At 44.5% G+C, this 70,799-nt stretch overlaps 5 protein-coding genes, 2 long non-coding RNA genes and 2 pseudogenes across 7 annotated transcripts; 5 read left to right on the top strand and 4 right to left on the bottom strand.

Moving 5' to 3' along the window:
• The first annotated feature begins 4,919 nt into the window (after positions 1-4,919).
• On the top strand, positions 4,920-8,686 carry LOC120684318 (leucine-rich repeat receptor-like protein kinase PEPR2). Its single transcript, XM_039966192.1, has 2 exons — positions 4,920-8,158; positions 8,231-8,686. Exons 1-2 carry the CDS (start codon positions 5,080-5,082, stop codon positions 8,569-8,571), a joined length of 3,420 nt encoding a protein of 1,139 aa, XP_039822126.1. The 5' UTR covers positions 4,920-5,079; the 3' UTR covers positions 8,572-8,686.
• Positions 8,687-18,854: 10,168 nt separating this feature from the next.
• Positions 18,855-21,446, top strand: LOC120686447. The gene is made up of 4 exons (XR_005680187.1): positions 18,855-19,302; positions 19,644-19,705; positions 20,288-20,741; positions 20,906-21,446. It is a non-coding gene; the product is annotated as an uncharacterized LOC120686447 (long non-coding RNA).
• A 2,129-nt stretch (positions 21,447-23,575) lies between these two features.
• On the bottom strand, positions 23,576-26,009 carry LOC120686863 (receptor-like protein EIX2). The gene has a single exon (XM_039969057.1). The coding sequence runs from the start codon at positions 25,439-25,441 to the stop codon at positions 23,774-23,776; it is 1,668 nt and encodes a 555-aa protein (XP_039824991.1). The 5' UTR covers positions 25,442-26,009; the 3' UTR covers positions 23,576-23,773.
• On the bottom strand, positions 25,545-26,153 carry LOC120686864 (annotated as a pseudogene).
• Positions 26,154-26,522: 369 nt separating this feature from the next.
• Positions 26,523-27,182, bottom strand: LOC120685006 (receptor-like protein EIX2). The gene has a single exon (XM_039966857.1). It carries the CDS (start codon positions 27,180-27,182, stop codon positions 26,523-26,525), a length of 660 nt encoding a protein of 219 aa, XP_039822791.1.
• A 10,162-nt stretch (positions 27,183-37,344) lies between these two features.
• LOC120686545 lies at positions 37,345-41,222 on the top strand (annotated as a pseudogene).
• Positions 41,223-43,878: 2,656 nt separating this feature from the next.
• Positions 43,879-46,314, top strand: LOC120686546 (protein COFACTOR ASSEMBLY OF COMPLEX C SUBUNIT B CCB1, chloroplastic-like). Its single transcript, XM_039968761.1, has 4 exons — positions 43,879-44,247; positions 44,941-45,065; positions 45,573-45,725; positions 45,812-46,314. Exons 1-4 carry the CDS (start codon positions 43,948-43,950, stop codon positions 45,996-45,998), a joined length of 765 nt encoding a protein of 254 aa, XP_039824695.1. The 5' UTR covers positions 43,879-43,947; the 3' UTR covers positions 45,999-46,314.
• A 788-nt stretch (positions 46,315-47,102) lies between these two features.
• LOC120686548 lies at positions 47,103-48,486 on the bottom strand. The gene is made up of 4 exons (XR_005680232.1): positions 48,076-48,486; positions 47,851-47,982; positions 47,467-47,602; positions 47,103-47,373 (listed from the first exon to the last, which is right to left on the bottom strand). It is a non-coding gene; the product is annotated as an uncharacterized LOC120686548 (long non-coding RNA).
• A 3,192-nt stretch (positions 48,487-51,678) lies between these two features.
• Positions 51,679-55,758, top strand: LOC120686547 (succinate dehydrogenase assembly factor 2, mitochondrial-like). Its single transcript, XM_039968762.1, has 4 exons — positions 51,679-51,977; positions 52,073-52,199; positions 55,105-55,173; positions 55,259-55,758. The coding sequence occupies exons 1-4, from the start codon at positions 51,790-51,792 to the stop codon at positions 55,403-55,405; spliced, it is 531 nt and encodes a 176-aa protein (XP_039824696.1). The 5' UTR covers positions 51,679-51,789; the 3' UTR covers positions 55,406-55,758.
• The last annotated feature ends 15,041 nt before the right edge of the window (positions 55,759-70,799 follow it).

The following is a 70,799-nucleotide window of genomic DNA, read 5'->3' on the forward strand; positions in this document are numbered from 1 at the left end:
AAATGATGCAACGAGCATACATCAGCTATATAGCTGCAGTATGGCACAAAGGCAAACAAAATTCTGAAAATAGATAGTATCATATCGTAAAGAAATTGTTTGAGTAGTTTACCCGTTGGGTAAATATGCACTGTACCTATATTCACATTTCAATTCACTGATTTGTAGACTCTAATCTGCGAGTCCAGAGAATGGAAATAAATAATGCTAATTACAACAAACCAAGAAGCACCATAAGAACAAGTACTCCTACGCTGATGCCAATTTCCTTTTATCTGCCGGTGAATATGGAACTATGGCCCCGTTTGGGATGGCGGCTGCGGCGCGTATCAGCGAAAGAAGCAAAAAAAAATCCCGCCGAACGGTCTGCGTCCAACGCGCGTTTGCCGGCCGCCCACCACGCGATAAGCGAGCGTTTGAACTGGAAGTTGGAAAAACGCGAGAAGCGAGGTCCGTGCCGCTTATCGCTTATGCGTGCCGCGCTTTTTTGGACCGCAGTCCCAAACAGGCCCTATGAAGTACCTTTCTAACTGCTCGGACAGGGTCACCAGTTGGCAAATAGCATTCGCGCCTCCCATCCGCACGTGAGAACTTGGAAAGCCATTTATGTACGCATTTCCTCCAACTTGATCAGCACCAATTTTCTCCAACTCGATCAACAATGAACTCTGTAGTTTTAAATTAGCTAAAATTTCCGCACTGTGCTTTCTGAACATATGTAACCATTATTTGACAAACTACTTTGATAATGTGCTACACAAAACATCAATAATCCGCGCGCATGGGTGCGCACCAACCACTAGTTAGAAATTAACACTACAAGAAAAACGATCATTCGTCACTGCACCTTAGTACTGGTCATAATTTGGTCCGGTACTAAAGTTGGTACGAAGTTATTTTAGTACCGGGTCCAAATTTGAAAGCTATCAGAGCCATTTTAGTACCGGGCCAGTTGGTGTTTTAGCCCGGTACTAAAACGGCGCGGCCATTTAGTACCGGCCAATTACACCGATCGGTACTAAAGAGTGACATTTAGTATCGGCCGGTGTCTTCGCCCGGTACTAAATGGTACTTCACGAGTTACTTCAAAAGGAATGCATCTCCCCACTAGTCAAATATGATGTGTATGTGAGATGTTAGGGATGCACACGTGAAGTCAGAGGTCATGGGTTCGAATCTTCGCGACCGCACACAGGTATTTACGCATGAAAAAATCGCGTGACTTGGGACGATGCGCGTGTGTGGGCCTCCCGAGTGTTCGTCGATTTTTTTCCTTTATTTTTTGGGTGCAAAATAATTTAGTACCAGGCGTATTGACCAGTACTAAATGACGCCTCATTTAGTACCGGACGACCGGTACCAGTCGGGTGACCGGTGCTAAACACGGGTTCCGATCGATACTAATGCCGAGTTTTCTAGCAGTGTAAAAAACACACGGTAGTCTCCAATCCAAGTCCATCTGTGATGTCTAATCCAACTTTTCTGCTATGATGCACTGATGCGCGCAAACTTTCTAGTATTAAACGCCTAGCTAGTCTGCCATTATTCCGCCTGAACCTTGCCATATTGAACAAACTGAACATGCCGTTATTCACGCAAATAGTAATAAAGTTTTGCGAGAAAGGGTTCTCATGTTGGACTCATATACAACAAATTGAACATACACGTATATAGTATATCATGCGAAAATTCCAATAGGTGCCCGGGGCTGGAGTGTTTGTCGAAAATGGCCCCAATAAAGTTAGGACTGAGTATTGCTATACCAAAGCAAAATCTGATGCATGAGATCATGCACTGATTAGCACATTCTGCAGCAAAATCTACACAGATATGCACCTATCTCTGCACAATTTCCCCTGAAAAACAACACACAAACAAAACATCACATACATAGATTGGTGAGTGAGATATAACTTGGTAGTAATAGATCTATGGACCACTTGAGCATTGGCCCTCTGCTCACAACCACCCCACTGCGACACCAACGCACGCACTACTGCAAAAAACATTTCTAGAGGTAGATAGAAATGAACTTTTCCAGGGGCGGGTAAAGGGCCCACCCCTAGAAATCGATTTCGAGGGGCGGGTAACCCTATCAACCGCCCCTAGTAATTGATTAAAAAAACGACTAGCCAGGCGCTGCAGCTCAGGCTGCCGTGCGCACCGCCGTGCCGCCGCACGCCGAGCCGTGCCGCTCCGCGTCGCGCCCCCGCCGGGTCGCGCCGGGTCGCATCGCCCAGGCCGCCTGGCAAGAAGGCCGCGCCCCCGCCGAGCCACGGCCGAACCACGCCGGAGCCGAGGGCCGCGGCCGCTCCTCCGCGTCGCGCCGGGTTGCGGCCGCGGCCCCTCTATCGCCGCCGCGTCTCGCCGGGGAAGAAGGCCGAGCCGCCGCGCCTGGCCGCCGCCGGGGAAGAAGGCCGCGCCCCCGCTGAGCCGCGTCGGAGCCGAGGGCGGCGACCGCCGCTCTGCGTCGCGCCGGGTCGCGGCCGCGGCCCCTTCGTTGCCTTCGCCGCCGGGCTCGCCGCGCTGGGCGCCGGCCGTTGCGCTCGCCCCGGCCGCCGGCCGCCGTACCCCCCACGTCCGGCGCACTTGCCGTGCCCCCTGGCCGCGCGCTGGCCGAGGGCACCGATCTCGGCCGCCCGCAAGGCTGCCGTCCCAGAGGACCGCGCCGTGCCCCGTGCTCTAAAGGATGAGATAGAGGTGAGAGATGAGATAGAGGAGAGAGATGAGTAGATAGACAGAGGAGAGAGATGAGATTGCTACCGCTAATGCCCAGATATTAATAGCCGCCTCGCGCTGCCAGCCGCACAAAATTTTTGTATCTGCCACTCCCTTATTTCAAACTTTGTAGGGGCAGACGGTAGGGTGAGCCGCCCCTGGAAATGCCATTTCTTGGAGCGGGTCACAACATCGCCCGTCTCTACAAATAATTTATTTTTAGAGGCGGGTAATGCGCTGATCCGCTCCTAGAAATATATTTTTAGGGACGAGTCGGTTGCTACAGTACTTTTGTTTCATTTGTAGCAATGAGTCAAAATTTGATCAGCTTCTAGAAAAAAATCGAGGTGTTTCTAAAAATCGTTTGTAATAGTGACGCGAGCAAGTGTCCAGATGACGACCATAACCAACCCGACCATTGCCTCTATCTGCCACCACTCTCCGCGAGCAGAGTGCGATTGTCCTGAGTGTGCAGCTAGTGCGGAATGACGGCTCTGATGATTGATCAACCAATCAGCATATTCCTTTGTTTAGTAGTTAGTGCAGACTGTGCCGATAGCAGATATGTTTGTCTAGTACAACTGAGATCGATGGTGGGACGGTTTTGGACATCTACCCCAGATCTATGGTGAGGCAGCGAGGTTGACAGAAAGGATATGTAATGCCCATATGCGCGAGCTCACCAACTTTTTGGAGGCTTCGCGTAAGAAAAGGCAGGATGCATGCTATTATTGCTGCACTAAGCAAAATGTCTATTAAACACTCTGATCCGTTCCACAATGTTTGTTCAATCCATGTATCTAGGCAGCATAACATTTGATAAAATTTCAATTAAATTTAGTTAGTAATCTATGGATAGATCATATATCTATAACGAGACCAAGAACAATCTGATGCGAACCGAGCAAACATTATGAAAAAAGAGAGGTATAGTACCTCTTTTTGACTTTACATGAAGCTACAATGCTCATGATGCAAACCAAATAGAGTAATAAATTACACAACAGCTCTGGATAAATTCCATATATATGCTGGTGCGAGCCCTGTGGAAACTGTAATCACTTCCCTCAAGAAAATGCTTCAGATGGTTGAGACTATCATTTCCGATAGAAGAGAGTTTCACTGCTACAGTAATTTCTTCTCACACCACTCCAGCCACCAGCTTCAACTCCAACCAGCCCAACAGTATTTTTCTCTCACACCATTCCAGCTCCAGCCTGCCGAACGCGGTGTTTGTCTTCAATACTGTAAAACAAGCAGTCAAACAGTGCTGACAGCCGGACCTAATAGGCAGGCAAGGGATTTTTTTTTAACTCCAGGATGAAATTTACTCCCACCAGGAGTCAACTTAGAACACGAGAAATGCTACTGAGGCCACCTAACCAGTTCGGCTAAGCACCCGCATGACACAATGACTTAGGCAGATAACAGAATAATCACAACTTACGAACAAGAGGACGCTGCACCTAAACCCACTCATAATTAAATCTAGTCGCCTCCACAGATCAGCTTGTGACACAACTTTACGACTAAGATTCTTAGCCCAAGAAAATCCACTCGCAACATTCCTCCTGTCTATATTAAAATACGCCCAAATCCTCACCTGCCTTTGTTCCCTTGCATTTGTGCTTGGAATATTAGCTTCGTCATCTCCTGTGGCTCTACTCTGTAGCTCTTTTTCTGGTGGTTACCATAGAGCTCTAGCGAAAAGAGTTAAGATACATGATGATATCGTAAATGCCTTTGGCGGCTTAGTTCAAGCTTGCCTCGAATAGTAGGATCAGGAGTAAAGCTTGCACCAAGCAGGCACGCTAATCATAAGGGAATTAATGAGAAATAAGCTTGATCAATATATATAATCTGCTCCACCTTGCATTGCTCAACTGTTTCGGTATCTTGTGGTGGATATGGTCTACCGGGTTCAAGTCCTAGACTTGGCATATCAATGCTCGCATTTTTCTGGACTTATTTCAAAAAATTTAACAATGCTTTGATAGTAAGTGTTGGGGACTAACGATTTTTGGATAATTCCTTGGTTTTTGGGATCACGTCAGAGTACTGAAGGGGAAAGCTTCGGGAGGAGAGCACCAAAATTTTGCCAAACGAAAGTACCAACAACAAGCTTCGCCAAGTCAGAATGTTCTACCAGGAAACCTCAACTCCAAGTGATTGGTGGGATTTTACAGTTTTTGCCGAAAAGGTGCGACAACGTTTGGGCCATTACGGTGGCGCGCGATGGCCTTCGTCTTCTTCCTCCCTCCTCCCTCGATATGAGCAGCCATCCACCTGCATCCAACTCGCACGCCGACCAAAGCAGCAGTCAAACGAAAAGGCTGACGAGCCCCCGCTCTTTCCTGACACATGCCGCGCGCGTCCTCCCTCACCCTCCTGTTCCTGCTGCTCCTCATTGCAATCCCGCCCGCCACCTCGGCCACCCCGCCGGCGTCGAACACCACCGCCGCCGCCGTCCTCCTCTCCTTCCTCGCTGCCCTGCCGCCGGCCTCCCAGCGCCTCCTCCTCCCGTCATGGAACACCAACAGCGGCGGCGCCAGCTCGGCCGCGGCCGGCCCGCATTGCGCGTTCCGTGGCGTCACCTGCTCCGCGGCCGGCGCCGTGACCGCGCTCAACCTCACCGACGCCAGCCTCGCCGGGGACCTCGCGGCCTCGGCGCCGCTGCTCTGCGCGCTCCCGGAGCTCGCGGCGCTCGACCTGAGCCGGAACAACTTCACGGGCGCCGTACCCGCCGCGCTCGCCGCGTGCTCCGGCGTCGCCACGCTTCTCATCCCCGGCAACGCGCTCTCTGGCGCCCTTCCGCCGGAGCTGCTCTCCTCGCGCCTGCTCCAGAAGGTGGACCTCAGCTCCAACGCGCTCGCCGGAGAGATCCCGGCGCCCTCCGCCGGTGGCTCGTCGCCTCTGCAGTACCTCGACCTCAGCCACAACACCCTCTCCGGCGCCATCCCTCCCGAGCTCACTGCGCTCCCGGAGCTCCACCACCTGGACCTGGGCTTGAACCACCTCTCCGGGCAATTGCCAGAGTTCCCGGTACATTGTGGGCTCCAGTATCTCAGCGCCTACGGCAACCAGATCGCCGGCGAGCTCCCCCGGAGCCTTGGCAACTGCGGCAACCTCACCGTCCTGTTTCTCTCCACCAACAAGATTGGGGGAACGGTGCCAGATATCTTCGGCTCCCTACCGGGGCTGCTGAAGCTGTACCTTGCCGACAATGCTTTCACCGGGGAGCTGCCGGCGAGCATCGGCAAGCTTATCAAATTGGAGAAGCTGATGGTGTCCACAAACGGGTTCACTGGGCCTGTCCCTGACTCCATTGGGAATTGTCAGTCACTAACAACATTGTGGATGCATTCCAATCAGTTCAACGGCTCGATTCCGGCGCAGATTGGCAATCTCAGCAGGTTAGAATGGTTCGCTCTCAAGGACAATCTTATCACAGGCACTATTCCACCAGAACTAGGCAAGTGCCAGGAATTGGCCCAGCTTGAGCTCCACAACAACAGCCTTTCCGGGGTCATACCACCGGAGATCGCCCAGCTAAGGAAGCTGAAACTGCTGTCCCTCTTCAAGAACAGGCTTCAGGGACCTGTCCCTGCAACATTGTGGCGAATGGGTGGCTTGGAAGAATTGCATCTCTACAACAATAGCCTAAGTGGAGAGGTTCCTGCTGAGATTACTCTTATGAGTAGCCTAAGAAACCTCACCCTTGCATATAACAACTTCAGCGGTGAGCTCCCACAAGCCCTTGGCTTCAACACAACGCCAGGACTTCAGTCGCTTGATTTCACCGGCAACCGCTTCGGTGGTACAATTCCTCCTGGCCTCTGCACTGGAGGTCAGCTGATGATTCTGGATCTTGGGCACAACCAATTTACTGGGGGCATTCCCAGTGACATTTTGAAGTGCCAGTCTCTCTGGAGGGTCCGGCTGGGGGACAATCTATTCACTGGGAGCTTGCCTTCTGATCTGGGGATAAACACTGGGTGGTCTTTTGTGGAGTTGAAAGGCAATCAGTTCGAGGGAAGGATACCAAGTGTGTTTGGTTCATGGCGCAACCTCACAGTACTTGATTTATCTGGCAACAAATTCTCTGGTACAATACCACGTGAGCTCGGTGTTCTAAGCATTCTTGGGGTTCTGCGCTTGTCGTCAAACAGACTGACCGGATCAATACCACAAGAGTTGGGAAATTGCAAGAGACTTTTCCATTTGGATCTCCAGAACAACTTTCTTAATGGAAGTATACCTGCAGAGATCACAGCACTGGATAGTCTGCAGCATCTTTTACTTGGTGGAAACAAGCTCAGTGGAGGGATTCCAGACACCTTTGCTGCAACTCAGGGCCTTCTTGAGTTGCAGCTTGGCAGCAATTCTTTGGAAGGAGCTATCCCTTGGAGCTTAGGCAATCTTCAGTTCATCTCCCAAATAGTAAACATCAGCAACAACAGATTGAGCGGCCAAATCCCAAGTAGCCTCAGCAACCTAAAGATGCTGGAAATGCTTGACTTGTCCATGAATTCTTTGTCTGGCCCAATTCCATCACAACTGAACAACATGATCTCTCTAACTTTTGTGAATGTGTCGTTCAATGATCTCTCCGGTCAGCTCCCTTCTGGCTGGGTTAAGATTGCTGAACGGTCACCAGATGGCTTCTCGGGAAATCCTCATTTGTGCATACAATCTGAAAATGCACCTTGCTCCAAGAATTCTTCTGGGAGACAGATAAGAAAGAACATTCGAATAATTGTAGCATTGCTAGTGTCAGCTCTCGCTGTCATGGCTTCTGGGCTATGTTTTATTCACTACATAGTGAAGAGGTCGCAGCGTCGATTGGCAAACCGTGTCTCAGTGCGGGGCTTGGACACAACAGAGGAATTACCAGAAGACTTGACCTATGATGACATCCTCCGTGCCACTGATAACTGGAGCGAGAAGTATGTGATCGGAAGGGGACGGCATGGCACAGTGTATCGGACAGAGTTTGCTCCTGGAAGGCTGTGCGCAGTCAAGACAGTTGATCTTTCCCAGTTCAAGTTCCCAATTGAGATGAAGATTCTTAACATGGTAAAGCATCGGAACATCGTCAAGATGGAGGGTTACTGCATCCGTGGCAACTTTGGCATAATTCTTTCTGAGTACATGCCTGAGGGGACACTCTATGAGCTATTGCATCAAAGGAAACCTCAAGTGCCCCTTGAATGGAAGGTCCGACATCAGATCGCCCTAGGTGTAGCACAGGGCTTGTCCTATCTGCACCATGACTGTGTGCCTATGATTGTTCATAGGGATGTCAAATCAAGCAACATACTGATGGACACTGATTTGGTGCCTAAGTTAGCAGACTTTGGCATGGGGAAGATTGTAGGTGAAGATGATGCAGATGCGACAGTTTCTGTTGTTGTTGGCACCCTTGGCTACATTGCTCCAGGTGACTTTCCTTCTTTCAGATACATATTCCAACTCACATTGTCTTAATCTTTTGTTGACCTTTTTTTCCCAGAGCATGGATACAACACAAGATTGACTGGGAAGAGTGATGTCTACAGTTATGGTGTGGTGCTACTTGAACTCTTGTGCAGGAAGATGTCTGTTGATCCTGCATTTGGAGATGGTGTGGACATTGTGGCATGGATAGCATCAAACTTGGTGCACGAAGATCACTGCAGCGTGATGAACTGTCTGGATGAGGAGATCATGTACTGGCCCGAAGATGAGCAGGCAAAAGCATTGGACTTGCTGGAGCTGGCAATATCCTGCACTCAAGTTGCATTCCAATCCAGGCCATCCATGAGGGAGGTGGTAGGCAGCTTGATGAGTATAGAAGATCAGTATAGCAAATGAAGAGAAGTTGGCAATTTAGTTATATATATGAGATGTAATGTCTTTGAATAATGATGCATACGATTGAAACCACAATTGTACAGTTTTTCTAAGGGTGCTGTGGTTATTTCTCAAAGATTTAGCTTGATATTGTACAAACTAGACTCAGGAACTACAGTAAACAGCATCGCAGAAAAAAATGTTGATTATCGCTAACAATATTGGTTACAGCAAGTGAACGAGGTATTAGGTACTATATTTGTTGGGGTTTTGCCCCCGAACAGACAAGAGATGAGATAGAGCGAGGAGAGAACAAGCCAAGTGAGCAAATAAGTAAGAGGCCAAAAGTCCCCCACCTCCTCCCCATGGGGGCTATTTATAGGGTGGAGGTGGTGTTGTTTATACTTATTACCTTGGTGGGGTCGCATATTACAAGAAAGTCCTTGATATTTACAAGCAAGTCCCTAGAAGCTGCAAATAAGTCCCTAGAACACATAAACTAGCACTTAGACCCTCTAATTTAGACTCTTTTACACAAAGGGGGGGCCCTAGCCTTACGTGGCAGTCTAGGCGCACCCCCAACAGTAGCCCCTCAGCTATTCGGTCTTGGCCGGCACAACGAGACCGAGTAGCTGACAATGTCAAAAGAGGCATATTTGCAGGCCGGACTCGGGTTGCAAGGAAAGTCCTTTACAACCCACACATGTGCGCCTCACCAAAAACTCCATCCCAAAAACCCAGTGGGAAAAAAGGGCATGGAGAAAAGAGCACGCACATGCTTAGATTTACACAAGTGCCAGCCTTAGATCTTTAGGGATTTGATTTCGCATGTAGCTTCACTTCTGAGCTTCTATTGGCGAGTGGCTTCTTCTCTGAGCTTCGGGTGGAGCTCCATCTTCTAAGATGAACTGGCCTTCCAGTACACCCTCATGGTAGCCTCGGCTTCCGGCCGATGCAGTTAGAGTCGTCGTGGCCGAAGGTTGTCGTAGCATCTTCAAGTCTTCTCTCACGAGCGCCGGACAAGACCTCATCATCTAAGATGAACTGGTCCTCCAGTACACCCCCAGCCCCTCTTGGCTGGTGCTCGTGAGATAAGCTTCGCATGTAGTGGAAGTAGTCGATGTAGATGACGTAGAGGTTGAAGTAGCGGCCGAAGGTGGTGGTGAGCCCCTCAAGCCGGGGCAACGGCGATGGTGAAGTCGGAGACAAAGCCGAAGGTCCCCTCGAGCCCCTCGAGCCGAAATGGCGAGTTCTTCAAGCTGAAGTAGATGGTCACCAGCAGCTTCGTTGCTATGACCTACATGGTCACCAGCAGCTTCGGCCGTTTGCCAACCGAAGCTTCCAACATTGCTTTTGTGCAGTTGACCTGCGCTTTTTATTTTTGCAAAGCAAAAAGGGAGAATGACAGAAATAGCATGATTAAAGTATTTTGTATGAAAACTAGGGACATAACCTTCGATCTTGGCTTTGTATCTCTCTTCTTTTTTTTTTACACGTAACCTTCGCGTGTTCGCTTTGGATTTGGACCTTCGGAGGTGGCGTCATGATAGTGGTGATGCATGCAACTTGAGTGGCACCTTCGATAGCTTGTTGCTTGATCTTTGCTTATTAGCTTCTTGCCAATAAACTTGCATGTGACCTTCGCTTCTTGAAAGCTGAGGCCACAATGGGCCCTCACCATTTGCTTCAGCTTCGAGTGATAGACAGGTGGTGTCGTGATTCTAGGCAGCTTCGCATGCATGGGTAGCTGCTAATTTAGTGAGTTGATAATGGTTGCTGGCAACAACCGAAGATGAAGCTATCAGCTTTTTCTTTGCTTCGAGATGATAAGTGAGCTTCGATGAGACCTTCGATATTATCTTCTCTTTTTGGAATAGAGAATATAACCTTCGCTCATACTTTTCTTTTTGAAAGTGTCCTTGGACATGAGTTGCAAAAGTAATTTTGCAAAAAAGTAAGTTTGCGGGTCGTCACCCGACTTTTTTTTTCTTGGCCGAAGGTGTTTTGGCTTCATATCCCTTAGGATAGATAGCCCCTTGGCTTTTCTTTTGCGAGGTATTCGTCCTTACGTGCAGGAAGCGATACTCGGCTTCATTCTTGAGGTCCTAAGCCTCTTAGCTCCTCGGAGCTTTTTTTTTCTTTTTGCCATGCATGATGATGTATTCATGCAATGAGATGATTTGGTGTATGCTTTTGATGCACATGGATGAAGTGAAATGCATTTGCATGAAGCCGAAGATTTTTTGGCCACCGGTTAATTTCAAACCATGAGAACCCTTTGACGCAAAAAATACTTGCGTTTGATAGCCGAAGATGAAGGCTCGTAGCTTTGAAACCAAGGTGTTCTATTTTTTCATCACGAGGGTGAAAGCCACTTGTTGATGAAATCCATTATATTGAAGGACCAATTATTGCTGAATAGTTATAGAGATAACTCCAATAGATGGTGATTACCGAAGGTTCATAAGATATATTATCCGATGAATGTCAATCTATAATTCATAGATTCTTTTGGCTTGGTTAAGGGGTGAAAACCAATGTACCTGCACGCTTAAAGAGCAAAGGTCTAGTTTACAAGGGTTAGCTCAAATAGGAGAAGTGATACTCACATTGGTGATAACCTGCATGTTAGGAAAAATAAGAATGATATTCAAGATGTAACTTCTCATGAATGGTCCCTTGGACCAAGTGTTTTGAGTGAAAATTGGATTGGAGGTCACAAGACATTTTAGCTTGGGACCTTAGGGCCGAAAGCCCCTCAGCATTCAAGTGCTTATTGCAATTTTAGATAAGTATGCAAAGTTCGCGAAGAATGTGAGCTTTGCTGACTTACACAATTGAGCATGCAAGATGCGATGGTCGATGTTTGCAACATTTTGTTGCTTCGACCCATAATAAGATTGCAAATAACCTTCTTTGAGGTCATTAAGAGTGATAACCTTCTCTGACCTTCTCTAAGGTCAATATGAGAGATAACCTTCTCTGAGGTCAATATGAGAGTGATAACCTTCTCTGAGGTCAATGAAGCTAGAAAACCAATAAGATCGTAGTCTTCGTTATTTGCCAAGTATGATAACTCTGCATTTTGGAAGAGAGATTATCCTCAAGGGAGGGGTTAGTGGGTTAATTTCACTATGTAGAATAAACTGGTTGGAGAACCATAAGCTCAGACTGCTTAGAGCATGCAAATGCATTAACATATAAGTAATAAGCAAAGCTCTTTAAAGGATACACCCTGCAAATGCAGAGGTTAGTAAGAGAAATCTCAATCAATATTGCTGATATTTAAACTAGAGGACGACTTGGAGGTTTGAAGGTGTCGCATATGATTAGTAGAATATATTGTTTGGCCACATGCATGCTTGCATGGCTTGCTTGATGATAAAAAATACTATCGCCAAGAGATGGAAAAGGTGTTCCATGGGAGCTGGCTAGCTTCGATCGCTAGCTTTCATCATAAAGAAGACACTCTGGTCTTTTGGTCGTGGGCCAAACCTTCGCTCGCCGAAGGTTGCTGCTTTGCTTTTGTTTTTGTGGCCGTGGCCGTGGCCTCTTTTAAAGTTTCCGCGTGAGGGATCGGAGGTGTCAGTGAAAACCTCATAGCCTGCAGCCTTGGCTAAAAGCTTCGCATGCATGAGAAACCAGGTTAGCAAATAAAAATATTTTGCATGTGCATGCGGAGGTGTAGTGCCTGCTTGTCGCGGAGCTCATCAGCGCGAGCCGCGAAGTTTGAGAGTCGCCGATGGCCGCGAGGGTTCAGCTCGCCGCTGATGATCGCGAAGCTTCAGCTCGCAGTAGAAGTTCCGAGGTTACCGCGGAGGTTCTGAGCGAGGGTTCCATAGCTTGACGTTGTGACCGCAGCTGCATTCTTGTTTTGGAGTTTCGTGTTGCAACCTGAAGCAAAGCTAGCTGCTGCCTTGATGCACGCGATAGAATACAGATACGTGACAAAAAGAGATGCATGCATAGGTAGTGCAGGCATGCACGTGCACATGCGCATGCACGTGTAAAATGATGCGCTTTGGCCTGATGGCAGCTTCGTGCTTTGTTCAGCTAGTTGTACGAGCTTGTGTACAGAATCGAAGGACCGAGATGATTAAAATCGATGCTTTTCATTTCTTGCAACAAACCATAAAAGGTTAGTGGATTAATGTATATAAAAAGAATGGGACGTGGCCTTCGATTGGTGTTGGCATCATGGTAAGCTTGACTAGTGGTAGCCTCGACGGCTGGCCGGTAACGGCCGCGAAGCTTCTTGCTGCGATAGGCTCAGACTTGCTATAAGGATCGATGCTTGCCGAGCGGAGGTTCAGCTTGCAGAGGAGCTTCCAGGGGCTCGCCACGGAGGTTCAGCTTGGGTTCCGCAGTTTTGTGTGCGGAGGTCGTGGCTTGGAGGTTTCCGCTTGTCCCGGATGTTGTCGCTCTTCCCGAAGGTTGAGCTGCCGGCGGAGGTCGCGGCTTGCCGCGGAGGTCGCGACTCGCGACTTGCCGTGGAGGTTTGCCACTCTTCCCGAAGGGTGGGCTGCCGGCGGAGGTCGCGGCTTGCCGCGGAGGTCCAGCTCGCCGCGGAGCTTCAGCTTGCCGAGGAGGTTCATGTTCGTCGTGGAGGTCCACGAAGCTTCGGCTCGCCGGGGAGGTTCATGTTCGCCGTGGAGGTCCACGAAGCTTCGGCTCGCCGGGGAGGTTCCGGGCTTGCCGCGGATAGTTGCGGACGGCCGCGAAGCTTCAGCTCGCCGCGGACGTTGTGACGGTCGCGAAGGTTCAGCTCGCCGCGGAGGTTGCGACGAATTTGCCGCGGAGGTTCCTCTCTACGCGGAGCTTCATGATCTCTCCTCGAGGCACAGAGATTTTGTGCCTTAGATCCTTGTGTGTATTAGCTTAGCATGGCAAGTCAAACGAGAAAGATGATTAGAAATTGCACTTTGCATTTATGCGAGAACATCAAGCGAAGGTTGTAATATTAAAATATTTTCATGAACAAGGACACGTTTGGGTGTTGCTTAGCCTTTGTAGTCTCGCACGGGGTAAAACGAGTAGGCTGCAGACTGCTTCGTCTGGACCTAGCTGTTCCGCCGCCTTTTATTGGGAAGGCTCTCGTTTTGTTTCAACAGAACCAAAACAGGTTGCACCACAGGGTAGGACAAAAAGGTAACCAGCGAAGGTATCCCGCGGCGCAGGCAACCAGCATGGCTTGCGCGCCGTCATCGTCCACGCCGCACGCGAAGCTCCGGCTGCCGACTGGACGATCGCCGCCGGCGAAGCCCCAGGCTGCGCCAACGGCGCCACGAAGGATGCCGCCGCGCGGCTCGCTTACGCGTGCCGCCGGCGTCGAAGGTCGCGGTAGCGCCTCCAGTCTCCGGACTAGGGCGCCCGGCTTACCACCGGCAGGAGGTAGCCATGCTCCACACTGCCGTTCCGTGCTCCATGTGGCCTTGAACTTCGATCGTCGAGGCTTTGCTACTTGCAAAAAGTGGAAAACGACGAGGGTGGCAGGATAAAGAAAAAATATATATATTCTGGAAGAAAGGAACGTGACCTTCAATTGGGTTTTATTGGGCTGTGTTCTGTTTCTCTGTCTTGGGCAACAGCTTATTTTGTGCCAATGCGGCTTGCATGCATGCGGAGGTGACATGAGAAGCTGCCTCGTTGCTTGGTTGAACAGCGGGATTGGAGGTTGAGATGTCAGCGGGTCGCGGTTTGTCGCGAAGGTTGCCGCTCCCCGGAGGTCGAGCAGCCGGCGGAGGTCGCGGTTAGTCGTGGAGGTTGCCGCTCGTCCCGGAGGTCGAGGCTGCCGCGGAGGTCGTCGAGGTTGCCGGCTGCTTGCCTTAAATAATTTTGGCCTTCGCAGGTAGGAAGCTTCGCCATGGAGCTTCGAGTGGTTCACCGCTTTCGGCTTCTAGTTGACCGATTGCATGGCCCATGCAAGAACCATCGAAGGTTCCCGGGTCCTTGCCTTTCATCTTGTGGATGATCGAAGGTGCATGACCTGCACAGGACCATTTCTCCGGAATCTTTGGATTAGCAAATAATAGCTTAATCGAAATAGCTAATCAAGGTGGGTGGACGTGTGTCCTGCTGGCGGCAAAGCTTGAGTGACGCAAGTGCAGTTGAGAGGCCCGAAGCTCCACCACTCATGAGTCATGATCATTGCTCAGTTTACAAAAAGCTTCGTGTGGTGAACCACCACCGCTTGGTTGTCAGCTGGAACTTTGCTTGTTCCACACGTGCCAATGCGCAAGCATGGCACAACCGCAAGAAGGTTCTTGACTGCTAGCTTAGGGACCAGATTTGGAGGTTCGAAGGTTGACCTCAAGCGAAGGTTCGGCTGGCTGCTGATGGCCGCGAAGCTTCTTGCTGCGAGGGTTGAACTTGCCGCAAGGATTGATGCTTGCCGCGGAGGTTCAGCTTGTATATGAACTTCCGAACTCTCCGCGGAGGTTCATGAACTTCTCCAAAAGCCACGTATGATGATGACTGCATTTTAGGGAGACAGAATAACCTCGAATGGGGGTTAGCTAATTTGCTCTACTAGAAAACAACCCAAGTTAAAATGAGGTTATGGCATGCGAAGGTGGTAAAGATAAATAGTTAATAAAGCTCTTTCAAGGATACATGCATCCTGTAGAATGGTGGTGCAGAATAAAAACTGGCGAAGGTGCCGGACATTATTTCCACGATCGAAGGTGATCGAAGGTCAGGTGACATCTGCAGCTTCGCTGGACCTAGCCTGCTCCGTTGCCGGGAACACTTTGCTTCTTGCCTTCTTCTTTTTTTTTTCTCTTTTAACACGAAGGTGATAAGTATGTATTGATCCTTTTCAGCAGCCTTCGACTTGGACCTTCGATGTGGGTGATGTTGCACGAAGGTGTTTTTCTTTGGCAAATATTGAATTGTTTAGGCGCACTAAGCTTCGCTCCATCTCAATATCATCATCTCTCTAAAAAAAATAAGACGTGCCAAGCACGGTGGGCGCCAGCTGTTGGGGTTTTGCCCCCGAACAGACAAGAGATGAGATAGAGCGAGGAGAGAACAAGCCAAGTGAGCAAATAAGTAAGAGGCCAAAAGTCCCCCACCTCCTCCCCATGGGGGCTATTTATAGGGTGGAGGTGGTGGTTGTTTATACTTATTACCTTGGTGGGGTCGCATATTACAAGAAAGTCCTTGATATTTACAAGCAAGTCCCTAGAAGCTGCAAATAAGTCCCTAGAACTCATAAACTAGCACTTAGACCCTCTAATTTAGACTCTTTTACACAAAGGGGGGTCCCTAGCCTTACGTGGCAGTCTAGGCGCACCCCCAACAATATTACAGCATCAACCAACTCCTGGTTATCTGGATCATGCTTCTGACCAGCCTGAGGCATTTGCAGTACTTTGTCAAAGGCATGTTATTATCAATAACAGAGTAATCTTACTGTTTCAAAAACATCAGGTTTATATTCCCCGGAGGTAAGAGCAACAGAAAAAGAATTCGACACATTTGAAGTTTATGCTTCATTTAGAACCCTATCTGGATCCAAGCAACTGTGTAAATTACAATATCAATTCAGATTGCGTTACCTTAACATCCATCGAGCAGTTTGGGGCATGGAGAAAAGTGTATTAAGAGGCTGCATTCGTAGTGTGAGGACCTGCAATTGGTTTGGCTCTTCATCTCCATGGACTGTTTGTGAAAATTTTGAGTAAAAACGATTGCAATTTAGGCTCAGAAAGGCGAACGGACGCCTAATCAGTGTCTGAACAGCTTCTGTGCCCACTCATCCTGCACGGCATCCCAATCCCTGGCCTCTCTCCGAGATACAAGAGCACCTGTCAGGGAGGGAGGCAGGCAGAAGAGGGATACGGGGCGAAAAAAAAACTACATTCTGTAGATTCATATTGACAGCATTTGCTTGGCCGAGATTTGAAGATAACAACGATTGCACCTTTGATGGAAAAATTGGATGTTTCCCCTTCGTAATTTATTCTTGGACCAATGTGTAATTTATGGATATGGGTACATTTTTGTGTAATCTATGAATACAGGAGTGCTTTGCGAACAAGTGATGAATGAGATCATTTTCTTGCTTCAATGTTTGAATGTTCAGGAGCTTCATTTGTGAATACTGTGCAATCGAATGTGAACAAGTGATGAATCCTGGAATTGCATTTTAGACACCAGCACTGGACATAAAGTTTTCTACATATGAGTTCATTGTTCTGTATAAATCATTTATTGTTCAGATATTTTTTCAAGCCGTGAAGTATCCTGGAATTGCATTTGTCACAGTGTCTTGATCACTTTTTCAGGAGTATCCTGGAAGTGTTGGACAAGGCCTGTCAGCTTCAAGCAGATAACAGAAATTTCTTTGCTTTCTGCTAAAACTTCTGTGTTGAATGTTTTCTAGAACAGACACCTATTCAGATGGAATTCCAGGTAATGTTTTACCTCCCATTCTGAAGAATTCCAAGTAGAAGAGATATCAGATGTATTCATAGTTTGTGAATTCAACTTAGGCCTACACAAGAAATTGAATTTGTACCTTTTGGCAATGCTACCCAACTGATAGATTGGTTACGAGATAAGGTTTTAGTGGGAGATAAATTCCATTTGTCTCCTTGGAACAGTTATGTCTTCCCTCCTTTTTTTTTAGAACTTAGTACTCAGGAGTTGGCTGTCGTAGGAAGGGTACATCAAATTTTCATCCATCCAAGCATTAAGGACGATATGGATCAGCTCTTGGTGAAGGAGGATGAAATCAGACTTAGATGGCAAGAGTATTTTGACAGACTGTATAACGGGGATTATGATAATACAACTTTTCAGCTGGACGACTCTTTTGATGACACCAACAGGCGCTTTGTGAGGAGGATTCGAGAATCTGAGGTCAAAGAGGCGTTGAGAAGGATGAAAGGAGGTAAGGCGACAGGCCCTGACGGTATTCCAGTCGAGGTGTGGAGGTGCATAGGTGATATAGCTATAGTTTGGCTAACAAAACTTTTCAACCATATTTTTCGGTCGAACAAGATGCCTGAAGAGTGGAGAAGGAGTATATTGGTGCCGATCTACAAGAACAAAGGAGATATTCAAAGCTGCACCAACTACTGGGGAATTAAGTTGATGAGCCATACTATGAAGCTATGGGAGATAGTTATTGAGCATCGTTTGAGAGGGATGACGCGGGTCACTATGAACCAGTTTGGTTTCATGCCTGGAACGTCAACCATAGAAGCAATTTTCCTAATAAGACATGTCATGGAGCGGTATAGAGAGCAGAAGAAGGACCTACACATGGTTTTCATTGACTTGGAGAAGGCTTATGATAAGATACCACGAAATGTGATGTGGTGGGCTTTGGATAGGCATAAAGTCCCAACAAAGTATGTGGCCCTCATTAAGGATATGTACAATAATGTAATGACTGGATCTGAACAAGTGATGGTGACACAGATAACTTTCCAATTAAGATAGGATTACATCAAGGATCAGCTTTGAGCCCGTATCTTTTTGCCCTAGTGATGGATGAGGTCACAAGAGACATACAAGGTGATATTCCTTGGTGTATGCTTTTCGCTGATGATGTCGTGTTAGTTGATGAAAGCCGTGCGGGAGTGAATAGGAAGCTGGAGTTGTGGCGGCAAACGCTAGAGTCCAAAGGTGTGCGGGAGTGAATAGGAAGCTGGAGTTGTGGAGGCAAACGCTAGAGTCCAAAGGTTTTAGACTTAGCAGGACTAAAACTAAGTATATGAGGTGTGACTTCGGCGCCACTCATGAGGAGGGAGATGTTAGTTTGGAAGTCCAAGTAGTGCCCAAAAGGATGCTACAGAGAGATGGAGATATTGATGAGGATGTTAGTCATAGAATCAAAGCGGGATGGATGAAGTGGCGCCAAACATCTGGCGTCCTTTGTGACAAGAAGGTACCTCAGAAGTTAAAAGGCAAGTTTTATAGAACGGCGATTAGACCGGCAATGTTGTATGGTGTGGAATGTTGGCCTACAAAAAGACGGCACGTCCAACAATTAAGTGTTGCAGAAATGCGCATGTTGCGTTGGATTTGTGGGCATACAAGGATGGATCGAGTTCGAAATGATGATATACGGGATAGGCTAGGGATAGCACCAATTGATGAAAAGCTTATCCAACACCGGCTGAGATGGTTTGGACATGTCCAACGGAGACCGCCAGAGGCACCGGCGCATAGTGGTATCCTAAAGCACGACGGTAATATGAGGAGAGGCAGGGGCCGGCCGAAGTTGACATGGGAAGAAACAATTAGAAGTGACTTGAAAGACTAGATTATACTTAGAGATTTATCCTTGGATAGGAGTGTTTGGAAAGCCGCGATTCACGTGCCAGAACCATGAATAATGGTCTTTGTTAGGTTTCAACTCTAGCCTACCCCAACTTGCTTGGGATTAAAAGGCTTTGTTGTTGATGTTGAAGCAATATGAAAACAGTTACATCAACTAGTGCTTTGCGGCACCGATCAACTTTGCTATGCCTCCATCCTCAAGGGCTGTCAACCTCTTGCAGTCACCGATTGCTGTTTGCTGTCCACACACGGCTTGTGAGCCGCGGTGTCTACGCCCGGCACCTTGCAAGATCCCGCAACAAAGAAGGCAAGTGGCACCAGTGCTTTGCGGCTCCCCGCCACCCATGTGGAACCTCCTGAGCCTCCGAAGCACGCTGGGTAGAGCTCATAAAGATGTAGGGCGATAGGGGGCGTCGGCCCGCACTATGCACAACAACTGCTCGAGGAAATGCCTCTAAGGTAAGTGCTCATTAAGTAGCTTGTGTTTTCAGGAGTTTTAGCCGAGTAGAACTTGCAGAGATTATTTAGCATGAAACATGGAAATGTGACTCTGATCCAAGGGAGCATGATTCAAGTTTTCTCACAATATTAAGATTTACTTTGCCACAACATTTCTTCATGAAAGTACAGATATAATTTTCATTTTGTCCTAATGCTTATGCTTCAATGCATAGTTTCTCCAGATATGGTTGTTTGCCAGCCCACCTGGTGCGAAATTCTTTTGGATATACAATGCCATTGATTATTGCTATGATAATGAGATTCATTTTTTTATCTGCTAAATCATCATCAATTTACAGAAATCAATGGGATCAGATATGACCTGATTGCAACATCCAAGACATTCCTGACGCCATGAAAGGTATGTTCTTATGTTCAGTACTTCAGTTACCTACTGCACTCTTTACTTTAATAGGTATGGATTTGAAATTTATAAACATCATAGCTGCCAGCTTTGCCTTGCTCCCTTGGGTAGCTACTGTCAATATGAATTTGATTTAATATGTACATATTCGGTGAAAGCTGATTGGAGCTTCATAACGTTTTACTCCAGTTCTAGGCAGTACTTATATACTCCTATTCCTGTAGGAAATCTCCCAGCTATAGCAATCAACTAATGAAACGTCTTGCTTATTATTTCCTACCAAACACGTGATTTCCAAATGTTAACATTGTGTATCCAAGTATCAGACCACTTGCTAGTTGCTACAATGCAGAGTTATTGGGATTCTTATCAAACATTTGTATCCATACTATGTCTTGGCTAAGCTAATTTACTCAAAGCACAAGCAAAACAAAACAGGGAGAACTAAGGCACTAATCAAAATCTCTTGTCCTATTACAAATAAAGCATGTTAAAATCTCATATGATGCATATGTTAAACTATTTTGATGCTCCCAGACGCTAACACCGCAAAGCAATCGTGACATAATTAACTTACAGGAAAACACTGGCCAAATGATTAGCTTACAAGAAGAAAACACTTGCCAGACTACTACGGCGCGGCAACGTCTCGCCCAGAGTTCTAGTGAGGAAACTAATACTTATGCTAGTGTCAAACTTCCATTCATCGCGCCAAATCTCCAAACTCTTGTGCTATCACGAGTGATGAGGTTAGTTTTATCTTTCCCTATAAATTCATCATTCTGGAAGCAAAATGGATTGTAGCATAATAGTTTATATTGAGTTATTTACAATACTCGAATACTCAATTCACATTAATCTTTCGGGGCATTTCTTTGTTCAGACAGTCAATACACCAAAGGTTTTTGCCAAATTCATCCAGCTCAAGTATTTGGCGATAGAGGTTTCCACATCAAAGTTTTCCCAAGACTATGATCTCTGCTCTCTTATTTCTTTTCTTGATGCTTCTCCATTGGAGTCTCTCATTGTACGGGTATGTCATCATTTATCCCTGACAAGCTATCGTTTAGAAAATTCTTATTTCGGGTGAAAATTAGTCTGAAACTTCTTATTTAGGGTGAAAATTAGTGTATTCAGACTAATTGAAACCTTGTTGTTATTATTGAATAGACTGACATATCATGTATTCCTATGCAGATAAGGCAGCCAACCATGAGGCATGATTCAGTTATTGAAGACTCAAGTGGTTACTCACGTCCACGGTGCCTTCAAGGACAGTGCCATGACAACCTCAAGAATGTGATGATAACCGGATTTTGCTCTGCGAAGAGCATGATTGAGCTCACAATCTGTATTATCGAGAAAACAAAGACATTGGAGTGCCTTACATTGGACACTACCCGTGGTCATGATAGGAGGTATGCCAAGATTGATAAGTGCCTGCGGCTGAATAAGGAGGCACTTGTGAAGGCTAAAAAAGACCGTATTGCCATTCAGAGATATGTCGAGGGAAGAGTGCCCCCTTCTGTGAACCTGAAGGTTATTGAGCCATGTAGCAAGTGTGTCGAGAAATATAAAGCGCTTCTCCAAGCTATGATATGCATAATTTAGCTTCCCAATTCACCCTGTGTAACTAGGGGCAGTTCTATGTACTTCTGCTAGAAAGGATGTAGGAGAACATTCTTATTGCTTGATAACAGAAGTCGAGCTAGTAATGTAGACACTAGCAGATTGCACGATTCAATTTCCTGCAATCTACTGTTCATTGAATGAGTTGACTTTACACATAGACCCGAACCTCGAGAAAAAAATAGGATGATATTTCCCAAATTTCGTGCTTATTGGTGGGGTCTGATAAATGTTCGAAAAAATCGTGTAATTAATATATCTAATGTCTTAAACTTGTATAATATCATCTGAACTATGGACTATGGATAGTTTCTATCAAAATCATAAGAAAATCTGAATTTGATCTGACATTTTTGATATTTTGTGTGCATTGGTCGAGTCCAGAAAATCTGATTTACTGAATTGTTTCCCTACCTCCGAAAATCCATATCTCGTACTACTAGTGTCTGTCTATCTTCGGTTGAGGTGAAAATGCGGCCTGTTTGAGAATCATCCATTAAATTAATTTTGGTTTTCCAAGGGCCAAGACAGCAGGACGTGTGAAGAGGAAAGAAAAGAAGCTGCAGCGTCTCACTTGTAGGTGAAAATGCTCAGGAAAGTGCTTGGTGTGTGTAACTGTGTATCCATGACAGAAACGTTTTGCAATAAAGTTCTGATTGGTCCATCACAAAACAGAGGGCCATAATATTTTTGGCATCACTATGACATTGACACGTGGGACCCCTCATATGTCACTTGCAAAACGTCTCATTGAGCACCAGGAAAAAAAAAAGGAAAAACAGTACCATCACGTAGTTTCACCCGACTCCCTCCGCTGAAATCTGGACTCCACCATCCTCTTCTCCTCGATCTCCTCAATGGTTGAATCGGTGGGAACACATTGTTTTCTTTTCTTAATTACTCAATTTACGCAGTGAAGGAAGTTGAATTTCCTTGGTCTTGATGTTTGACGGTTTTGCTTGGTGATTGGCTGCCATGGACTATTTTCCTAACGGTTTTGGTACTTTTATTTATGATTTCTGAGGCCAGTCTCAATGGAGAGTGTCATCGCACAGTTACCAAGACTGTGAACTAGGTAACCGAGTCAGAGAAGTGTCATGGTGATGACACTCCTCTCACATCTCATGACACTTCTCCTTCTCTCTCGTTTGTCATGTCAGCAAAGTTAATACTCATGACACTCTCATGACATCTCCACTGAGACTGGCCTGATAGTCAAGGTCATGGGCGGATCTACCCTAAGATTTGGCCCAAAGATCTTCATCCTCTAATTTTATTCATATTTGTCTATATTTTTACCAATATAAAAATAGCTAGTAATTATTTTCTTATGTGCAAAATTTGATAGTTGAATTGAGAAGTGAAATATGAGAAATTACTATTTTTATAAGTTAAAAATGATTTATTCACTAAAATATTTTTTAAAAGGTGTTATATTTAACCTCCCTAACAATAAATTCTAGATTCGCCACTGGTCAAGGTTATTCTGATTTGTGGTAGTGTATATGCCGAGATATATTTTGATCAAGCTGTGGTTAGTTATAAAAAAACCCTCAAAAGTCAAAACCCATGTCTTTGTGATCACAAGGTGAATCAATGGGCTTCTGACTATACCTTAAAATTTTGATGTTTATGCATAGTAGCTTTGCGGAAATTCGAGTTTAGACGAGAGGTATATATGGGACCAATCTTATTCTTCTCTTTCACATCCAGTACGGAGGAAATGGAGGTTGAACAGGCATAAGTGGAATTGTAACCATGGTTTTAAATAGCGGGCTATAGTCTCGCTATAGCCTTTATAGAGGGTTCCCGCTACGCTATTTGTATTTGTACCGCTATGACAACTATGGACGCTAAATTGGGCTATAGATGCGCTAAATAGCATAGCTTTAGCTCCGCTATAGCCTTTATCCTTAGCCTAGTGCTACTGTTTTGGTCTTTTGGACAAATAAATATTTGATTGTATGATTTTTATTGCATTACCAACTTAAGTAATGTTCTCATAGCTCTAGAAACACATTTATGTTTATGAAATTTGCTAATTACTATGTTTTTCACATCTATTACTTGTATTTTTTATGGTTTAGTAGTAAACCGCTATTTGTCATAGCCCGCTATAGCCTCCGCTATAGTCTCTTAGCCTCAGGAAAAAATACGCCGTTATTTATCATAGCTCGCTATTTAAAACCATGATTGTAACACCATAATGATAGAAGAAAACCAAATCACTCGGTTCATTTCATTGTGTTTTATTAATAACATTGTGTATGTATGCATTATCGACTTTACATGAACATTCATTTCAAACTTCGCCGAAAATAAGATGCACAATCTATAGGTGTTAAAAACTTCACAGTCGATTTACCCTCAAGTATTCATGGCACACGATTCCAGTAGCCAGTGGAAGCCACGCTAGCCTTAGTTGATTATAAGCACTCAGCTTATGTCTGCCTTTCTTATATACCTTTTCCAAGTTACAACCACAAAAACATAAATTTCATCATAGAACTTGTCAAGTACGAGAAAATAAGCAATCCTCGAGGCTTTGTGGAACAGCAGGGCACAAAAAAACGCCCAGAGACCAACAACATATCCGATGCCAAGTCCAAAGAACAAGGACATTGGCATAGAATGGTTTTTATCTCTCTTTTCATCTCCATGTGCAGATGTGTTATTGTTCGTTGGACAGTCCCTTTGAAGAGGAGGCCCACATAGACCAATATTTCCATCATACATTGAGGGACTATTAATGTAGAGTGTGTCAAGTTGACGTCCTGATGGTATTCTTCCTGTCATATTATTGTTAGACAAGTCCAGAATGCTTAAAAATGTCAAATTTGATATGCTTGATGGGATTTCTCCTGAAAGATTGTTATTGGAAAAATCGAGTGACTCCAATGACTGCATGGCCCCAATCTTGTCTGGAACTTCTCCATTCAATTGGTTCCGAGATAAATTCAGATTTACCAGCCCAGCAAGAGATGTTATTACCTCTGGAATTTTACCAGTTAAATAGTTGGATGAGAAGTCAATGCTTAGTATCTCCAAAGCACCATAACCTCGGTAATTTAATTGTTGCCTCTTGGTTTCTATTGATAACTCACCAACTATTACTTGGAACCCATGGATGATTTCATCAGGATCTAGTATATATCTTCTTGTCATAAACGTCAAATTTGAGAGTTGCGGAGGTATGACACCTGATATCCAGTTGGCTGCAAGATTCAAATGATAAAGATTTGTGAGAGCTGTAATATTTCTCGGAATATTCCCATAGAACATGTTGTGATTCAGTCGCAAAAACTGTAATGACCTCAAACTCCCGATCCACATGGGCAATCTTCCGGAGAATCTATTATGTGATAGATCAAGAAAAGATAGACTTGTGCAGGTTTCTAGAATTGTTGGGAATCTCCCAGAGAAGCCATTGTTACTTAATATTAGATAGGTCATATCTGTCATGTTTAAACATTGGGGGAGTCCTCCTTCAAAAAGATTATTGGCCAAATCCAATGCATACAAGCCTAATTCACATATAGATGTTGGGATCTGACCTCTAATGTAATTAGAATATAGTATAATCCCTCTTAGCTTTGGTGCTCCAGAATTTGATGGCAATGGCCACAGTCCTGAGAAAGCGTTTCTTGAGATATCCAGCAAGCTAAGGTTTCTTGGCAACAGAGGTATTTGACCGGTTAAATCGTTTGAACTTAAATATAGATATTCCAATGACATGATATCCATATTTATTGGCAAGCCACCGCTGATTTGATTATTGGAGAAGTCCAAGTTTATGACCTTTGAAAATGTATTGCAAAACCAATTTGGGAGCCTAGCACTTATACCTGTGCTTGAGATATCGAGCAAAAGAAGATCCACTTGGGATTTAAGCCATGTGGGAAATGAAGGACTCATCTGGCAAGATGCAAAAACTGCTTCCTGTAGCCTGAAGGTAGGTAGCCATTCTGAACCCACAACAATTTTCAACTGATTATCAGATAAATACATGTATTTTAAGCTTTGTAAACCGTCCATGTGTTCTTCTGTGATGAGGCCACCCAAGTCATTGTGTCCTAGATCCAGTCTAGTTAAATTGCCCAGCATGCCTATTTCAGATGGCACATGCCCAGTAAGGTGGTTAGCAGAGAGGTCCAGCCTCTTCAAATTCGTAAAATTCCCTATGGACGCTGGGACAGACCCTGTGATGTCGTTCCCATGGAGTTGAAGAATGGCTAAACTGGTCAAATGCCCATGGAGTTTGGTAGGGACCCTCCCAGGTTGTTTGACTGCAGATGCAACTCCTGCAACTTGTTCGATGAACACTGCGGCAACCTCTCAAACAGTTCTGCTACATTTCCATACGAGAGAGATGCATCAAGGTATAGAACCGTCAAGTTGCAAAGTTTCTCCAAGTTCGTCGGCTCGTTGCCGCGATGCTCAAGTTATTACGATTGCAGCACATTCCTAGCACTTGAAGGGATACCATGTCTCCCAGTGTTCTTGGAAGCTGTCCGTGCAGGGAAGTTGCACCCACGTAGAGGTGCTTCAGACTCGTCACGTTCCAAAACCAGCAGGATGCAACTGGGTGGTCGAAGACATTGCAGGAAAGATCAATCTCCTCAAGGTTTGTAAGGTTGAGGCGCGGGAGCGATTGGTTTGCGCTGGTTAGGAAGCAACCAGAAAGACTTAGGACCTTCAAAGAGGGAAGCATGTTCACTAGGTACGGCCAGTCATCTGCCCGGCCGAGATTCACCCAGTCCATGCCGAGATGCTGCAACAAAGGCATGTGCCTTAGCCACGAGAGATCACGGCAGTGCAGCTGCTGCCAGGGTTTTTCTTACCGGTAAGGAAAAAAACCGGAGGTCAGCGGGAAACACATTTATCGGATTTCTCGAAAAATTATCGGATTTGCCATTTTGATTTCGGATGAAATTTTAAAAAAATTCTCAATTTATGCAGGAAGTAACCTAGATTATTTCCAAACAATCTAATAGTATAAACAAGATACAACAATGCATATAAATATGACTTTCTTGTCACAACAAACAGTCTGTTTAATATGGCCACCGCTATCGTCATGACTTCCTATGAAGTCGTGGAGGGACAGAGAGAGATGGGGAATGGAATATGAATAAGATTTAGTGTTAGAAGGCAGCGGGGTGGTCTGATATTTGGCTGCACCAATTTAGTTTGGGCGGATATTCAAAAGGGACGAAAATTTCGGGCGATAAGTAAAAAAATCGGACCCCACCGAGAAACAGGATTTTCGGTTTTCTCGGAAAATTCTCGCCGAGAAATTTTTCCTTGGCTGCTGCTGCGAGACCCAACTCGTCGAGAGATCAAGGTAGTAGAGCTTCGAGAGGTTCCCAAGCTGCGGCGGCACTGCACCGGAGAACGGTATGCCGGAGAGGTCGAGATACCTTAGGTTCTTGAAGGAGCCTAGGAACTCCGGGATCTTGCCGGTTGGTCCCTGAAGGCTGTTGAGTCTGAGGTCGAGATGTTCCAGGTGCTGCAAGGCGAGCAGGGAATGACTTATTTCGCCGGCCAGAGCTTCGTCGACGAGGTGGAGCTCGAGGACATGGCCGGTCAGGTTGCTGCACTGGACTCCTCCCCACCGGCAGCAGTCAGGTTCATCCGACTTCCATGTTGCCAAGAGGTCCCCCGGGTCGCCGGTGATGCCCTGCTTGAACGCCAGGAGGGCTTCCCTCTCCTTGTGCGCGCAGGCGACGCCGGCATGGACTCCGGTGAAGGATGAGGAAGCAGCGGTTGCGGAGACAACGACGAGGTGGAGGAGCAGGAAATTGGGGGTGGACATGCTTAAGCTCAGCCCAAGCATCATCTTCATCTCAGTTTTGGGGTGAGAGATTTTGCAGCCGTAGGAGCACTACTAGAAAACATAGCTTTCGTAACATCGATTTGTGTTACTATAGCTTAATAAATGTGCTACTAGATATCCTAGTAACACATGTTCGTTAGTGTTTCTATTGTTGATGTTACTACTGTATGATTTATTGTAACACAAGATATATGTTCCTTTACATCCAAAAAAAATGTTATTATTTGATATACTAGCCTATCAACTCGTGCTCCCGCACGGGCTAATTAGAGTTATTTTAAAAATAAATTATACAACTAATAATTATAATTATCTATCTCACGCACTCCTATTTATTGAATATTTTAATAGATACTATAAAATATACATTTATCATAATATAGTTGCAATAGATTTTATTTTGCACCACACCTCCATGTGTCTTTGATATATATATATATATGTATATAAAATTAAATTATTTATTTATAAATTAGTGTTCTTATCTATTTCATCATACATGAATACACAGTGAAACTTATCATGGGCAGTATTATATATATAATAATAATATAGTAATGATAGAAATAGTAATTTAGAATTTTATATTAATATACTTTAATATTTATTATAATTATATAATTTAAATTTAGATTTAGGGGTTACTTTAACTTATACAAATTTAGGGGCCGTTTTGTATTATTATTTTAATGGTATATGTGGGTAATTTACATGAAGATTAGAGGATTACTTTAAATTTTCTTATAGTGACAGAGGTGGGTAATTTAGATACATGTTTAGGAGTTACTTTAGTTTATCTTTATAATAGCAGAGGTGAGTAATTTATTAGAAAAAAAGATAACAGATCCAATGACTATTATAATTAGAGGAGTCAGATGGATGGCCAGATGTTTCTAATTTTTGTGAGAAATTTTACAATATTTCTATTGTCTTAGAGTGTCAACCTAAGATTCTAGGTGGCTTCACGTAGAGGTTTCAAAGGAACCTCTAATTAGTAATAGTAAGATAGTAACACAAGACATGTGTTTCTTTGTTTTGGGGTGAGAAAGATTTTGCAGCCGTAGGAGCTGAGGTTTACACATACTGCCACACGCCGGTCTAGTCATCTGTGGTAATCACGGAGGTTTGGCATGGTCGTCGCCGTTGGAGTGCGGGGAAGGCCGTCGTGTGTGATTGAGAACCCGCCGCGACGGGGGTTTTTGACTGCGCTTGCAGCGCGTGATGACTGGCAAGTCTCTACTGCTAAATTTTTCCACACTCCAACACGTCCTTTATGCGTAACTTTGACAACTAATAATATATTTTATACTCACTCTATTTCTTTTTATAAGACGTAAAGATTTCAAAAAGTCTTCACAAATGTAGTGCAATTGTCATTTACAAACAATATCTTTATCTTTTTCAAGAGAGGACCGTTTCATTAGTCTGCCGCTAACTTTTCTCCATCTTAGTAGGCCTCATGATGGTAGTGGGTTCATGGAAGAAAAACGACCGCATCGAAATCGAAAACCAGAAATCAGACTGTACCTTAAGTTAACGGTTTGAAATCTATACCTATTTCTGAAGCAAATAAGATTTCCACCTAATTTTTGGTTTGGTTTGTCTCGTATTATTGACAAATGGAACTTACTCCATCCCATATACAAGTCGGACTAACCCTTTTCCGTTCTCAACTTGATTGCATAGGGCGTGATTGGATGGGTGGCCTGCCCCTTAGACAGGCTCCAGCAATGCAGCCTAGCCCTGTTTGGTGTCCTGCATAAGGCCCTAAGCTAGGCTCCGGTAGTGCAAAAGGAGTTGTCCGGCCTGCATTGTTGGAAACGGCCAATCTGGGCGTATTCAAGTTGTGCAGCCTGGCTTGCACCTAGGCTGGACTTCGTGTGGGTCCAACTTGCTCCGCCCGCGTTGCAGCAATGCAGCCAACAAAACCCCCACTCAGGCACTCAGTCGCTAGGGTTGCCGCTTGTTGGATTTACAACATGACTTAATCTTAGGATCTGTTAGCCTAATTGCATGAACACCTATAAACTGCAATTAATTTGAACTTAATGACTTACATGTTGATTAGTAGACCCTCTTAGAGGCGCTGATGATCCGTGCCTGCTGCGTGCAGGCAGGTGTGACGTAGGGATGGCAGAGGCCTTCAGACCACTCGCGAGCTCCTCTGATCAGTGAGGTTAGGGCAGAGGCTCTCTCTTCTAATTACCCAGTGAATGGTGACTGCCCATACTTATAGCTCGTGGTGACCTGGGACCTGACCCACTTAGCTGTTGGATGGGCTTACTGATCATGGGCTAGACTTGGTCCAACGTGGCCCAATTCTTATGGGCCTTTAAATGCTTTCAGGACTAGATCCTCTTTGATTAAGCCAAGATCCTCCCCCTTGATCGTAAGGCTTATCATCATCTTTTACTCATAGTAGAAAAACATACGAGGTAATGCATCACAATAGTCAATAAACACCATTGCTACTTCATTACCCACAATACATCATTCTACTCCAATTTCTTATACATAATGGGAGATGACCTACTCACTTATCAAGGATTTGAGATCTCAATTGTCTTAAAATTATAGGTTGTCTCAATTCATAAAGCCGGCATAATTTGAGACAAGACAACAATTAGAAAAAACTTAATCTGAGTGATGATCAACCTTTAACACTTATATGTTGAGCATTGACTTATACCATTAGAGCATGAGCTTAAATACTATATTTAGATTCTAAATCTTTCTTTCACAATGTCGAGCGTTTGGCAGTACCACTAGACATGTTACTCAAAACTAAACTGCACTTCTTATGGTGATTCCGGGATCAATTATTTTAATTCTAAGAAAGCAACTCAAATTCATCTCATACTGAAAACTTAATTCTCAATCTTAATTTTTTATATGGATCGAAACATGCCACAACTGATAATTGAAATGCTACTTATTTCTTAGTGAGCTTGGTTGGAGCCTTCCACAATATAGCTCCCCCAGACTCGAGCAAGAGTGAAGACTCATGTGGAACTTCTAATATCAACACTCTTTGCAAAATTAGCACCTGAATAACCAACAACCTTATGGCTATCAGATTCTTAATTCGTGAGCATGTAATCCCTTAGTGCTATGCATATAATGCAAAGCTTTCTTAGAAGTTTCTAGGGGTCCAGTCCTAGATTAATTTCTGCCAAAATCCCGGTTATAACATTAAGGGCGTTCAATAAACTTAGATGAACTTATCGCCCTTGACCCAAAATAAGCGTGACAGAGTAACCTTATTTATTGAAGACATTCTAAGTCTCTGTCAGTGCACCTATTTTGAGTCATACTTAATACACTCTTTGAGTCAGACTTAGCAAATCTTTGGACTATCTCAATGGGTCTTATTATTCAGACATAATGAATATTATTGAGATAATCTGAATACTTGAAGGAGCATAAGCTCCAAGTTTTATACAATATCCCTCTTAAATTTACTTAATATGAGTACTTATATATAGCTCTTGTCTTAAAAGTAAGAGCAACATATGTTAAGCAAAAATCAAAATTATTACTTTACTTTAGTCAACGCTATCCATTTTCTTATTGCAGTCACTATTGATTATGTGAATCTTTATGACCCACTATTTTGAATACTTTAGAAAATTCTTCTTAAAAGCATCATGCTGACTAACACAAGCAATGAGAAATTGAAAATGATCCCTCTCATATTTGAGTGATTGTCTCAAGTGGGATAAATTATTTGCCTCATAATCCCACCAATCTCCTTAGACCTTCTTGCTTAACAAAGCAATGCTTATTTAGTATGCACGTAACAGTACCATCTCAAGTTGGAATCTAATAAAGTTCAATAAAATACACATGCAATTATTCATAATTTGGCAACTTAACAGAACATACTTATTTTCTGTGGTACCAAGTAAAGCACGTGTGCTTATTCTCTAAATTTCCAACCATAATTCTTATCTTTAGGAGTGATCACTGTCGCTTAATAGTGCAGACATCTCAATCTTAATGAGACGTTCTAATCTCCCCCTCAAATTGTGAATTTTCCAATAAGGTAATTCACATTTTGATGAACTCTCATTGATCCACTTCTAAAGGAAGTATGAAGAGTTAACATGCTTTACTGCTCCTAATAATATAGAGATACATTAATGATGTTTCTCCACATAATAGGACCATATTTTATTAACGGAATTGAGGATGAAAGTGTAACTCAATGCTGTTGGAATTCTTATAACAGCTTCAATTTTACTCTCTTTTCCACATGTCTCCAAGACTTATCTTAGACTGTTTTCATTATTCTTAAGGAAATATCGACAACGTATTCATAAGGTTGCCAACTTTACTTAAAATGCACATTCAATATAATTGGCTAAGGTTCACTTTCTCAATCTGAACTCAATGATTGAAACGAACTCAAGAGACCTTATAGATCTTCTATGTCCCAACTAATTATTGTCAGAGAACTTTATCCAGTCATGGGAATGGCTCCCGGATCCTGACATATTCTTAAGGGACATACATTTAAGCAGCTCCTACTAAGCATATGACAACCCATTCATTGAATTCTTATCAATGAACCAACTGCCAAAGCTTTTCTAATGAGAACTCATACTTATGTGCATAATTAATTATGCCCTTAACAAATTATGCACTAAAATTCAGGTACTATTACTCAATACTTTCTCATGATGCTTATGTACCACTGCGTTAGTGTTGTCAACTTTCCCTTATTTAATCCCTTAATCTTATTAATATTGTTTTGCCTCATGAACATAGACTCAGGTCCCTTTTTTTAATTTTCTTTTAGAGTCACATTCTGCATATGAACTCATGATAGTTCATTGTATTGACTCTATTAGAAATAGCTAATGGGTGAGGAGGCAACAACAAATAATCTTAATCTTAAGATGTTATGCGGGATAAATATTAATTCTGAAGTTTCTACTTTCGTTAGTGGTACTCCGTATGCAATACCCTTTAGCAACAAGTGGAATAAGAACTTATCAATTGTGGAGAGAAAAATTCCACTATTCCTTATCGAAATGTGGTATATCTCGAAATGTAGTATGCCACAATTCGATGATCTCACATGATACTTATATTCCACTTTATCTTATAATTATGTTGGCAATAATAACTCATTTCAGACTCAGCCAACTCATTTATTTGAACACACATTTCTTTTCTATGGACTAGATCATTGTCTGCTTTTATTCCAGGAGTAGCGACTTAAGGAGTGAACTCAAAAGTCCCAATCAATGCTAAATGTGTTTGAACAATATGTCCAAGGGATTGCTCCCCACATCCTTACTAGCATGACCATAGAAGGTTAAATTTCTTAATTAGATTGCTCTCACAAGTCAACCGACGAGAAAATCGTTGGATTCTCTTCATCATTATGAATTGACTTTTCTAACGAGAGTCAAATTTATGTGTATGAATCATAATCTTATTCATATTTCTTATAGGGTATTTAAAAATAGATGACAACTTATAGCTAAATAGAGATATAAATAATATTGTTATTCACAATAAATGAACAACAATATATCATGATGGAAATGCTCGTCACTTAAATTTCATCATGTTGACATTAAACTTAATAATTTCCACTTCGCATCACCGTTGGGCAGAAAATGAGGAGGAAATAAATAAATAAGGTCTGACTCATGAACTATCAATAAAAAAGGACTAGTTCACTTATAGAGTTGACAAATAATTACAAATTACTCTGCTTAGTATGTAATTATGAGCCATCATTAATTCTTGGGAATAACATTATATCTCTGAGTAGAACTTCTTGTTGGTTCCATTCCAATTAGAGAAACTAAAACACACCTTAGTATTGCTTATAAAGGTGCTACTGAGAAATCCCAAGAATGACATAATTATGTTTCTAACCAAGATTTCTATAACCAAATTTTTTATTGGTCCCATTTTGGTTAGGACTGACTTAATCATAACAGAGTCTTAAGTGGAAGCGTAAAATTAGAATACTCAGATCCTAATCATGCATAAGATTAAAAGGATTCACTTAATGTAGCCTCTTTCTTATCTTTAACTAAGTTAAGAGAGCCATCTTAGTATCAAAAGAATTTTGCACCACCGTTGGGCAGGAGCAAAATTAAAATACTTAAATGAATATCTCATGAATAAATTTTGCATCACCGTTGGGCAGAAGCAAAATAAATACTTAAATGAATATCTTAGGAATAAATTTTTGCATAACCGTTGGGCAGAATCAAAATAAACTTAAATTTAAACTTAGCATCTCATGGCAATTATTTAATAACAACATTGGTCAGAAATTAAATAAATACTCGAAATAAACTTAAACAATTCCGAATAAAATTCACGTTGGTTTCATTTACTCAGAACACTAACTCAGAATTTTCTCATGATTTTCAGTGTATATATGCTCAAAACTAAATTTACTTAGTGCTCATACAAAATATTTGAAGCAAATACATTGAAAATTAACTCAGATATGGATAAAACTAATTGAATGGAGAAATTAACAGGGGCCTAAATCCTAACGAGCTCAAAGCCCGAAAACCGACCGCTGGGCCGGCCATTTGGCCCAAATTGCGGGCGCCTCCCCGCCTAGCCGCCTGGGCCGCACGCCCAGCAGCCGATGGGCAGGCGGCCCAACGCGGCGCCCCACCCCACTCTCTTTGATCTGAGTCGTCCGATCTCACAGACCTAAATCCGATGGCCCGGAGCATATTTCGGGAGTATAAAGGGCTGGTTGCAGCAGCAAACCCTAACCCTAGCTCATTCTTCCTCCCTTCTCTTCTTAGCAGCCAACGGCCGCCGCCTCTCATGGCGCCAGGCCTGGTGGCTCGCTGTGCTCCTGGTGGCCAGCCGACTTGGCGCCGACCCGTTCCGGCAGCCCTTTGCCAAGGCCGGCGGCCAGTGTGCCGCTGCCCTCCTTATGCCTCAGCCTCCGGGCTCTGAAGGGCCGCCACCGGCCTTCACTGTGCAACCGAGATGGCCGCGGTGATGCCGCCAGTTCCAGCGCCCTCACCGGCTGCCATGGAACTGGGGTGCCCCCGCGGCCGCCAGTCTTGCGCGGCTCCGTCGGCCAACTTGCTCATGCCAACTCGCCGACCTGGCCAGTTCTTGCTCCTCCCACACGGACGCCGGCGCGGTCTGTCGCCGGCCCTTGCGTGCCTCTTTCTTATGGTGAAGCAGCGCATGGGCACACCACCGTGGGGCCTTCAAGCCACCACGCGGCCTCAGCCCTCAGGCATCAGTTTTCATGGCACGGCCTGTCGCCGAGCCAGTGGCTCCTCATGGCAGGCAACGCAGTGCCCACAGGTTCATCGTCCCTTTTTTTATTTATTTATTCTAATGTCGAGATTTACATCTGATGGAGCATTTGGGGTTTCTGATTTGTGGTGCTCATGGATCTAAGATGTTTTTATTCATTGCGCTTATTTCTTTCTCGGATCTAATGGTGTTTCATGAACTACACTTAGTACTTTTAGATCGATACTAGTCATGAACTGAAACTCTTAAACTGAGATCTAAAACATGATTTCGAGAACTTAAAACTTAAGATAAATCAAGAATAAAACCGGATCTAAAGGTTTCTTTTCTCATTTCTCATTTCTTGTTCTCAGATCTAAACCTTTTTGATGCGGATCACATAGAACTAATGGATCAACCCTAAAGATCTTACGATTCATGATTAGACTAACCCAGCTCTGATACCAAATGTTTGATTTACAATATGACTTAATCTTAGGATCAGTTAGCCTAATTGCATGAACACCTATAAACTACAATTAATTTGAACTTAATGACTTACATGTAGATTAGTATACCCTCTTAGAGGCACTGATGACCCGTGCCTGCTGCGTGCAGGCAGGCGTGACGTAGGGATGGCAGAGGCCTTCAGACCACTCGCGAGCTCCTCTGATCAGAGAGGTTAGGGCAGATGCTCTTTCTTCTAATTACCCAGTGAAGGGTGACTGCCCATACTTATAGCTCGTGGTGGCCTGGGACCTGGCTCACTTAGCTGTTGGATGGGCCCACTGATCATGGGCTAGGCTTGGTCCAACGTGGCCCAATTCTCATGGGCCTTTAAATGCTTTCAGGACTAGATCCTCTTTGATTAAGCCAAGATCAATTCCAACACCGCTCGCACTACTAGTCCCTCGATCGCGCCACCACCGAGCTCGTGCTCTTCACCTCGCGCGCCGGAGCTCGTCATTCTCCATCACGTTTGTCTCCCTGTTCCGCCGTGCGCTCCTCCCCCAGCGTTGCAGGTTGTCCTTCCCTCCCCCGCCGACTTGGAGGGAGCAGACGCTGGCGCCGGGTACCCTTTGCATCCCCGCGCTTGGATCCAGGGCGGCCGCCAGTCATGCCGCTATGGCGAACTAGGCGACGGCGAGGGAGGAGAGCTCGAGGCTGGAGGAAAGGGAGGAGGCGGTGGAAGGTGAGCGGTAAGATCGAGCGGTAGGGTTTGAGAGACCGTGAGTTTGGCCTTTAATGTGGGCAGAACAGGTAACCATACCGGTTCTTGTGCACGGTACTCTCACCAGGCCCAAAGCAAGCATCCAAACAAGCCCGGATTGCATTCCACAATGCAAACCACCTTATAGCGCAGGCATCCAATCACAATCTCTACTAGAGCAAAAAGCCACAGTGCAGCCAACCAAACACATCCCTAAAAGCTTGCGGTAACCTGTCTTGGGTTGTCCATGCATACATCTAGTCTAGGCTTAGACTAGTCCAAGCATCCAATCACCCCCATAGATCCCTACAAATTAACGCATGGGCACCAATATATATCCGATCCGTATACTAATTTTGTCCTTAGTAACGCACGGGCACAATTGACTAGTCATATAGAATTAGAGTTTTTTAGGAGATATAGAATTAGAGTTTGATTGGAAAAATCAGGAAATACTAAAATCCTTCCACCAACAATTAGTAGGTTATTATTCTTTTAGTTATAATTAAATGTACTATTATAAGATATGTAAGCTGTATAATATATGAACTTTTTGTAAAATCACACATAACATTAGGTATGCTAATCAATATAATTATATAAATTTTCTGTAACAACATACGAATATATGAGCACTACTACAGAACGGGGTCTTCCATCTTTAATATTTGTCTCGACCGATATTTGGCTCGGGACTAATGTACATTAGTTCCGGGTCCAATAGCTAGTCGGCGGAAGGGATCTTCGGTCCCGGTCGGAACCTTCAACTTTTAGGCCTGGTTGGTGTCACCAACAATGACTAAAAAGTGACCCTTTAATTTCGATTGGAGTCACCAACTAAAACTAAAGGGTCATTTATGGGTTAATTTAAAAAGAAATTAACTAGAGTTATATGTGTTGGGTAGGTCGGGTGGAGGGTGATACCCGCAGATCTCTGGCTTTGGTGGCCTTTAGTCCTTTTTAGTCCAGGCGTAGCACTCCCTTTGGAACTACATCAAAGAATGATAATGGGGCTTCAGTAGTACTTCCTCTGTTTTCGTTTACATGTTGTATTAGATTTGTCCTTAGTCAAACTTGTCCAACTTTGATCAAAATTATAGAAAAAAAAATATATACAACATCAAATTTGTTTCATTGAGTTCACCATAAATATATGTTGATAGTGCATAGGTAGGTTAGTATCGTTGTTACTCTATTTTTCTATAGATTTGAACAAAGTTAGCAAATTTAACTTAGGATAAATCTAATACGACGTGTAAATATGTGCTACATGTGTTCTCATAGATGCGAAGGTGCGTCTATCTCGGAAAAATAAATCGTGTTAGATATTTGTCACGTGAGAGTAGTCAGATAGACCAAAAAAAGTTGCTACTATCTAGGTTGCAGGATGTTAATAACTCAAAGTTATAATCTTATAGATGGTCATTGTATAATTTTGCACGAATAAAACATTTTTCACTTTGTCCCACAAAATCTACCGAACTCTTCCTCCGCCGCCGCCCTGCGCAGTCTTTCCCTTCCTCTCTTCGACGGCCGCAGCACCAATAGCGGACCCAATTGGTGGGCCGGGTGCATACCTAAATTTTCGGCCCAGCTACTAAAAAAAATTCCGATCTCAATTCCCAGCTCAAGCCCAACCAGTGGCCAACAGGCAACAACTCACCTCCCGGCTCCGTCCCCTCCCGTCACCTCCTGCTTCGACTGTCCAACGCCGCCAGGGCGACGCGACGCCGGCGCCTGCTCGGCTGCTCCGGCGACCGGCGCGCCACCCCACCGCCGGGAGGGGGTCTCCTTCGGTCCTCCCCCTCGCCTTCTTATCAGGCGACGCCTCCCCCTTTATGTTCTCCCAAATTCCCCATCCGGTGCCCTAACCCTACAATCGCCGGCCATGGAGCCTCTCTGCACTTCTGCAGATCTAATGCCGCTCCTCCTTGCAGGTCGGCGCCCCCGGCTACCTTGCAGGCCGGCGCCCCCTGCTGCTTTGAGGCTGGCGCCCCGTGCAGCCTTGCTCGCTGCTCCCTGATTCCCTAAAGGCTGAATGCCTGAACCGCTGATGAAGGAGTGAAGGTTTGTTCAAATCTCGCTATTCTAATTTTTATTCTATATGGCTTCAGTCAAAACTAAGAAAAGAAATAAGTTGGATGATATTTTTTTAGATGATTGTCTTGTCACATTCGTTGAGCGGGATATTTCTTTGAGGTGGATGGAAATGACATAATCGAGACTTTCATGAGCATTAGAAATCGTAGACCAGACAAATAGCTTTTTTTATTCATTTGAACTAGTATGTTTGAAGTATTTGTATTATAATTTATGCAACTTTGGTATTTAACTGTTGAATTTAAGATTTGGAATGTAATTTATGTGCTTGGTAACTGAATTCCTCAGTGAAATTTGAATTTTATTACTGAATTATATATAGATCATACCGAATTGTAAGTGGAAAAAAATACCGTGGCATATCTTTTTTGAAATCCTAGGTTGGCCACTGCGCAGCACGGCCACCTCCACCGTTGTACTTCTGGGCTTTCAGTGCCTAAATCCGCGAGAGCGAGGGACCGTCGATCTCGCCGGATTTGGCTTCGATTTGGGTGCCATGGGGACGCCCGAGCAGATGGAGGCGCTGTCCATCCAGGGGCAGACCAAGGACCCGTTCACAGGTACGCCTCCTGCTCGATCCAATTTCTTGATTTGTACAACGAAGATCTCTTAAATTATATGCATAGATTTGCATATTTTGCCCCCTCTGTGCAAGCTGTGTGCACCAAACCCTCAAAACCTAGGTTCTTTTCAGTTTATTGTTATGGAGGAAAAGTTGAATCATTGAACCGATGTGGTGTGTCATGTGCGCAGCTGTTACTTCATGCCCTTCTTCCTTCCGTGTCATGAGTTCATGACCTCGATGATTTGCAGGTGACGGGTCAACTTGTTCGGCTGCTCAAATAAAGGCTGATTCTAATTGTGCCGAAGGAACGGAATCACCGGTCCAGCTTCCAGAGGTTTGAGATGGGATCCTGATAAGATTAGTCTATTTAATTGCAAGTGGGGAAAAAACATCGTGTTTAATTGTTCGTGGCTAGCACCAGGCGCATTTTGGATTATAGAAATTTGCTGGTCCATCGTACATTCATTCTACACGATCAGGCCCTGAGTTGCTGTGCAGGTTGGGTCGTTTGTGGTCAATTATTAGATGTGTCATTATATCTCCTCATCAAGAGGGGATGGCTATGGGTAATTGGGTATGCGACTAGTCTCTATTTTTCAGAATTAGAACATGGGGATGGCCCATGATGTGTGCAGCTCAGAAACAGTGTAACTTGGTAGGAAAACATAAATGCTATCACTTAAATGGGTAGGAATTTCCTGTACTATCACATCAAAGAAGCATTACTGTTACATCCATTTTATGATGTTGACTATTTCTCTCATGCTTGCACAGGACATTCTTCACCGGATACATGCTCTCATGCCAATTCGAGATGCTGCTCAAGCTGCCTGCGTGTCTCGTGCTTTTCTGCGTTCTTGGAGATACTATCCCAGGCTGATCCTTTCTGTTGATTCTTTAGGCGTAAATGAATATGGATCCAAGTATGATGAATTGACAAGGGATTTTATTAGTAGAGTTGACCACATTATGCAGAATCACTCTGGGATGGGAGTGAAGGAGTTTAGACTACAAAACTACCCTTGCTCCACTATTGATCCCAGTACTGTGGACCGCTGGGTTCAAGTTGCCATTACACCCGGGATTAAAGAGTTTGAACTATCACTGTTTGAACTCAGTGACATAAAGTACAGATTCCCTTGTTCCCTTTTATCTGGGGAGAGGGGAAGCTCCATTCAGTCTTTGATGCTTGCTGAATGTTCTCTTGGCTCCCTGGCACAAGTTGGTTTCATGAGCAGCCTGACAAATTTGGATTTGCATTCAGTTGACGTCACTGGCGAGGAACTATTTTGTTTTCTGTCCAACTCTTATGCTTTGGAGAAAATTTCCCTTTCGAACTGCGGCAATATAATTTGCTTGAAAATACCTTGTCAGCTGCAAAAGCTTAATTTCCTGGGCGTGCTGGATTGCCAAATGCTAGAGATGATTGACAGCAATGCCCCAAATCTCTCAACATTCTCCTGTTCAGGACGCCACCAAATACATATCTTGCTTGGACATGCATCACGTGAGGAAAATAAGATTTCATTGTGATTATTTATCGAATGCACTTTATTATGCTATTACCAAACTTCCACTCATTGCACCGAATCTCCAAATTCTATATCTGGCAACAAGTGATGAGGTCAGTGTCATCCTTCCTAATTAATTTATTTTTTTATGAAAGTGAAGCACTGTTAGATGTATGCTTACACTACACAGTTGCTTATACTTGGTACTAATTAATATCTGGGGCATCCTATCTTCAGACTATCAATATGCCAACGGCCTTTGGCAAATTTCTACAGCTGAAGCACTTGGAGATAATTTTGCATGCACCAAATTTCCAAGACTTCGACTTTTGCTCCCTTATTTCTTTCCTTGATGCTTCTCCTGCCTTGGAGACTTTCATCTTGCGTGTAAGTCACCTATCTCAAAAACTGTCCATAATGAAAACAGATTTAACAATTATGTAATCTCTACTTTTGAAATACAAGCTAATTACTTATATGTCAAGAAAGATAATATCACCTAGCTAAAGAGCTAGCAAGATCTGAGTCACCCTCGCTTCTGTTTCTGAACCCAGCTGGCTCGGATTAAGAAACCAGAGAGCTAAGATTTCAAGCACCAATGACTTGAAAAGCCAGAAACTCGGTGTCACTTGTTGCTGAATGGAAACTGGATTTGACTAAATATTTCCTTTGTCATTGTTTTGCTACAAGTGAATTACATGTTTGTAGTGAAGATTGTTATATCCAGATTCCAGTCAAATTGAAAACCTTCTGGCTATCATGCAAGAGACACTAACTTTTTCTTGTGCAGATTGGGATGCCAACCATTAGGCACGATTCGATTGTTGAAGATCTGGTCACTGATTCCTCACATCCACGGTGCCTTTCAGAATGCTGCCATGACAACCTCAAGAATGTGATGATAACAGGCTTTTGCTCCGCGAAGAGCATGATTGAGCTCGCAGTCCACATTATGGTGAAAACAAAATCATTGGAGTGCCTTACACTAGACACTACCCGTGGCCACGATAGGAGGTTTACCAACATTGACAGATGCTGGCCGCTGAATGCGGAGGCGCTTGTAGAGGCAGGAAAGGCCCGCATCGCCATTCAGAGATACATTGAGGGAAGAGTGCAGGCGGCTGTGAACCTGAAGGTTATCGAGCCGTGCAGCAAGTGCGGCTATGTTCACATGGACTGATGGACTGTATTATTTGAGCCTAAATTGCCAGAGAGGTCGTCGAATAGCACTTATATATCAACTAAATGGTACAAGTAGTGCGTCTTTCCCCAGTTTTTTTATGTCATTTCGTAATAGATGCTAGTAGTTAGTATGTGAGATTCCTACAAGTGTTTAATCGAAGAAAGATGTGATGTACAGCTTTCTAGTTAGCATTATTGAATGCAATGATTCGGTCTACAGATGATTGATTTCTTAAGGATTCTTCATGACCATGGCCCTGTTGAAATCCCAAAATGCAAAATCCAAAAATTTTGTAAATCACTTGCATAGTGTACTAAATGTAGTCGAAAAATAAATCGCATTATACAAATGGACTGTAAATCGCGAGACGAATCTAATGAGCCTAATTAGGACGTGATTGGACATTAAATTGCTACATTAATGATACAGTAAATATGTTCTGATGATGGATTAATTAGACTTATTAGATTCATCTTGTAGTTTACAGGCGAGATTTGTAATTAGTTTTGTGATTAGTCTATATTTAATACTTCAAATGTTGAAGATTCTCTTTCAAAAATCCAAAATGCAAAGTGATCCAGTTGTAGTTTGCTCATATCCTTTATCCCTCGCGACCTATATACAGATAGGAAAGGCACTGCCGCAAGCACTCGTGCTCGCCTCGCCGACTCGCCCTACCTCGCCTCACAGCAAGCTGCTGCAGCTTTCCTGCCCTTGCATGTGAGCGCCGCCAGCCCACCACAGTAGCCCTCTCTGCTTTCCTCTCCTTCCGCATGAGCGCGCATAGCGCGAGCGGCCTTCAAACGCTATAGCGGCGCTAAATAGCTGCTATAGCCCGCTATTTGAATCATGGCTTTTACGATATAGTGCCGTCTAAATTGGCATGGTTTCACCTTCGGCCATACAAGCATATGCATACGTTTACTTTTGCATCATCAGGGTGGTCCCAATTCTTTAAGGAAAAAGTCTACTTCGTCTCCCCCAACTTTCACGAAAGTCTAATTTTCCTCCTCCAACTATAAAACCGGTCGTATGACCTTCTCCAATTCTTCAAAACCGGTCAACTTTCCTCCCTGACTGGTTTGAGGCTGAGGTGACAATGGTTTTGTTTTTTTTTGGATTTTTCATATGTGCAAATTTAGAAGTAACAAAGTATAAAAAAGTTATGATATTTCACAAAACGCTAAATCATAGAGCATGGATAACATTACAATAAGATGTGCAAGATTTTATTGATGAAATTTAAATTGTTGAATTTCAAATAGACATAGAATCAAATTTTTTCTAATTTTTAAGGTACCCAAATGATTGCTAAAAATTTGATAACATTATATTTATGTATCCTTTTAAACCTTGTTGATGTGGTATCTTTATTTGGCACATGCTATATATAATATATATTGTATATAGCATGTGCCAAACAAAGATACCAATCATTTGGGTACCATAAAAATTTAAAAAGTTTTTATTATGATTCTTTTTAAAATTTCAACAATTTAAATTTTATTCAACAAAATCTTGCACATCTTATTGTACTGTTATCTATGGTTTTTTTATCATTTTATGAAATATCATAATTTTGAGAGCTCTCTAAGTGATACTTTGCTACTTCTAAACGTTGCACATATGAAAAATAAAAAAAATTGTCAAAACTGTTGTCACCTCAGTCTCAAACCACTCAGGGAGGAAAGTTGTCTGGTTTTGATAAGTTGGGGGAGGTCATATGTCCGGTTTTATAGTTGGAGGAGGAAAATCAGACTTTCGTGAAAGTTGGGGGAGGCAAAACAGACTTTTTCCATTCTTTAATGATCAACTCCCTTCAAACATAAACTCTATTGTAAAGGACGTTTATTAGCTTGAAAGTTGAGATCAAAATTGAACAATGCAATTCAATCATGGCTACCGTAATCTAAAACTCAATTATCCTTTTTTATATAGGAAAAAGTTCGTTTTACACATTGGAATTATCATAAAAGTTCGATTTTCAATCTTCAACTACGAAACTAGATAACAGAGGCCATCCAACTGTTGAAACTGGACAAATTTGACTCTTTAGATGATTTCGAAGGTGGTTTTTTATTTTGTGAGAATTAAAAATATTTAATGTAAACTAAAAAATTCATAAGAAAACTATTCTAAATAAAAATACGAAATGAGTTCAAAAGTTTTCTAAATATGTAACCTATGAATTGATACGATACTTGTCAGTTATTCAGATTCAATTTTTTATGTTCATAATATTTGGTTGCTTGTAGTTATACCTATTATTTTTCAATCTAAGATTAAATAGAGTAATAATAGATAGATTATATTTTTAGAAAAAAAATTGATACCAGTTCCTATTTTTCTAATTGAAAATAATTAGTTTCGATCTTTTAGATCTAATTATATTTTTTATTTTTTAATACAAAACCACTCTGCGTGGCAAATTTGCCTGGTTTCAGTTTTGTAGTTGAAGATTGATAGAATTTGTCTATAAGGTTTTGTTCGGTTGCAAGAGAATTGAAGGAGATTATATGATGTTGGGAGTGATTAAATCCTCAATAAGTTGAAATCCCTCTCATGCATGGTTACATGGCTACCTAGTTTCTTTGTCAATATAACCCGATCGAATTGGATGGATGAGAAAGTTGTGCCGACGACTTCGACGAGTGTCAAATACGAGGACAAAGAAATATTACGTTTATTTTTCAGTTCAAACTTTTTAAAATTCATACATCCAACTCTGAACTCTGAGATGTTTCTTCTGATAATATAATTGTTCGTCCCTTGCAAAATGCAATATAGTTTTAAAGAATATTATTCCCGGCAATTTATTCTTCCACGTGTCCTATTCCCCACCTCCCAAGTTGCCCGAAGACAGTCGTACATCCCCACTTACACGTGGGCCCGACCAACTTTATGAGCGCACCGCCCCCTTGCTTTCCCACCCGCGTGGCCTTCCTTATCTCCAGCCGAAAATGGACGCCGCCACCACCACCGCCGCGGCCGCGAGGCGCCTCCTCCTCCCGCTCCGCGCCGCGCCGCCGCCGCGGTGCGGCGCGGCCGCCTTCTCCCGGAGGTTGTCCGGGCCGAGACGAAGGCGGCTCCGCGCCTGCGCGTCGCTCGACCGCGCCGCGGTCCTGCTCGACGCCGCGGCGGCGGCGGCGGCCGCCGGCGGGACCGGGTACTCGCAGGCGAGCTACTACACGTCGCTGGGGCTCTTCGTTCTCTCCGTGCCGGGGCTGTGGTCGCTCATCAAGCGCTCCGTCAAGTCTAAGGTCCGTAACCAATCCGTTCCCCATCCAATTCCCCCTCTCTGGCATCCATCGCCTACCTCCGACTAGCTCCCGCCGCACGCGCGCTCGTCGCTGTTCCTAGCGAGCGCACGAGTGCGCTTTGAGCAGGGCGCGTGCCGCACGCACGTGCCGGTGCGCCGTGCTCGTGCCACTGTCGCTTGCCAGTGTTACGGTAACGGTAATTCCGAGTAGATGCATCCGCGGCTGTGTATGGCTGGGTGATTCTGGACGAGCTTTTCTTGTCACCAGAACTGTAGGTGATCCCTGGCGAGCGTGCGCGCGCATTCGAGCTTGCTTGATTAGCTCTGAAACAGGGCTTCGTGCTTCCTTCTTTTCCAGATGTGACTGCTAGTGCTGTGTGATGTGGATAGTGGTAGTGGAGTGGACTTGTTTGTGTCGGCCAAAGAGGGCACCTTCTTCTTTTCTATTTTGATTTACATGGTCCAACATGCCACCACAATGTCCGATAGGGACGGCACTGCATTGCATAATTAAAAATTCTTAGCTCTGGGTGCGGCAAAGTTGTTTCACCAAAAGAGTTTCATAGTGGCTAAAGTTTGGCTGCTAGCCTACTACCTTCTGAGGCTAGTGCGGTTTCTCAAACCTTTTTGTTTGGTGCTTGGCCACAATTCAGCAGCACCGTTTGTCATATATACGCTGAATTGGTGGATGCAGATTGTGCAGAAGACATTTGTCAAAGAGGGAGGGCAGTCGATGGCGCCAAATCAGGTGGCTGGAGAGATCCTGTCGTTCTTCACCCGCAACAATTTCACTGTATCAGACCGCGGCGAGGTTATCACGTAAGTAACATGCTGGCACTGTATACTAGTACAGCAAAACTTAGCTAAGTTACTACTGCACGAAAGTAGCAAACCATATTTTAGTGTGGTGTGACAGAACTCTTGGGAATGCATATAACATATTTTAAATTGTTTTGCCAACCTAAATGCTCCTGCCAATTTGGAGCTTTGAGTTCATAGTGATCTCCACCCTAGCATCGGACACGGTAATTGGTGTTTCAAGGAACAAAAAATAATCACGCAAAGATAAAATTATCCATAGTAGTAATACTTGGCAGTGCTAGAATTATAATGATGTGCTTGCCTATAAAAATTTGAAGAAAATGGTATCTATCATCTGAATAGCTGCAGAGTAGTAATGAAGCAGACTAGCCACTATTTTGTCATTGGTGACTCATCCAATGAAGCTGCAATACTAATTTCCGTAATTTAATCTAATGTGCTTATGGAACTTTGCTTGGCATGAGAATGTGTTGTAAATCGAAATATTTTTGTATTTCTGGACAGCTTTGAGGGCACGATGGTACCAAGCAGAGGACAGGCAGCGCTGCTGACCTTCTGCACCTGCATTAGCCTCGGGAGCGTTGGGCTTGTTCTATCGATCGCTGTCCCAGAAGGTGGCAACAACTGGTTCTGGCTTATGACCCTAAGCCCCTTGGCGTATGTCTCTGCAACTCTCATCTCCTGGCAATCCATAATGAAACTTCCAGCACAAATGTAGTAACTGTCCCTTCATGATGCTCCAGGGGAGTGTACTACTGGACAAAAGCATCAAGGAAAGAAGAGATCAAGGTCAAGATGATCCTGTCCGATGATGGGAACGTATCCGAGATCCTCGTGCGAGGCGATGACGTCCAAGTTGAGCAGATGAGGAAGGAGCTCAAGTTTAGCGAGAAGGGGATGATATACGTGAAGGGCATCTTTGAGACATGACCTGGAGTTTGATTTCTGGGACCATAAAGTGAAGGCCAGTCTTTGCTGCGATGTGAATTGCGATAATCAGGTGAGGGGATGCAAAATTCGACGGGCAAATCTGTACCTTGGCTTATAGAAAAAAGAAGTGATCTTCATACGGCTTTTGATTATTATGAGTGTTGCAAATATGAGGATCCTTAATGTATAACTTAACAGGAAGTTGAGGTCATTGTAAAAAGTTGTCGAGAAACACCTTTTTGAGCTTGGAAATAATAGACCATTTAGGGGAGAAAGAAGTATCCGTGAGAGTATGGCTGCGTCTCACAACTCAAAAGAACTCCAACTGAGCTAGTGCTTAGACCATTGTTGTCATGCTGCCTCTTGTGTTCTTTATTTGCAAGGGGTGACATTTTTCTCCAGATTTTTAGCACACATTTGCATCTTCCCTCCATCCGAGACCAGACTGTAAAATTCTCACTACATTCTGAATTAGCGGTGGCAGCTTCTTGCGCGCTTACGCTTAGCCATTGTAACATTTCTTCAGCCTCTCACTTCGCACTGGCCTCATGCTCGGCCATTTGCCTGCCGCTTCCAGATCTGTTGAAATTTTCAACTTCGAACTTTTGAGGCCAGTGGTATTTTTCTTGATTGAAAATGAACAGATAATTCCACCAAAGCTCTGAGATTTGCACAAAAATTTTAAAAGTTACATTTTACCAAGCTAGCAATTAGCATTGCATTCTGAGCTGTGACCGCGGACGATGGAGTTATATAAAAGAGGAAAGCCTGTAGATGATAGAACCATATAGGAGTTGGACCTACATGTCATTGACATTTCCAAGTGCCGCACCCTGTCAATGACCGGTGGTCCCACCATTCCAACTTGTTAGGGCACCCGCAAAGGTTACAGAGAGCAGCTCTCTATATCAAGTTCCATGTTATCTATAGACTATATTATAGTAAACCAACTCAATGGGGTATCTATAAAGGTGTCTATAACTGTTTTTAATGTTTGCACATCCACATAAATGACAACGATCTGTTATGAACACCATCACAGTAGCTATATATGTGGCTGCAGGAAAACAAACACAAGAAACCAAAACTGAACACTTTGAAAGAAGCTTTGCAAATGCCACAATACCAATTAATGGCTAAATCGAAAATAGATAATTGAAACATCTCAATATTTAACAGGTGCAAGAAGTGCAAATACAGTTCAACTATTACTTTAAGGTGCCTATAGCAACTAATCGATAAGTAAAATGATCTCCATATCACTACATTCAAGCTAGTACTAGCTAGCTTTCTCCAGACCATAAATGCTTTTCTTGAGGAAGTTCCAACAAAAGCAACACGTCCAAAGCCATCTGACAGCAACCTCCTTCAGAACCTGTCAGAAAAAAGAACAAAATATTCAGTGCAATTCACCAACCAATCTCACGTCTTCATCTGGTGTCCATGACAGACGCTTTTCTTTCCTAACCTCATCTCCATTATCAATGTCAATGACATTTTTGCCTTTCGAACCTGATGCAGCTTGTTGAGTAATTGGATTAGAATGCGGTGCCGGGAGTGAAGTCTGGCCATTTTGGAGAAAGCTTACATATCCGCCAAGTGAACTGCAATTTATATCATGGCAAAATTAATAAGTGAATCGGATTCTATATTTTGATGAAAGTTTCACTCAAAAGTGAATCCGATTCTAGATATGAATCAGCACTACAAGAAATAAGAATGCCTTGCCATATCAATTTCTTTTACCACTAAAATGGGTCCAGATTGCCTTTGCCATCATGTGTGTCGTATGTACAAATAAATAGTAGCAGACATTCGAAAGACTAAGCAAAAAAAAAACTATTTTATTTACCTCTCTAATGGATCGTTGGATGTATTTTGACTGCCTTGGCCATCTGGTGTTGGTACAGCACCCATCCAAGCTCCATACGGGGAGTCGGGGAACCAAATGAATTATTCTGCAGCGGAGGTGCTCTCCACCAACCTGCATCAGAAGCACACCATCTTTAGCCTCTTTTGATGACCTGTTCACTGGAGGCTGGACCAAAAGAGACGACGATGGAAAGGGCGATGCTACCTGGAGGTACGGCCATGGCTTCACCAAACGGAGGGAAGGCAACGCCACCCGAAGGTACGGCCATGGCTTCACCAGACGGAGGGAAGGCAACGCCGGGCTTCACTGCACCGCTCCACCAAGGAACGCTGGGAGGCAAAGCTTGAGGCGTTGGAGGAGCAATCTCCCGCTTGGATCTGTGGCTCATCACTTGAGGTTTGAGGAGATCTGAGGATTAGGGATGAGTTTCGGGGAGACTGAGCGGCAAGCGGTGGATTTATGGATTGGGGGAAAACTTGGCTTGGGTATACCGCGGGAATAAGAGGGTGATTTGGCGCGTAAACTCCGCGGGAAGATGAGGAGCCATGGGATTTGGCGCGCTGGAGAAGAGGAGAGCGCGCGTTGAAGATGCAGCGGCACAGCGCTACAGGAATTTTCTCTCCCACCGCACTCCAGCCTCCAGCTCCAGTCAGCTCAACAGTATTTTTCTCTCACACCATTCTAGCTCCAGCCTACCGAACGCAGTGTTGCTGCGAGCCTCGATTTGTGTATATCGGCTCTCGCCAGTTCTGTAGAGAGCTGTATTTAATGACATGGATTCCTTGCAGAGAGACTAATGGCATCCTTTGCGGGTGCCCTTAGACCTCTGTAAGCATTGAATTTCGAAGTGAATACAACAAATCACATTTCTGTTTCCCCTTAAGTCTTTAGAGCAGCCTTTCTAGTTCCAGTAACACTTTGTTTGACCTTTGTAAGAGTAGGGGTAATAACTCAAGCGGCCAGCCGACTGCGTGTGTGGCCTCGCGCCTGCTTGTGCGCCCGCTGCTTGCTGCATGCTAGCGGATGAGTGTGTAAGGGTCCACGCGCAGAGCTTAAAATGGTTGCTTGAGCCGGCGGCAAGCGAAACACCCGTTTTTTTCTTCTTTTTTTCTCTTTTCTATCTCTTCCACATAAGATTCAACCTGCTTAAAGTCCACTATAATACTTGCTTTAACTACCCATGCATAGGAAATTTAAATACACCATTTATCTTTGAAAAAGAGGTACTACTCCACTAAAACAGTAAATGATGCCAAACATTACAAATGCAGTTAATACTCTATAAATGCAGTTCTATGCCTGTTTATGCATATCGGGAATGTGCCAGGTTGTGACAGAACCCTTTTTAGATTTCAATACAACGTCTTGAGTGGTATAGTAGCTGCAACCAGGAATGGAACTGGTTGGAAATGATCAGCAAAAGGCTCCAATTATTTTCAGTCACATACTGTCATACCTTTTTTTTTCTAAAATGAAATTCAACTTGATATTGATGGAAAATTGGAAACAGGTACAGCATTGATGCTAGGGGAAAAAACAAAACACCTTGATGTCGGTCGGAGTCAATATATTTGTGGGCTGAGTCTCAAAACCGTATCATAGTACCAACATATGAATGACCCATTGATATTTTGATTTCTTTTATTTTCAATACGAAACTGCAGAGTATTTGATGTAATGCTGCAACAGGCAGTAGTACTAAAATTCTCACGACATTATTCGTACCAAAATGCTTTCAAGTGGTTATGATCAAGTTTATATACACATACAATTACATGACCATTAAAAATGTATTTATAATACAATCCTTTATGAAACCTAAAGCCTAGTAGATACCAATGTCAAACTATTAATAGATCCTACCTTGCAGTACCTTTTTGGAGGCGGTGTTAAAGAAATGGTTGTTTTTTTCTCTCCGGATTGTTGAACCTACAAGATTCCAAATCTATTTCCACCGAAAGAAAGTTCATGTAGTAGGAGCTGTGGGAATATCATATCGATTGCACACTAGGAAGTATAATCTTCTTTTTCTCTTCATCTGATCTCTTTGATTCTTTTATTTCAAAATCTAGAATTTATTTATTATTTAAAATTAATTAGTTGTTTTTATTTTGTTTTATTTTAAAAGATACCAAAAAGATAATGCTTTTCAGCTGAACATGATGCATCAGAACATTTGATATATTCCTAAGTCTATAAGAAATAGCAATATATTGGAGCTGTATATAATTAAGTAAAAGTATCTTTTTGGTATATCATTTACCTTTCAATTTTAAATTTATTTGTAGTATTTTCAATGTACTATTCCAGCATTTTTACAAATATGTACAAATATGGAAATGCTTTTCAAAGTATTGAATTAAATTTCATGAGTTATTGGGTTAAATTGTTGAGATCATGTCCATCAAGCGTCGCCAAGGCATGGAGGAGCTCAGGGAGGCTAAGGTTTCGCCGATGCCCAACCAAAAGAGAAGAAGAGCAAGGGGAACGAGCCATCGGAGATGAGAGGAGTAAGAAGGTTACTAGAACTAGCTAGCGACGACCTCCGCCTTCCACATCCTCGACGGCACCGGCATCGGCGAGATCTGGCCCCTGAAAAACTGGCGAGGTGTGAGAACTTCAGGGGAGGGGGTGCGGTGCTCCATTTGAGCAAGCTGGAGGAGATGTTGTGCTTTGTTGCTGCATGGGTCAGAGCTGCGGTTGTAGTCGATCTGCAGGGGAGCGCCGGCTGAAGGGAGGAGCGGCATGTGGGGCGGAAGGGAGGAGCGGCGGCACTATTGTTAGTGAGGAAGAGAGGAGCAGCGGCGTTGTTGTGAGAGATGAATGGAACGACGTGGCGGCAGTTTGGCGTAAGGTTATGGGAGATGATGAGCTAAATGGAGATAAGATGGTCATAAGCTTGTTGGTGGGCCGGCCTTACCTCCTCCTTGCTATTTTCTCCCCTTTTTTCTTCTCTCATTTGTTTTCTCCGTTATGTGCTAATAATTGCCTGAGTGTGACATCGACACCTCACCTCAACGCCTTACGAACCATGGTTGAGATATAAGTTAAGGTGCAAAGTTATAAAACCTCGACAAGAGTGAATAGTAGCGATGATGGTTAGTTGAAAATAAAAAGAGCGATTAAAATTGAGAAAGAGAAAATGAAAAAAAAGTTAGCTGTCACATGGTCTGATGACTTCTCTCACTCTTTTTAATCATTTTTAATGGAATAGATATGTAATCCTTTTGATGTGTATGTTTAGACTTTGTGTAATAGTAAAATTTTCGAGCCTAACCGCCTCGTCGTGCATGACACATTTAGAGTGAATGTTTGATAAAATAGTTGAAAATTTGTCACTAAAGATGCAAGCCAAAGTTCCTTTGAGAATTAAGAGATCTAGCCATATTATCTTACTTTACTGATAGACGAGTAGTCGTAATTCATGTATCTAATTAAAGTTATGTAGCCAACCAATCACCCCTTTGTTGATGTAGGTCAGAAAAATAACAAATCAACTAGAATTTTCTATTCAGTTTGTATATAAAACTACCATTATTATTTTATTTTAATAAAAATTTTTAACATACACTATGGTGAAAAAACACTAAACTAAACTAAACTTGTAGAGACACGTAACCTATACAAACCCGCTTTACCGTCCGGTAGGCGGCCCAGCAAAGGGCAGGCGGTGCGAGGCCACCTGTCAGCCATGACGGCCTTGGCCACCATCTCGCGGTAGCCGGGGATGCCGCGCCGCAACACACAGACCACGTCTCCCACCCCACCGACCAAACCCGGCCCGGCCCATTAAAGACACGACGATGCGGGGCCACTAGTCAGCCACGTCACTCTCTGTTTTCCCTCTCGTCGTCGCCGTCGCCGATCTCTCTCTCCGTCGGTTCGTTCCTCCCCGCCGCCGGCGAGCCAAGCAGAGCCATGGCGGTCGCGCTCCTCCGCCGCGCGCTCCTCCTCCGCCGCGTCCTCCCCTCCCCTTCTCCCTCCCCCACCCTCCCCGCGGCCTCCGCCCACCGCCTCCTCTCCGCGTTCACCACCTCCCAGCAGAACGCCACCACCACCACCGTCGACCTCTCCTCCGACGAGAGCCGCCGCCGCCTACTCAACAGGTGCGCGCCCGTACTCGGGTCACCGGAGGTGGTTAGCGCTTGAGATTCCGTTTGCCCCCTCTTTGTTTGAGTGACCTGTGGATGGTGCTGCGCAGGCTGGTGTACCGGAGCAAGCAGCGGGGGTTCCTGGAGCTGGACCTGGTGCTGGGTACCTGGGTGGAGCAGCACGTCCACTCCATGGACGAGCCCAACATCCGCGCTCTCCTGCAAGTGCTCGACCTTGTAAGTTCCCCTGCCTGCCTCTGGTTATCTATTGCTTCAGAGGTTGGGGGTATTTAACTTTTTACCATTATACCGGATGGTACCTCCTCAGATGACACTATTAGATTTGGCACTATGAAATCAGCACAGGAGAGAGAAAATTGTTACATTTTTACCACTTTCGCTCATGTGGCTGCCAGCGCGGCGCCTGTTCGGGGCGCGGCGATGGACAACGTGGCGGAGAAGCGCGGCTATGAGGTAGGCCGCGGGGATGAGACGGCAGCCGCCGCGAGCGACGCAGATGGCCTCTTTCTTGCCCCCATCCTCTTTATCAAAGCATTTCCACAACTCAAGCTGAGACCGCCGCCGGTGACCAAAATCCGGCCAACTCGGGCCATCTCTCTCCAATCGCTCAGGCCAATGGCAGCACAACCTCCCTAGCTCGCTCCTCGAGGCCTTCCACCTTCAACTCAGCCGCTCCCTTACCAGAAATTTCAGATCATGCAGTGCCATTGCCGTGCAAGCCGAGCTCCACCAACCACCACTGCCGGACACCTCTGACCCTTGTCCTCGTCATCCAACCCCTCAAACGGAACCCGGTGAGCTCCTGCAAGATTAATTAGCTTGTCTTATTGCCTATCTAAACAACATGGAAGGAAGTAGAGCCTGCGAAAGGCATTGAAGCTCAGGTAGCTTGAGTAGGTCCACCCGCCCGGGCGCCGCCGGTCACCACCACGATGGCGAGGCCACAGTGGCTTCGCGGCCGCGCGGGTGGACGCAAGCGAGATGTAAGGCTGCTTGGACGCGCGCTGCGGCGGCGCATGGCCGGCGCCATTTTGTGCGAGCTTTGCCTCCCACCATTGCCGGCCCAAGGCCGAGGTCCGCCCCCTTTGAAAATACTCCCAAACCATGCCACCATCCTTCGATTCCCTGCACCAGGAGCAAGTACACAACTTCCTATACGCGTTGGCAGCGACGGTGGCGGCGCTATGGGTGGAGGGCATCACGGATCAGAGGAGAGGAGTGGAGTGGGTTGGGTCGGGATGCACGGGCTGGAGGAGGAAGAAAATAGAGTGTCGCTGAGCAGAGGAGAGGGAAAGGAGAAGAAAGGGTCCAACCGGGTTGGGTCCGGGCGTGCGGGCGAGACAAATCGGGTCCGGGATCGGCGCGGGGCATCTGCTGACTTGGAGCCGAGCTGGAGTGACGCGCTGGCAGCCACGTGAGCGAAAGTGGTAAAAATGTAACAATTTTCTCTCTCCTGTGCTGATTTCATAGTGCCAAATCTAATAGTGTCATCTGAGGAGGTACCATCCGGTATAATGGTAAAAAGTTAAATACCCCCAGAGGTTGAAGAATTAGAGATAGTTTAAATAGGGGGAAACAAGGTTTGGGGAAAGTTCGCAAGATGAGCAGGAGAACGGCAAGGGACAGGCAAGAGGAAGGAGACCTGTTCGGATTTTTCATAGATGAACTTGCTGACGGCCGCTTGCTTGGCTTTGTAGCGTATTCCCTTCCACAAGTTGTTTCCAGCACTCTAGTCTAGTCTTAATTTCGTCGTCTGATGGTTCTTCTGTGCCACCCTCACCCTGTTTTTTTGTTGGTTCAAGTAGTCAATCGGTTAATCGATTAGTATGTTGGTTGGTTGCTGAGTGATCTGATATGCGGCGATTAGAAGCATCAGGTGTGATATTTGCTCATCTTGGCAGATATCCCTTGTTAAATTTTGTGCAACCAACCCCCTTTAAGTATTTGGAAAGAGGCTTGATTTTAGATGGCACAATCAATTTTCAGAGTTTTAAAATTTTTGGAGAAAAATTACAAGTCACTATTCGTTGAGTCGAATGTCTCAGCCAAAATTTTCTTGTTAGGGGACCACATTGAGTTGTTCTTGGTGATGTGAAATATGTTCTATTCGTTCTAAAGGTTAATAGGTTTATGGAACTGCAGAGAATTCTTTGCTCTTTGAGTGGGTTCTCTTATGTCTTTTTAAGAGAAAAGAAATAAAAGCTCTTATAGGTCGCATTATCATAAAAATTCCTATGATATGTACATAGTAGAAATTCCGACATTGGTTCATTTTTGGTCATGTTTACTCAGCATTAATTAAAATGAACAGTTCATAGAAACCAGATAGTTGTGTGATTGATCTTTCTTAGAGGAACATACCTCTGCGAATTCAGTTTCTGTGCACTTTGCTGAAAGGGAAAAAGAGGTTTGAGGTTGGGGTGGGTGGGATAGACATAGTGATGGCATAGAAAATCTCATATACTGACTTGTTGCTGCAGCATTGACATTTTGAAATTTGAATAAACAGAAAATAAGGCCGTTGCTTTGTGCCTTAACCAAAGATGCTTATCTCTTTGCCTTAACATCATGATGGAGGTTCACAATTTCTATCATTAGTTAAAAATCTAAAAATTGTTTCTTACTTGCCAATTTCAGAGCTTTTGTTTCTACAATACTGCTTCAGTTATCAGCTAACAATAGATCGGGGTTAGTAATTTCTGATTTGTCAGGTTAGTGATTATTAGGGGCCTTAACTGGATAGCTCATGGATGCATCTTGCTCCCTTTGATCATGATAAATGGAATATTTCTCTCTCTTGCATATATTATATACTCTCAAACAGTCAAACCTGATTTCAGATGGACTAGAAATGTTTTTTCTTTATTAAAACCTACATACTTATTGTAACATCTGACCATTAACCACTGTCAGATACAAATTCCACTACATAAGCTGATGTTTGCTTCCTAAACCTTTGGATATTGTGTCTAGATTCAGGATTCAAGACATTTTTAATACCAGTTCCAGAGACCGTGCCTCTGATCCCTCTGTTCCTGAAGTCATCAAAGTATTCCTTTTATCAAGTATACTGTTTAAAGTTTGTATCTAGTCTTAATTCTGGGACTTCTTGATTCATCAGGAAAACCCAGATTTGTGGAAATGGCTTACTGGTCAGGAGCAGCCACCAGAGGATCTGAATTCTAATCCAGTATGACATACTGCAACCGTTATTCTGATACTTTATTTTCTAGGAATGACTGCTTCTTTACCTGACACAGTTCATGATCATATAGGTGTTCACTGCCATCAAGTCGAAGGTCACAGATAACCTCACCAAGCATGCCTCTCCTGAGACCCGATCAACACCAGGTCAGCCATGGGTGAGAGGATGGGATGACATAAAGAAAGGCAAAGATGGACCAAAGTACGGAAATCAGTGAAAAGGGGATTGAAACAGGGGTGATAGTTTTATGTCCTAAATAAGGCCATATACCTGTTCTCTCGCATATGGTTCTGGTGTAGAATAAATTGAACCACGGCTGGCATGTTTGACGTGTGTGACCGTTTGTTGAAGTGATCTGTTGAATTAGTTTGTAGCTGTGGATGTGTGCTAATATGCTCTGTATATTTTGATACCCATGGTGACAGCCACTGGCTCCACTGCTGCTCATAGCAGTTCTGGATTAGGGTCTTACCTCATTTTTCTGCTGTGTTTATATTGTTTACCTGTTTGGTGGTGTAACACCCCAGGTGTTAATCACCTGTAGTTATGGTTAATCGTGTATTTGATATCGTCATTAACACTAACCTTGCATGCATAAAATCATTTAATTACATTTTTGCTAGTTGTTATCACATGAAATGACGACTAGTTTTCAAATCCAATGAAAAATGCTTTGAAAATAACTTTTAAATTCTTACTCAAATGAACTTTTGTCTAAAAACAAAGTTGTAGAGTTTTAAACGGTGAACAACTTTCATGTTGGTGGTTTTTCAAGTTGCCACGCAAAAAAACTTGAGAAGAATTTGAATTTTGAAAAGAGCCATATTTTGAATTTGCAAGTGTTAAAATTTATTTTTAAAAGTAGGCTTCAAATGAAAAAGTACCTGAAACGAAAGTTGTAGATCTCAAAATTTTGAACAACTTTCGTGTTCAAAAGTTTTTCATTTGAGGCCATGAAAATAGAGAAAAATTGAGTTTACAAAAGAAAATTTTGAACTTTGATCTAATTACAAGACTGCCATCACCACCATCTCGTCTCTTTCCTCTCTCTCACGACGGCACCGCACGCCGCTGTTCTTGATGTTTGTGCCCATGTGTCGCCGCGCCGTTGCTCTCGACCGCCGCTCGAGCCATGCTTATCCAGTCCCGGTGCCCAATTCCATTTTCCCCTCCCCTTCGTTCTTCTCGAGCTCGGGCGGAGACGAGTCGAGCAGTGCCGCCGCCGGCGTCGCACCGGCCAAACCCCGTCGCCCCCGCTCGATTCTTCGCACCACAAGCCGCTTCGCCTTGCCCCACACCTACTCCACCTCTTCCCGAGCTCGGTCGTGCCGTTTCCCGTCCGAAATTGAGCCGCCATCGCCGGCCGCCATTGATGCTCCCGTCGAGCTCCACCCCCGGCCGTCGATCTCCTACTTCCGGTCCACCTTCGCCAGATTCGAGAGCGTGGTGAGCTTCCCCACGCCCTACTCATCCTCCCCGTCCCTTTTCCCGCGCGATCCCTGCGTTGCCGCCGCCGGGAACGCGTCGCGCCGCCGCGGCTGTCCAGGCGCCGCCGCGCGCACGCCGCGGGGCCGCATGCCGCCGTCGCGCGCCCCGAGGCCACCCAGCCATGGTGATGCTCGCCCCGCCTCGCTGTCCCGCTGCTTGGCCCTGCCGCGACCGGAACGGCCCTCCCACTGCGCGCCGCCGCATGCCGTCGCCGCCCAGCCGCCACCGCCGGGCCGCGGCCTCGCCCACCTCCCTGCGCGGGCCGCGGCCATGCCCACCTCCCTGCGCGCGGGCCGCCGCTGCCCTGCCCGTGCTGCCCTGCTGGCCGGCCGGCCCCATGGCCGCCGCGCTTGCGCCAGGGTGCCGCCGGCGTGCGTGGCCGAGGCAGAGTAGGGGAGCCCCCCTCTCTCTCTCATTCCGCTGGCGGGTGGGGCCCGCGGGTCAGGGAGGGGTTAAGGGTAGTTTTTTTTTGTTCTTTTTGTTTATTTTGGCTGAAGACTTTGTAAATTTGTAGAAAAATCTAGAAAAATGCTAAAAATGCAAACTAAATTTTGTTAGTTTGCTTAAATCGAGATCTTCAGAGAAAAAATATTTATTCATGTGAAATGTCAATTTTTCCCCTGCATAAATTTTTAGTTTGTGCTTAAGCTTGTTTAATTGATTTCTGCTGTTTTGATGCTCTAAAAATTATGAAATTTTGGCAGTAGCTTATTCTTTGCACGTGCAGTCCACTGAAAAATTTTCAGGTGCATAACCTAGGTGCATATTTGTGGATCTATTATTGTTTGATTTCTATTCTAGGACTAAAATAAATGTTTTGGGTCATCAATAAATGTGGGAAAAATTATGTTGCATGCTTTATCACTAACTTGTCTTGCTGGTAACTTTTTGTTACTAAATCATGGCTGCAAGTTAAGTTTTTGCATTGTTTAGTTCCAGCCCTAGTTTTCTTTTATGTTAAGTAAATCCTTTATCTGCATGTGTACTTTTCAGAAATGTATTTTGTTCAGTTGTAGATCATTTCAACTCTGTTATGATCAGTTCATAGGTTGCTTTTGTTGGGCTTGCTGAAGTTGCTTGCTAGTGAAATAAATTGTCCTAATTGTTCTTTCTTGCTTTATATCCTTGCTTAGCCTTTTCTAAGCAAGCTAGTAATGCTTTTTAGTAGGAAACACTTCAGGCTAAAATAATTTTTGAGTGAACTTCAGTAATGCAGCACCCACCCTTTTTCCTTTTGAGCTTGTTTGTTGTGTTTACTCGATAAATGATTGCCCAGTCAGGTCTTGTAATTGTATTACATCGTGAGCACTAATGCATCATGTGGTGTTTTTCTTAAGTTCATGCACTTGCATGTTGCATCTCATTTAGGTACGCTAGACGTGCAACGTGTGGACATGGAGCACGTGCTGACGGAACCGAACCACAAGACGGTGTTGGGTGGACGCATCTTGAAAAGAAAAGAACCCGCTAGAGCAACCAAAGACCCGGCTCAAAGTCAGAAGGGCCAAGGCCTTGTTAGTACTAACACTGACTCAGTGTTATCCCAGGCAAGCCCCGGAGCATAACCCTTAATTTCAGTATTCAATGTTTATTATATAATTATTGTGCATTTACGTTTCTAGGAGTTGATTGGAACCGTAGATGCATGATCCCTAGGTTTCCTCAGTTACTCTACTAGTGTGCAGGTCGTTAGTACTGCCATGCTTAATTAGGACTCGGTAGAAGTCGAGTGATTCCGGTCACTCGCGAGCTATAGGTCCTTGTTACTTATGGCAAAGTGGTTTGAGAATGAATCTGTGAGAAAAGAAGAATAGGGACCGGGCGGAGAGGAATTGGATTATGGATATGTAATGGATGGAAAGTAAGCCTCCGCCTGTGTCAATTGAGGACCGTATCGTTGTTGGCATTGCTGACCGAGTTTGAACACTACTAACCACATGCCGAAAGTAGGAGGTAGTCGAAACCGGTAAGCTAATTACCTGATTTGCAACGATACATTGAATCGCGACCTGCTATTCTGGGAGTGGGATGATGGCGGGTGTTGGAGTGTATGTCGCCTCCGGGTTCTCTGGGAGTTCGCTGTGAGGGGCTCTTCACCCGAGTTTTGGCAGGCGTGATTCAGACGTCGGGGTAATGATGGGAACAGTTGACGCACGTGGCCCGGTGTGGTTTGCATGTGTCATGTGAGTTAGGTCCACCTTGCAAGGTTAAATCGGATCGATTCGCCATCTCTCTCGGTTAAGAGAATCTTGGTCACTGCGTCATATCGTAGTAAAAGATTGAAATGAGATTGGAAAGTTGAGATTATGAGATATGACTGTGGTACTCTAAAAAGATAATGTGATCAACCATGCGTGCTCTAGATATTCAAACAAACCTAGTTGGTATTTATATGATAAATTTGAGCTAAAATATTGAAAGTAAGGATCCACTATTAATAGCTTTTCAGCAAAACAAACCCAGAGCCAAAAGCCTGCATGTCTAGGAGTCGGCTAAGTATATACCATAGTCGGGTAAGCCTTGCTGAGTATTAGTATACTCAGGGTTTGTTGTTACCCTATTTTCAGGTAGCTGCTGCTGGTTGGAGCTAACCAGGGTTCACATCGGTGGGCTCGATGTGACGTCCTCACATCAGCGTAGTTATCGTTGTTTTTCTAAACTAAACTTCTCTTTAATTTCCGCTGCATTTTGAACTCTGATATTTTATGTAAACTTGTTTGTAAGTTCTGCTTGTAAATTAACTTTGAGAACTTTTGTCTGCTTATAATCATCTGTGCTCTTCTTCGTGCGAGACTTCCAGTGTTTTTCGATCCTTAAACCGACAAACGTCCGGATTACACCGTTTTAAGTGCACAGTAACTTGATTAACCGTTAAGATGATAGTTAGCGCACTTAAGCCGGTTTAATTTGGGCGGTTCTGGCACAGGTGGCAAACTGGCTATAGGTCAGCGTTAAAGATTCGGATTTAAACTTATAGGCGATAGTTTTGCATAAAGGCATGCTTCGTCGGACAAGTTTCGGCTACCCGGAGTTGTTTCTCATTTTCTGATTAAACAAACATCAGGCGATGCAATTTTTCAGAACAAGATCTGCCATTATTCATTGTTTCCGTATATACTACAAGGTTGGTGTTAGGAACCCTAGTCCTACCAGGGATTGGGCGGAGGTTGTAGGGATGCGTGAGCGGCGAGAGGGCGCCATGGCCGGCGCAGGGAGAGGAGAAGGCGGCGCTAGGGCTAGGGCCGGCTCCTGTGAGGAAGCCGGAAACAATATGTTTCTGCTTAATTTCTCAAAGAGTCTTAGAGCATCTCCAGCAGTTCCCCAATAATCCTTTTCCAATAACTGGTATTGGGAGATGTCTCAATAGCACTTTTGGATTTATTGGGGGAGTTTCTTTTGCAGTCTCCCAATACTCCTATCCCAATACAACAACATATTGGGAGAGCATGAATTCTCCCTTTATTTGAGGGGAGATGGGGTGAAATATTGGGACATCCCAATAGTTATTGGGGAAAGGAAGTTGTATTGGAGAATTGTTGGAGTACATTCTTTTCCCAATAGTAGAAGATTATTGGGAAATGGGAGACTGCTGTAGATGCTCTTACACAAGTATTTATATCTTTCACGCTAATTAACAATAAAACCCCTAATGATAATAATTTGGAGATAACGTGGCCTCCTTGGCCCCTTGGCGCACCAGCCACCTTGCGCGCCTCGCCTCTTGTACGTGAGGCCGGTCATAACATCTCTCCCGGCCTTCGAAAACAACTCGTCCTCGAGCTGGAACTCTGGATACGCGGCGGTGAAGGCCTCGCGATGCTCCCACGTGGCCTCTTCTTCTAGCAAGCCATGCTACTGGATCAAGACACACCATTCACCACGCTGCTGCTGCTGGGTCTGCAAGGCGCGCTCAGGAACCGGCACAATGCGGCCATCCTGTGTCGAAGGGAGGGAACCCGGCGCTCCTGGAGGGTCGCCGCTGTGCTGCTTGAGGAGGCTGACGTGGAAGACATCATGCAGACAGGCACCTTCCGGGAGCTGTAGACGATACGCCACGCTGCCTGTGAGGAACCGCCCAAATTATCCCGATTAAACTAGGTTATCATCCATTGATCAATCCCAGCTTAAAGCGAGATAATCCCGGTAGTCCCCGGTATGCGCCTTGAGCAACGCCCAGGATCAACTCGCATACCGTTTGTTCACGTCATAGCAACCATCACAAGGATACATATGAGAACAAATTTTAAACCTTTGATTACAAGTCTTAATTATCTTACAAAAATTCATGAAGTTAACTATAACATAAGCAACTAATCATGAGGATTTTCAACATTTAAAGGTTCTTTACAAACTAAGGTGTATCCTAGGTCTAAGTGGATAACCTATCATATTTTTCTTAGATTCAGAGTCTAAACGCAGTGGATATTTAGAGAGTAATTAGTAGCAATAATGATGTCCTTTCCCATAAGACGCCACTTGCATAAGCTTTGAGTGAATTTCACCATCCATCCACTTTGCCGGCTCCGGCGGGATGAACATGGTCATCACTCCAAAGAAGAGAACCTGCAAAACAACTTAACGACAGCACCGTAAGTACATTTCGTACTTGTAGGACTTATCCATAATACTATACATTTTGTGGATGCATGAGGCTAGTCAAGTTTTAACATTGATATATAAGAATGCGAGCATAATTTGTCAAGTGAATAAGCAAAAGACATGGCATCTATCATTCTACATCAAGGACCAATACAATTGCATAAGTAAAGTAATCATATAATCATGAGCTCAATCTTCCGTGAACTCCATCATGAGACTCTACATTGGAGCGAAACTCAGAGAGCGTGCTCCATGACCGTGAGCGCGGCTATTGCAATAGATTAATACCCTGCAGGGGTGTACAACTTTTCCCACATGACACGAGACCATAGGCCATACTACCCATTGGTCCGTAAGCAATGATTCACGTGTCAACCGTTCATATACTCATCCCCAACGCTGAGACGAATGGCCGGGATGGACAGGTGCAACGGAACCGCCGACTACACCCCATCACAAACTGCGCCGAATCCGCTCAGTGAAGGGTGTGCGTATGGTACTGAGCTTACCATCCCATTTTAAAGCATGTGGTTTGTACGGAAAAGTGCTCAAGAAACCAACTCAAGCAAGCCTAAACTATTTGGATTCCACTTCCAACATGGCCCTACCACACTTGGTCAAGTCTCGATCCATCATTCATATCTTTCTCATATTTTAATATTTCTCATCTACTCAAGTATATTTAAGCAAACACCCTATAGCTCGCGAGTGATGGTGACCTTGCCATCTCTCGACTTCTACCGTAAGCTAAGCATGGCTAAGAAAATTAATTCGAGAAGTCTAAACATACATACTTTACCTAGTATAAGTTTTATTAGAGCTAAAAGGGAAAACATGTCAAGTGGGTTCTACACAATTCACATGACTAGATAGGGTTAAGCCCATGCACAAGCACTAATTTATAATAGCAAATTAAGATTCAAAAGTAAGGTTTGAGATACATAGGTGCCTGCCTTGGTACTCCGCAACCGCGACACTCTGGAACGTCATCCTCTAAGAAAGTAGAAAATGCATGAATTAAAAAGGATGCCAATGCATATGCTTATGACGAGTTAGAAAAGATGCCATGAATGCATATGCTTATGAGGTGCAATGACTTATGAGAGGTAAAATCTAACATGATTCAAGGTTATAAAGTAAGCAATTCCAAGAGGTAAATTAGGGCACACAAACATTGCATAAGGTGAAGCTACAAAACAATTACTTGTACATTTGCACACACCCTTTACAAGACAAATTGTAACATGAGGGTGTCATCAAAACTAGTTGTGCTAATATTATTTGTGATATAAATTAAGAATGAGCAACTCAACACAACATCAAGCATCAACCATGGGAGTTAGTTCATGAACGCTATCAATATAAAGTGCTAGAGTCTAGAGTATGCTCATACAAGTTGATAGTCTTAGTTAAGGTAGTTGCTAGCTAAATTTAGACAATTCAAGAATTAATAATAGCTACTGGAACATCACATTTTAGTTAAGGTAAGATCATCATTATAAGTTGTTTCATGGAGGTTCCTAACCATAACAACATATCACATTTATTTAATTAAGAAAGGGAAGTTGATAGCTCACATGAGCACAATTGATTCACTAAACATTTTACAAGTAACTAGTTTTAGAAAAAACATATCTAAATTAACATCCTTCTACCACCATATCATGAAAGTTAATATTTAATTACATCATATCATTTTCATGGCCATTGGAAACTAACAAGAGTGTTTCATGATTTTAGGAGCATCATAAAATATTGACCATGCATCCAACTAGGTAGCAAGCCCTTAAGTCATAGATTTGAAACTACAAGAGTATATAACTATTTCATAGGTGTTATCAATTTTCAACAGTAGATAAAGGTTGAGCAAAGTAAAGAAAACTGGATTCACCATTTTAAAGGTACATATGTATTTATTGTGCAATATACTATTTAACTAGTTAATTAGATCTAAACAAACATAGATTAAACTATACCAATCTATAAGCAATTTATGCAAGACAACATGTCTAATGGATAGTGCACATCGTAAGGAAGCCAGCAAAATTGGTTTCATAATTTTTAGACTAACAAAGAATTAATTATGCAATTAACAAGGTAAACACATATTTAATTAAAATTGGAAATAATATAATTATTTTTTGATAAAATATATTTTTAACAGGTAGAGGATATCAAAACAAAATCAACAAAATTTGTTCCACATAAATCGGAGATATTTTCAATTTTATATGAATTTTACAAGATGATGCAGGCAAATAGTATTAGTTGCTACAGTAACCCCCGATATTCCGGGCTTCGTTGACCCGGACACTCCGGAAAAACAGCCGGAAACTCCGGAAATGACCCGGAAACTCTGGGTTTAGGCCCAGAAACTTTGGCCGGTGAACATAGAGCTCGCCGCCGGCGATTCCAACCACGGTTTGGGGTGGGGTTTGTTCCTAAAGGTTCCTAGAAGTGTGGGGAGTCTATTTTGGTAGCTAAAATTGATATGCATTAAGGTTTCGAAGCTCTAGTTCATTAATGGTGAAAGGCCATGGATGGGCTAGGGAGCTTTAAAGAGGGCACAAGAGGGAAGGAGATTGGTAAGAGGAGCTCACCGGTGACGAGTAGAGCACGAGCAAGTGGCCACTTGTTGGAGTAGAGCGGCGTTGGTGTAGATCAGGTCAAGTTCATCCCTGGGGCTTGGGAAACATGAGGAAGAAGCTTAGGGTTTGCCTTCTCCGATGAAGAAGAGGTGGCCGAGGTGGTGGGGGAGCTCGTCGGCGTCGTCCTTTGCTGGTCCTCCATCAAACTCCGGCGAGGGGGAGGGTGGATTGGATGAGGGAGGTGGTTCTTCCTCCATTGCTTGGTTGGGGAAGAGCAAGGGAGAGGAGTGTTCTGTGGTGGGGTGGGGGGCGGGGGGGGGGGGGGGGGCAACAAGGAGGGGAGGGGGCGCTGGGTGAGGTGGAGTCTGGGTAGGGGTTGGTCGGACACGTGACACAACATCTCTGCGCAGGTGACACACACACGCCTCGACAAACCCGGATACTCCGGGAAAACTTCCGGATAATTCGGACCAACGTAACATCTGGTTTCGTATAGAAAACTTCTTTTTTTTCTCCAATCTCCAAAACTAATCTTCTAGGCCTTCAAAAAATACACTATTTTTTTGTGTTGATACTAGAAATCAAGAGCAATCCATTTTGCCCGGAATTGGTAGAAAATCTATTGTAGATTTGAAACTAAAATTCTTTCCGGAACGCTATTTCTGGGTTTTCAGCTAAGATGTTTGGCTTCAAGATGGTTTCCTAAAATTTGGGGAAAATCAGCTAAATTCAAGTTTTTCAAAGTAATATTTTATCAAAATAATTCTAAACATAAGTCATATAATGAAAATGCAAGTTGCTTCACAAAGCATGAGTTCCAAATGCATTAATAATTCAAAATCAAATTCAAATGCATTCAAATGAATTACAAAATTTTATATGTGCCAACAAGAATGCTTATGATGCAATACTTAACATGATACTTACGTTTGGGTCGTTACACTGCTAATGCGCTCGAGCACCCGGAACGCCCCCCCAACGTGGCCCGAGCTTGTGCCGCGCACGGGGGTCGAGGGACTGCGCCGTGCGGTGAAGGAGGCGCAGCCACACCCATGCGCCGACCTCGAACTCCACATCCCTGTGGTTGGCGTCGTAGTACTTCTTCGATAGCTGCTGCGCCAGGATGAGTGTTGATGGCCATAAATTCACATTCTAGCCGTCAACTTCTCGGGAATAACACAAACTTTACACTATGTTCCATATTTTATTTATTTCTAATGAGTTCCACAAGTTTTGAATGAGTTTTGATTTCAGGCGAACATCTACGAAAAATGGGCAAATCTGGGCAAAAACCCAGGCCAACTGGCCTCCCCTAGGCCGGCCGGCCTGGCACCTCTGAGAATAGTGTTCCGTCTTCGATCCAGTGGCAAAGTAACACACCCACAATGCCTTTGAGTCGTGGATTGGATGTCGGTTTGATCAAGTGGATCGAAAGGCTTGCACAAGGATTAAAGGACCCACCATTCAGTGCAAACTCGTGTTCAGGTCAGCAATCCAGCACCCAGGGAAGATCACAAGCGCACAAGTGCAAAGTCAGCACAACGGAGGGCCGAGACGTGCCAGAGGGAGGCCGGCCGGCCTCCCCTAGGCCAGCTAGCCTAGTACATGCATGCGTGGATGTCAAGCAACTGTCAACCGCCTCCAGAAGCAGATCAGAGCCACTGTCCAAAAGTCGGTGGCCAGGTGGCAGGATCCCAGGCCGGCCGGCCCCACTTGGAAGTCCCTCAGGCTGGGTCTTGGCGTGGAAGCTAAGCACAACTTCCTTGCCTGCTTACAACAGACGCCAACTGTAGTACTGGCCGAGAACCAACCTTGGAAGGCTATAAATAGAGGCACCATCCATCACTTCAAGACACACCATTGGAGCTCTTCTCTCTTCACTTGTACTTTCTAGAGTAGGTTAGTAGCTTGGGAGTTAGAGTCAAGTCGAGCTTGCTCGGGACTCCGGAGTCATCGGAAGTCTGGTATAGCTCTTGTATCTTTCTTTTGACATTATCAATATAAGTTATCTTCTTTACTTTTCTAAGTCAGTTTTACTTTCCGTTGTCTTTTATTTACTCGAGTCTGAGTGTCCAGATCTAGCGCGGAAGTTTTCCTTTAGCTTATACTAAGTTATCTTTCTTAGTGATCGGGATCTTATCTTACGGGTTTTCTCACCCGGACTAGAATATCTGAAGTTAGTGCCCTAGGTTGAGAGGGATTTCTCTCGAAAGCCTCGAGAGAAATCCTAACACCGAGTGCAGACGTGGTGTCTGGTCTTAGTGTTAGCTAGAAAGTGTGTTCCACCCCACAGAACCGTTGTGGTAGTCGGTAGGTGGTGACAGCCCTATCCGTCCTTTGGAGTTCACCACGTTCGGGTGTTTTCATAGCAGTAGTGAAGGTTGCCATTGGACTCCCCTCTCATCCCTTTCTAAAGTCCTTCCTCTTCTAGCCACTGAAGTAAGCTCTGCTTTCCCAAGAACTAGTTAGGTGTCTAGTCTGATCTAGAGAGGCTAGCTCGATAGTTCAGAAGTGTATCAGGTGTCTTTTCTCGCTCGTTGTCCTCCCAGCTGCTACCTTTCTAAGGAGTTGAACCTCCGTATGTCACTCGGTCATTGCCTGGCCATTTATCTCACTTATCTATCTGGCTTACCCCCGTCTAGTTAGTCGGACGAGTAAGCTAGTACAGTTATCATTCGATTTACGATACTCTTTACCATAATGCTTCCCTGAGGAAAAATACAATACCCTGAAATACTCCAAGGTGAAGTGCTATAGCGGTGATTCTGTGCGCTTGCAGAATATCTATTCTATCGGGCATAAGAAACGCCAACAAGCATTTCTAGCGCTGTTGTCGGGGAAGCAATTGGCTAAAGATATCGTAGATAGTTTGATAAACTTTACTAGTTTGTCGCTGCTAACCCTAGCGGGCTTATCATTGCTCTCTCTATCTTTTGATCGATGCAGAACAGTGCATGACTGATTTCGACCTACCAAGTAACTTCAACCCGAATCCAGAAAGAATCGGGAGAAGCGTGTGACGCCGCATCTTCCCACCTCAGTAGAGACTCACTTGGCCCTACAGTTCACCCTCCACTTCAGCATCCTCATCCATGGCTCAGAAGACTCTTTGTCAGTTCTCTGCCCCGTCCAGTAGCCACATTCCTACTGGATTGAACATCAACCAAGCCGGCAATGACGGCTTTGAGCTGAAGACTAGACTAGTAAACATAGTCCAAGCAAGTCTGTTCTGCGGAAAGGCATCCGAGGATGCCAATGCCCATCTCTAGAACTTTCTGGAGGTGAGTAACACCATCAACCCGAAAGGAACTACACTGGATGTCGTCCGTCTTAGTCTGTTCCCGTTCTCACTGCTCGGAAAAGCCAAGATGTGGTTCTACTCCAACAAGGAAGCTTTCACTATATGGGAAACTTGTTCGAATGCATTCCTAGCCAAGTACTTTCCAGTGGGCAAGACCAATGCCCTCTATAATAGGATCACCGGAATTCAACAATTGCCGGATGAGAGCATCTCGGAAGTCTGGGAACGTCTCATGCGCACACCACGGCATAGAAGAGTGGCTGATCATTCAGAACTTCTTCCATGGCCTGAATCAGCAAGCCCAGGACCACGTAGACACAACAGCGAGTGGTTCTTTCCTCTCTCTCGATGTTGCGAGAGCGAAGATGCTGATCGACAAGATAGCTTCCAACCAAAGTTGGAATGGAGAAAGGCAGCCAGCCCATCCCAGGGGCGTGCATCAGATCGACACGGTCGATATGTTAGCTGCCAAATTGGAATTCTGATGAAGAAGCTAGAATCTCCGCACCAGGAGGTTAATCAGGTTTCGGAGTCTCGTATGACATGTGAAACATGTGGCGAGACTGGGCACTCGGGCACCTCATGCCCATTAACTCAAGAGGCCGCGAACTTCGTTGGGAGTAACAATAATCCCAACTCAGGATTTCGTCATCAGCAGGGTTGGAACTCCAAGCCCAACCTCCCCTTCGGTCAACAACAAGGTATGAACTTCAATAATAGTTTTCAGCCCACATTAAAAGACCTAGTGTACGACCAAAATCAAAGTAAAGACAACATTAGTAAGAAATTCCTTGCTAATGACAAGATTTTGGAAACTATGGCTGCGCAACTAGAGGGATTTAATTCTGTTATTAAGAACCAACTGAGCTTTAATAAGATGATAGAAACTCAAGTAGCTCAGCTTGCATCCTCTTGTCCTAACATTAACACAGGGAAACTACCCGGGCAACCGAAAGTACACCCGAAAGAAAATGTTAGTGTGGGGACCACGCGTGGTGGTAAGACCACACAAGAGCCACCTTTTCCACAGGATGCAGGAAAGTAGCGGAAGACCGTAACCGCTAGCCATACCGAAGTTGAAGACGAAGTGCAGGAGGATGCTGTCGAATCCAACACTTCTGCTACCCAGGAAGACCCCGTGGAACCCCCTAGAACTTCACGGGACTATCATGACACAACTGTCTTACCATTTCCGGAGCGGATAAGGAAGCCGGTGGCCGATGAACAATCGGTAAATTCGTCGTGGTAATATAGAATCTATATGTGAACATACCGCTTCTTGACGCTATGCTGGTACCCACATATGCCAAGTATATCAAAGATATCCTTGGAAACAAGCGGACGCTGCCCACCACTGAGGTCGTGCAGTTAACTAAAGAGTGTAGCTCAGCTATACTCGATCCTCTCCTGGTGAAGAAGAAAGACCCAAACTGCCCCACCATCACCTGCTCAATCGGGGCTCAACACTTTTCGAACGCCCTCTGCGACTTGGGAGCAAGCGTCAGTGTCATGCCAAAGGTAGTTTATGACAAATTTAACCATCATGCACTTGCCCCTACTGCCATGTGTTTGCAGCTAGCAGACCAAACGGTCTGCTATCCCACGGGAATAGCAGAAAACATTCCGGTGAAAATCTAGAATTTCTTCATTCCCGTCGACTTCATCGTACTTGACAAGGAAGTCGACACCAAGACGCCGCTCATCCTGGGCAGGCCATTCTTGAGCACAGCAAATGCCCATATTGATGTTGGAGCTGGAGAGATTCAGCTCAACATTAATGGTGAGAAGGAGAAGTTAGCCTTCAAAGCGAAGGTCGAACAATGCTCACTAGTCAAGGAGGTCCACCGGAAAAAGAAACCTGAGAAAGAGGCAAAGAAAGCGTCGCTTCCAAACATTGAAGCCCTCATAGAGTTCGTGGAAAGTCTGCGGGTTCAGGAGGAGTTGAGAATTCAAGAGGAGGCGAAGCAAATCAAGCTTCATAAGCAGAAGAATGCCAAGTGAAGAATTCAGCGTAAGAAATTTCTAGAATCGCAGAAGGCGAAGGTCGAAACAACACCCACACCCAAGAAAGTGTGGCGGAAGAAAGTGTCATCGCCCAAGACTCCATCCGGCGACGACCATCAAACCAAAGGAATGGAGAGTTCAGCTCCGGACTCAAAACCCGAGCCCTCGCCATGAGGTACATGGCACATATCCACCATTGCATTGCATATATGGTAGTTTAATTTTTCCTTGCATAAATTTTTCTTTTCATCTTGCATTAGCATATTTGAAATTTAACCAACACATGTTTAAATTTAGAAATTTTGCATATCTAGAACTTCACAACAAAATCTAGTAAAGTTTTGGCCGGGTTTCAGGCCGGCCAGCCCCACCTAGGCCGGCCGGCCCCACCTCTTCTTCTCTAGCAGGAAGCAGCAGGGAGTGGGTTCTTTGATTAATCACAAAGCAAAGGCAAAAGGAGGAGCACTAAACGTGCTAGAGGCAGACTGAGCGGCCCCATGCAGGCCGGCCAGGCTCTCCCCTCCGCTCACATCCCATCTCCACCGACGGAGGCACGTTACCTGCAGGTCTAAAGGAGTAGAGCCTCTGTAAGGATCACCGGGGTGTCCGACCCTAGAGGGGGAGGGGGTGAATAGGGTCGCTAATCGCTTTTTAATCTAGGGCTCAAACTACTTGCATAAGATAAACCTAACACGTCCTATACATGCTAGTTATGACTAAGGTTTATCTATGCTACTCTCTACTTACCCCTAAAAGACTTGCAACCTAGCCAATCCTAATCAAACTAACTAGGAAAGAAAAGGTACGCAAGATAGAGTAAATGCGGAAACGTAAAGCGGTAAGTAAAGAGGTAAGTGCAAGAGGGATGCAAACTCCCGAGTAGACACGGTCATGTAACGTGGTTCGGCACAAACGCCTACGTCCACGGGACACCGAGGCTCTTCCGATCACCGTCTTGCACTTCGCCACCAAGGCGATGCCGGCAAGCAAAGGCAAGTGCCCCTAAGACACTGAGTCTCGTGCACCGCCACCGTCTCTCTCGGTCACCCGGCTGTAATCCACTACGGAGCTTCTCCACCAAGGAGGGGGCCTCCTCTTCCCCCGCACAAAGTGTCGTTGCCACTCCACACCAAGATGGAGGGTCACACGACGGATCACAAGTTGCTTGCCGCAGCAAGACTTCTCTCAAGGGAGCTCTCGCAAGAACTAATCCCTATTACAAGCACTAAGCACTCTCACAAGTGTGCTTAAGCCTATATGATGTACAATGAAGCACTATGGTGGTTGGAGATGTTCTTGGGTGTGTGTGGGATGTCCAGCAACTCCAGCACGCTTCAAATGGCCGGGGTGAGGCGTATATATAGGCCACCAAGTCTTGTAGCCGTTGCTCCAACGGTCAGCTGAAAATCTGCGTATCACCGGAAGAACCGATGCCTCTGACAGGGGTAGCGTCGGTTCTTCCGGTCACTCATAAACCGAAGTAGCCGTTGAAGTCCTGACAGCTGACGCAGAGACCATCGGTTGAACCGATGCTTTGTACCGATGCATCATCGGTTCATCCGGTGCTTAAGAATCTTCTACTGACAGCTGACGTCATTACACCGATGGGATGCACCGATGCTTCACCGGTT

This window comes from Panicum virgatum, chromosome 8N (assembly GCF_016808335.1).
Source record: "Panicum virgatum strain AP13 chromosome 8N, P.virgatum_v5, whole genome shotgun sequence".
In the NCBI taxonomy this organism is placed as follows: Eukaryota; Viridiplantae; Streptophyta; class Magnoliopsida; order Poales; family Poaceae; genus Panicum; species Panicum virgatum.

Excerpts from the sequence above, each read along its gene's own strand:
- LOC120684318 (XM_039966192.1), top strand. The coding sequence starts at position 5,080 with ATGCCGCGCGCGTCCTCCCTCACCCTCCTGTTCCTGCTGCTCCTCATT. Across the intron at positions 8,159-8,230 it reads CCTTGGCTACATTGCTCCAG|AGCATGGATACAACACAAGA; the intron begins GTGACTTTCCTT and ends TTTTTTTCCCAG.
- LOC120686863 (XM_039969057.1), bottom strand. The coding sequence starts at position 25,441 with ATGCTGGGCAATTTAACTAGACTGGATCTAGGACACAATGACTTGGGT.
- LOC120686547 (XM_039968762.1), top strand. The coding sequence starts at position 51,790 with ATGGCGGTCGCGCTCCTCCGCCGCGCGCTCCTCCTCCGCCGCGTCCTC. Across the intron at positions 52,200-55,104 it reads TCCTGCAAGTGCTCGACCTT|GAAAACCCAGATTTGTGGAA; the intron begins GTAAGTTCCCCT and ends TTGATTCATCAG. Across the intron at positions 55,174-55,258 it reads AGGATCTGAATTCTAATCCA|GTGTTCACTGCCATCAAGTC; the intron begins GTATGACATACT and ends ATGATCATATAG.
- LOC120686546 (XM_039968761.1), top strand. The coding sequence starts at position 43,948 with ATGGACGCCGCCACCACCACCGCCGCGGCCGCGAGGCGCCTCCTCCTC. Across the intron at positions 44,248-44,940 it reads AGCGCTCCGTCAAGTCTAAG|ATTGTGCAGAAGACATTTGT; the intron begins GTCCGTAACCAA and ends TGGTGGATGCAG. Across the intron at positions 45,066-45,572 it reads GACCGCGGCGAGGTTATCAC|CTTTGAGGGCACGATGGTAC; the intron begins GTAAGTAACATG and ends ATTTCTGGACAG.
- LOC120685006 (XM_039966857.1), bottom strand. The coding sequence starts at position 27,182 with ATGAAGATGATGCTTGGGCTGAGCTTAAGCATGTCCACCCCCAATTTC.